This window comes from Benincasa hispida, chromosome 6 (assembly GCF_009727055.1).
Source record: "Benincasa hispida cultivar B227 chromosome 6, ASM972705v1, whole genome shotgun sequence".
Lineage (NCBI taxonomy): Eukaryota > Viridiplantae > Streptophyta > Magnoliopsida > Cucurbitales > Cucurbitaceae > Benincasa > Benincasa hispida.
This window is the reverse complement of record NC_052354.1, coordinates 53689586-53761674: the sequence shown is the minus strand read 5'-3', so window position 1 is coordinate 53761674 and position 72089 is coordinate 53689586. Positions and strand designations below refer to the sequence as shown.

The window sequence follows — 72089 nt, the reverse complement described above, 5'->3', positions numbered from 1 at the left end:
ATAATAATAATAAAGAATGGGACCAAAATGGTCAATATTTTAAATGTGTAGTGATAAAAACCAAAATCAAAATAATTCAAAATGCAAAATATAGGGACAAAAATTAACATTTTGTAAATACGTAGATTATAATGAATCAAAATTAAAAATACAAGTGTTAAAAATAGTATTTGTACCTTAATTTATCTGTAACTTTGAAAAAGAATACATAATTTATCTGCTCGCCACTCTCCGAGGTTTTTCTAATCAAAGTAAATAGAAAGCACTTTAAATAACTTAGATTAATTTAAAAGTTATTTTTTAATAAACTCTTGAGAGAAAAAATATTAAAAATTATTTAAATTAATTGCGGGTTCTTTTCATCTATTGAGATTTCTTTGGGTCTTTTTAAATAAAAAAATATATATATTTAAAAATATTTACAATTATAGCAAAAAGGTTTTTGGAATGTTTTTATTTATAAGAATTTCTCTTTTTTCTTTAAAAAATATTTTTAATGATAAGATATATCAAAACACATTTTAAACTAGTAATTAATTCTTCAGTTGTCTTTACAGAAAATTTTGTTTATTCTTCAAGAAAGAAAAAAAGAGTTAATTTTGTTTAAATAGCATTTTTCCCCATAAGTTATTCCGACACTCTAAAAATGACGTTTTAACCTTTCCACAAAAAAATTACTATACTTTAATTGTATAAAATGTGTTTGAAAGTAACAACATTTTTCTATTGAGCTATGAAGGCTACAAAAGAATCATAATAATTAAGAATTCATAAAGAAATTCCATATCTTTTTTTGAAAAATTATTACCATCATGATAAATCATTTCCTTGAATTGCAAATATTCCTACTTTTCATGATTCTAAGCAATTATATACATTAGTAATCATAAAAAACAATCAAATTAAAAAGATTAAAATAATAATTATTATTATTTAAAAAACAAAAACAAAAACAAAAAAAAGTAAACCTAATATGTTGCGTAATGACTATATCCACTAAGAAACGCATGCTTAATAAGAGACTTGACTCTCAATAAAATGAAAATGAACATATATGTTATCTAACTAAAAATATATTACTTTCTCTTTACAATAAGGTCACATTTGCAGGAGGTGTATCGCAATAAAGGTAAAAGATAATTTAAAAAGTGAAACTCATTTTTTCTTAGGTTTGTTAGTGTTTTCCAATATTCCAGGTGGACCCCAGTTAAAAATTTGTAATGAAGTAATATAATCTAAATGACGAACATGTAGTGATCAATTAAATTGCACTCAAAAATTGTCGTATCATTACCATTACTATTATGATTATTTATCGTTACCGTGACCATTACGATTTGACTCTTAGAGGTAAAGATAACCTTAATGACAACAGTAAATTTGACAAAAATCTTAATTTTAAGTAAAGCGATCTAATTACATTTGCAATTTAAGCCCATTACAATTAATCTGTCAATGAAATTCGATTATGATCAAACCAATTTTCATTAGAATTGGTAAAGATGTGAAATACAGGCCTAATTAGGAAAAGGATAGCAGCAGGTTCTCCAATTAAATGATTTAACTACCAAAACCAAAACGATTAACAAATCTTGACCTAAGATCCCAAATCTGTCGCTTCTAGGTAAACAAAATCTTTGCCCTCAAAAGTATTATTGACCAGCAAAAAAAGTTGGACAATTATTCTAATGTTAAAAGAATCGAAAAGCGCACTTTCATTAAGGCACATGCTATGCATATTAAGAGATATTGTTTTAAGGACATGAGACATATTTCGTTTTATACAAAATCAAGTTAGTAACGAACTATACCGAGCAAATCTGAAAAATTTTCCACAGTAGAAATGAAACCCCTAAGTGCCAGCCTACGATATCATTCGTCTAGCTTGTACATCTCAGAAACGAGAAACGACTGTGAAGTACAACGATGTGAGAACTATGAAAACTCCGCACGAACAAATTGGGAAAATGAAGTTGTTCTCAATAAGCCCAAGAGATAGGAAAGTTCAGGTTTTACTCGATTCAGCTAGTCATGTCGTCATTGACGCATTGTTCCGGAAGCCTAAAGCTCAAACAGTACATTGCCTGATAAAAACAAAAAAGAAAGAAAGACAAGTTAAAACAAACAATTGCCATGTGTGCACGCACACACACAGAGCAATACCTTGTTTGGTGCAACATCTCTGACCCTATGAAAAACGGGGTCTTGAATATGAGCATTCAAGGCAGACTCAGCCTCCTGGAGTGAAAGGTTAAAAAAGGACGGCATGAGAAAAAATATGACTTTTTCCAAGACAAATACCCAGACAGAAAAGTGAGGAAGAAATGCAATTATCGAAAAGATGATGGAGAAAAAAAGCATGCATATGAACATCGCATCTTCGAAGACAAGGAATCTAATTTTCCAACTTTTTTTTAACACTTGTTATATGCTTCTCTTTCTTGGTGTAAATTCACTTCCTTTCTTTTGTGATTACAACCTCACTTCTCTAATATCTCAATGGAATAGATACATGTAATCCCCCACGGCAATTGGTGCCCTTTTGTAATTTCATACCATCCACAAAATTCTGATTGATAGTTTCTCATTAAGAAGCGCGCACACACACAACACAAACAAAAACAAACAATCACATAAACATGGGGCACAAATATGAAATGGACACGGGCACAATTGAAATGAAAGAGGATGAAGCCATGATGTTATCTGTAGTAGGAACATACTGAAATGATAAAATCTTGATTTTCATTTGCTCGCATGAAGCAATAACAGTGAATCCAAGGAAGGGAGCCCTTCCAGTACTTCCTCTTAATTGAGCCCCTAAATGCATCTGGCAAGAAAATACCAAAATATACTTCACTCATCAGACGAAACAAAACATAGTTACAGATACAGAAAAAGAGCGAAGATAACTGATTAGAGAAGAGAAGACGATTCTTCCCCACCCAAGAGCTAAAAGGGATTGAAGAAACTCATTCAATTGGTATCCATAAAAAAAGCGCGACTACAAAGTGTTGGACATTTGAGGTTTTTCTTCATTAAAATTCAATTTTAAAGTTTTCTTAAATTTATTGCTATATTTAATTTTCAGTTTGACATCTAAGTAAATGTTAGATCTAAGATTTGAGGTCCCGTTTGTTAACCATTTAGTTTTTTGTCTTTATTTTTTTAAAATTAAATATATTTCATCCACATTTCTTACAATGATTTGCATCTTTGTTAAGTACAATGACTAAATTATTAGCCAAATTCCAAAAAAACAAAAAAAAAAATTAGAACTAATTAAGTTCTCAAAATTTAGCTTGTTTTTTAAACAATTGGTAAAAATGTAGATAACAAAAGAAGAAATTTGGAGGTGTAAGTAGAGTTCATAAGCTTCATTTTCAAAAACAAAATGGTTGCCTAAGTTGTTTGTTATTTTCAAGTATTCTTTATATTTTCTTCAATTCTATTTTCTCAACAGTGGTATCAAAGCTACTTTGATTTTCTCAACAATGGTATTAGGGCCTTAGATTTAACCTTTAAGGCCTGTGATTTTGTTTGAGAATAAAAAAAAATCTATTTTTTGTATTTGAAAAATGTCTTCCAATTTTGGTGTTTCCTCTCAACATTTTTATAATGAAAGCTACCAGTTTTGGGTTGTTACAATGATATCCTATCTCAAGGCATTTTACATTTGGAAATACATTTCAACTAATGTTGATCCTCGGCCATTAGGAGAAAATCCAACGTTGAATCACATCAAACTACATGAAGAGAAGAAATTAAAGAAGCCCAAAGTTTACTCTGTGATTCATGCCGCTTTATCAGATCCTATATTTTCTATGATTATTGATTGTAAATCGGCAAAAGAAGCTTGAGATAAATTGCATAAGGAATTTGAAGAAAGTGCAAGGGTGAAAGCTGTCAAACTATTGACTCTCAAGAGAGAGTTTGAGATGCTAAAAATGAAGGATTCAGATTTTGTGAGGCAATACACAACAAAAGTGATGGTCATTGTGAACCAGATAAGATTAGTTGGTGAAAATTTTCTAGATCAAAGAGTTGAGAAAAAAATAATGGTTCGTGTTCTTGATAAATTTGAGTAAAAAATCTCGACCATAAAGGAGTTTTCTGATCTAACAACTCTCTCTACAGCTGAATTAATTAGTAAATTACAAGTCCATGAACAAAGGGGTACAATGCGTAATGAACAAGTTGTTGGTGCATTTCATGCAAAGTTTAAAGACAAGAAAGTTGTTGGAGAAGATGATAGATATGCCACTAAAAATCAGGTGAGTATGGAAAAAGAAGGGGCGTCAAGAAAAGATAAATTCCTTGTTTTTGTAAACGGACTAACCATGCTGAAAAGATTTTTGGTTCAAAAACAAGCTAAGTCCACTATTGCGATTATTGCTACAAGGCCGGTCATATGAAGAAGTTTTGTTATAGTAAACCAAACCAAATCCAAAATTTCCAACAGCAGGCAAATTACGCAGATGGCAACGAAGAAACAAATTTTTTGTTTATGGCATCTCATTTTGATGACGATGTGTCAACCTCGTGGCTTATTGACAATGAATGCACTTCCCATATGGCTAAAGATGGAAATCTTTTTAGCCAGATTGACAAATCCATCCAGTCTAAAGTGATTCTTGGACATAGCGAGACATTACTAGCTTAAGGCAAAAATACCGTTGTCATGCATACTAAGCAAGGGGAACATAAAATATCCAATGTTCTATATATTCCAAAATTATCTCAAAACTTGCTTACTATTGCTCAATTGTTGCATAATAAATTTTATATGATTTTCAAAGGTCAAGTTTGTGTAATTTATGACCCTCAAGGAGTCGAGATTTCAAAGGTCAAAAGGGTTGAAAATGTCATTGTTTTAAGTGGTGACTCACTATGTCTTCATGTTTTCAATACCAAAGTAGAAAAAATCAAAAGATGGCATCAATGCTTTAGACACGTAGACAACGAAACTTTGAAAATGTTGCCTTCTTCTAACATGGTTGATAACACTTTCAAATTTATCTTTATTGATCAGATATGCAACAATTTTCAAGAAGGGAATATGCACAGTCTACCTTATCTAAAAGAAAGACTTGATTTGGTTGCTAGTGTTTTCAATTTGGCACAAGATGGTAGAACAAGGCACACCAAAGTCAAAATTTTATTAATTGAAAGAAGTAAAGAAATAAAGAGAATGAAAGTGAAATCATTGAACAATTTTTTCAACATTCTCATAAAAGCTCTACCACATGGGCAGTTTATGTTTCCACACCAAAAGTTGGGTGTGACAAAGAAAAACCTCAAGGAGTATTGAGATTTGAGCTTTTCTTTATTAAATTTCAATTTTAAGTTTCCTTAAATTTATTGTTATATTTAATTTTCAGTTTGATGACTAAGTAAATGTTAGATATAAGATTTAAGTTGTTTATTATTTTTAAGTTTTCTTTGTGTTATGTGAGTTTCTATTTTTAATAATATTGTTTTAAATTTTAAGTTAGTAGTATCAATTAGTTCATCATTGTCCTATATAAGGATGAGCTACCATGTATTGATTGTATCACATTTGTTGCATCACATTTCTTATACAACATTTTGTGTATCACCTATCTTTTCCTACTTCAATCAAAAGTTTGAATTTCACTCTCATTTTCATTTTTCTTCTCTTTGTTTAACCAACATTGAGATATTAGTTTGCTTCCCCAACATTTATTTATTTTCCCATCAATTCCAATTTTTCAACACAAAGCTTAGATATCCAAAATCTCTCTGCTATGGTCTTGTAAGAGTAAAAAAAATCTATGGTTTCCCTTCATATCTGAAGCATTAAAACGTTAATGTATTCCTTTCCACCGTTCTTAAATCTCATGCTGGCAGAGGTGACCAAACACTGTTACTTCCCAAATTTTCAACTCTTCATTTGGACAAACAAATGAAGAGAAATATGCTATAACAACTGCAATAAGAGAGATGAAATTTAAAAGAAAAAGTCCATTCGTACCGAGAAAATGTAAAGCAGAAGCAGGGAGGTTCATAATCACATGATCAACGTGTTCCCAGGTCCTAGCATGAGATATATTGGACCCCTTCATCCTCTTGTTAGCATTTCCATTTCTCCTACTGGCTACACAGATGGAAGCATCATCAGCAATTCCATTGTCTGTGAAGCAAATTTTCGTTAAAAAATGTCTGCAAAGAAAATTATAGGAAGAAATGGTATTTGATTGTTCAATCGCAAGATATGGTAATGTGCAGCATCCTGCTTGGCTGTGATTGACTGTGATGAGTATGTTACCTTTCTCATTCTCACAACTTTCTGAGGATCTTTTAAGAGCAGCAACGGATATATCGGCACTCCTTGAATGTTCTACATATTCATTGCTAATTTTACTATCATCTTGGACTTCTTCCACCTGAACTGAAGCAAGAAAGAAAAATAAGATCATCTGCACTCGATCTCCTGAAGAAGATATGAAATTTTATTAAAATGATAATGATATTAGTCTGCATACCATTTGCAGATGGTGATTTTTGATTGGTCTCTCCAATGCCTTTCTCACAAGCTTTTAATATTGAGATGACAGATTCTGAATTACTTTCGTTACTGGGAACTGTCATCAATTGAGAAATGAACTTCCTAGCATCCAAATTATATACATGAACACGACCACTAACTTTATTGATTTCTGCATTAACCTTCAGATATCGCACGCTGTCTGGATTCAAGTCATTGGCATATACTATACATCCTTTCTGGGCAGCTGGAATTGCAAATGGACCAATACCGGCGAACATGTCACAAATTATCTCTCCTGGTTGGAACAGTGAAACCAGCCTTATGTGTTCATGTTCCAATCTTGAGTTCCAGTAGACCAAACTATAGTCAAGCTTAAAAGTCGCTCCATATTGCTTCACTTCTGTTACCATATTATTCTCTCCCTTCAGTATTTCAAACTTTGGGACCCGAAATTCATTTGTTATAGACCCCACTTTATTTACGACTGTTTTAATTCTCGGATAATTTTTCTGCAATTAGATTACAAAAAAAAATAGTTACAGAAAAGTTTCAATAGGGAAAATGTGTGCGCGCATGCACATTGTTGGGTGGAGGGGAAGGGTAAAAATATCTGATTCTGAACGGTTGAATTCCTGGAATAGGTACCCGCAACACACACACACAGAGGAAAAGAAGGGGAGAGTAAAATGAAATTAAGAATAAAAAATGAAGTAAAAGCTAATGTATAGTGATCAATAAATCACAATTTACATTTCAAAATAATTAGGAAAATGAGTAAATAGATACTGATGCCGTACATCATAAATAACCTTCGCAATGACATCCTTATATGGAAGCAATTCGTCATGTATATTCAGGTGAGCAACGTGACCTGTAGATCACAGTACAAAATTATCTCACTGTCAATAGTTGTACATGAAAAAACAACACTAAGACCAATGTCACAGAAACATGTGGTATCAAAATGTTATACATAGCAACAAAAGAACGCACATAAAAGCTATATAGAGCATATGGAAATGTACGGCAGAAAGGAAAGAAGTAGATGAAACATGGCAGTGGCTAGAGTACTTAACTATTGTCTCAAAAGAAGAAGGCACTTCCACTTCAGGAGGCAGAATCTTCTTGAGGATATGGTCTACAGAGGAACCACACCATAAGTTAGTCGGGCATGTACAATATGAACACATCAAATGACAGGTAAAAGCAACCTTTAGAATAGTTAAACATCTTTCAGAAATTAAACATCATTCTTATAATTGCAATCATTTGATGTAGTTGCCATAATATCAAATGAGAATCAGAACCAGAGTCCATCAGCACGTACAGTCCCATTACAGACAACATTAGGAATATATACCTCCCATTGATGTAGACAGATTACAAATGGAAAATGAGTGGAATTCAATCACAAACATACAGGGACTGTCATTTATGATCAATAACTAATGTATTAGACTCTCATCCTTCCGATGCAAACAAAGCACGACATTTAGCTTCCACATACTTCAATACTTAGTGCATACTGTAGTAATGGGATCATTAAAATGGTGCTAGATATGCCTCACATAACATTTCACCTAAGGTGAAAGTACAATTTGCGCAATGTGTGCTAAAATGTAGGATTATTCAAAATACCTGCTCCCCAATATGAATATCCAAGTGTTAGGGAATAGGGAACTCGATCAATCGTGCATAAACCTTTCAATTCTTCAAGCATCATTTCTGGAATTTCTGATAATTCTGAGCCATTCAAAAAATCACAAGATAGAAAAAATGGTGTCATCTAAGGACATGATCGAGGAAAATTTCATCCAGAAAATAAAGGCAAAAGAAGGAATAAGGAAAGTGGTTAAGATTTCTAAAAGAAAACAAGACTACTTTTACAAAAATTACCTAGTTATGCAAGGTTAATTTGATTGCTTTTGTGGATGTCTAGATTTTTTTAGCTGGATTTCATGTGATATATAGGCTGTTTATAGACACTTTTCTAACTTAACATGCATTCAAGTTAATGGTTATACCTAGAGATATTAAAATTTTAAGATTAAAAATGACTCGCAATGATTTTACAACAACTATTTTTAGAACTTGAGATCGTGAACAGAGCCAACAAGCCACTAAGGTAACATAAAAGAATCAATGAACAAGGATAGTAACTTCAGCAAACAAAATGTCCTATTGAGGAGTTTCCATAAAGAACATGAAACTGCCGTCCAGGCATATAGTTAACAGAAAAAATCAAATGAAAAAAGCAAGGACGGAGATCTTTACCCGGAGTTTGAACCTTCTCAGATAATATAACATAACGATTCTTATCACTTGTTGGATCTTCAGTCACAGGTTTAATCCGAGGCCTGTCAATTAAGTACCTGAAAATTTTTCAACAGAAACGAACTGAGGACCAAAGAACAGTCTACTTTAAAACAATAATTAATACCAAAACGAACTTTCAAAGAAAACAACTAAAAATTATCAGGAAAATTCTGATGAGTTTTCAAAAAGCGTTGAACTCGAATGAGAAAGATGAACAGTTCAACAAGAACAATGTATAACTAATACCAATACCTAACTGATACATTAAAATCGAGTAATTAGCACAGTATAATGAAGAAACAAAATAACACAAAACATGACTGACCCGTTCAGTATTTTAATGGCAGCCTTACAAAGTTCCCTCGGAATTCTTAGGGCCCAGAGATTCAGATGCACATCGAATTCGCTTTCATCCAACATTGATAGATTAACAAGTTTGATTTTCCTCAATACTCAATAACACAACAAAAATTACACCGAACTCGATACAAACAAATTCAGATCAGAATAGATTAATTATCGTCCTCCAAAATAGAGGAATAGGCTCGGAGATTTTTCCACTGAAAAGAAAAAATCAGAATCGAGATTTTCACCGTTGTAGAAGACTAACAGCGCGAACTGTCGCCGGAGATTGCGTGAGGACCGGCGGCGACAGGACTAGGGTTTAAGCTAAAACTATAAATCCTCTACTGTATTGCACGACGTCGTTTTGGGAGTATTTCGAATTAGTTACCAACCGTTCCCGGTTTTAATTAATATATTATTGGGCTCGGCCGCCGGCGCCCAACGGCATAAGTTGGGCTGGGCTCATCACAGTCAAAGGTATCTGAAATTTATGAAAGGTTTTGTTTCATGTACTCTCCATAAATCATAATCATAAATTTAGTACTTCGAATAAAAAAAAAAATTACAATTTGTAGAGGTAAGAGTTCAACCTCTAATTTTAAAATTGATAATACAACTACTATATCGATTGATGTTTATTCATTTTGACTAATATTTTAAAGTTCGTTTTAATTGAAACTACCCAAATAATTATAATAACTTTTAGAAAACAAAACACATGATTCAAAATTTATATTGGAAAATGTTATAAAAATAAATAAATAAAAGATAACAATAAATTAGCAATAGAGACCAAACTTAAGATTAATCAAAAGTTTATACACTAAAATTGAACCTTTGAAAAATATGGAAATTAAAATTGAGAAATCCCAAAATGATTTTTATTTTTTTTCCCTTTGAAAACCCCCAAATGATAATTCAACCATTAAGAAACTATCAATAAAAATGTTGATAAATTTTCAATGGTTTAAACAATAATGAAAATAAGAAATAATTTACCATAAGCATATCAAGATTGGTAGCTAAGCATTTTCCTCCACTTGATTTTGTCAGAAAAAACTTAATATTGGTATTATGTTTGAATAATTTTTTTGAAAAAAGTATTGTGTTTGAATAAGTTATATCTAATTCGTTAATATATTCTATGCTTTCAATGTAATGAAGTCAAACTATGAACATCTGAAAATACATGTAATAAAAAAGTGTATACCTTAATTTTAAATATTTCAATTTTGTCTCTTATGTTTTTAGTATATTTTAATTGTATCCTCACTAAAGATGATTGATGTAGAATTATTATTAGTAGTAGTAGTATTATGGGTACAAGAACAATAATTATGGAGTTGAGTTGAACCTGATCATATCAATTAACATTGAGTCAAGCTCACTTTATGAATGTTAAAATTATTTGATAATAAATTTATGATATATTACATAGTGTCGTGACATAATTTTAGAAGATAAATTTGATCGCCTGAGAAAGTATCTAATTCTTCCTCTAAATTCCTAAGAACTTTGACGACCAAAATAAAAAATTGTTATCTTTAGTGGTCTAATGAGCTTATTATCAATTTTAACATCCACTAATAATTTTTAATTTGAACATAATTGAGTAGATAAGACTTTAATTACTATTTTGTTATAAAAAGATAGGTACAATGACTTAATTATTATATAACAGAGTCTAAGAACTAAATTGTTACAATGTTAAAGATATAAGAACAAAATCGTTATATATTTAACATAACTAAATCATTGCGTTCACGTAATATAAAATAGTTCGAGCCCACCGTGGATTGTTTTCAAGAACTCCTTGGACCAAATAAATATTCAAGTTTTTCAACTCCTACTCCTTGGACTAAATATGTCTTAAATGAATAACACATGAAAATTGAGAAAAATATTTGGTGCATTGTGGTTGTACCCATTTTTATGTAACCCACAAATTACCATGTGAAAACTTTTATTTTCTCAATAAATTTAATCTTCTTTTTTTTTTTCTTTTTTTTTTCCTTTTATTATCCAAAAAGATGCATGAAGATGAGTGTATCTCAAGATTAAGTCCATGTTTAGGAGTGAAAGATTACTTAAAAGGGGCAAAAAATTATTCTTAAATATAAGGGCAAACTCAATATTACAATCAAACGAGAGCAACTCTTTTGGGTGATTTTCGGTCGATCACCCCAATCCTCACCACACCAAAAACACCTCTCAACTAATTATTAAAAAAAATATTCTTAAATTTCTCTAAAGCAATTTTAACATTTGTTAGTCATCAATGTTTAAAAGAAAATTAATTTTTACCTCGGTGAAACTTGAAAGTGATCTTATCATGCCAAAATCACTCCTAAATATACCATAATATATTGTAAAAAAGGGGGGATAAACAATCCAACAATATCAACAGAAACAGTAAGAAGTTGGAATCTCTAGTTACAATAAGAAGCTTTACACACATACTTGGAATATTTTAGGCTTCATTTTGTAACATTTGGTTTTTATTTTTAATTTTTGAAAAGTAAATCCATAAACCTTTTTCTACTTTTAAATTCCGGGTTTTCTTATCTATTTTCTATTAATATTTTTAAAAATCAAGTCAAATTTCAAAAATTAAAAAAATAATTTTAAAAATTTATTTTGGTTTTTAGAATTTTAAATTCAAAACTATTCTTAAAAACTGGGGGAAAATTAAGTTTGATATTAAAAACTAAAAACTAAAAATCGGAATATGAGGGCCTCATAACCGATCATATTGGGATTCAACCAATAATTTATCAACTAGAGAGATAACTCAACAGAATAAAACACTCGTGTTTCTACACTAAATCAACAATTCCAGTTGCAAACAATATGTAGCATTTATTACTAATCATATTTCTACTACTAATTAAACGCCACAAAAGGAAAAAGAAAATAAAGTTAGTATTTTCTGGATGGTAGTTCTAACACATTTGAATACTAATTGAGAATTTTGACACCAATCAATAAATCTTAAATTTAGTATCTATTTTTTAAGCTTAAATTTAGTATCTATTTTTTAAGATCTTAGGGAGCTAGAGTAGTATTTTAACCAAAAATAAATTGTAATTTTCTGTTCATATTTCCACAATTAGACATTTTCTATTGGCCTCAAAATTAAAATTATGAACTCTGTACAGAGAAGAAGAAGAAGAAGAAGAAAAAAAAAAAACAGAAGTTGACTTCCTTCAGAATTTGCAAACGAATCCATTAACACAAGAACTAATCTCATGGTTGATATTTCAACAAAATTCATAAATACAGATTCAATTCATCGTTCTCGAAAACAGAGTCCGATTTCAAGACAAGAGAACCTAATTTTCTAATCAGTTTATTTACATGTATCCGTCGAATGAAGTTCATCAACGCTTCAATTTCACAGTAAAATTAGAAGAAAAAGAAACTAAACTCGCTTTTGCTTGTCTTCAATTTTTTCTCTTCCCTGCCGATCAGGAGAAATCTACTCCAAGCGAGCGAATCGTGGCGCTGCGTTTTAACGGCCGGTGAGAAATTAAACCGTATACCTACCTCCGATCAAACCTCATACATAAACTCTAAACAACGTTCCGACCACTTGAATTCATTCAGAATCGGAGACCAGTCCCGATCGGAGGCTCTCGCGGACGAAACAGGATGTTGATTGTCGTGTTCGGAGGGAAAAAAACAACAATCGACGGTGGAATTAGGCGATTTAATCAGGAATATCGTGATCGTGCCAACAAAGAAGCATGGAGATGCAACGGCCGAGGATATAGAATCTGGTTTTCTGTTGCTTGATCATCCGCAAGCATCGTTTTCGAAAACTGGTTTTCCGACGGTTTCTGAGGCGGAGTTGCGCTGACTGTGAAGAGTGTGCGGCGGACATTACGGTGGAAACCAGTGGTCGGAGGGATTTGAGAAGAGAGAAAGAGAGGAAATGGATTTACGAAGAAGAACGGAGTTGGGGAAAATGGCGGATGAAGAAATGGAGTATTTATAGAGAGGGCATATGGGCCTGAAGTCTACGCTGTCACCACTCGTTTTCAATTTATTGCCTTTTTTCTTTTACTTAAAATAGTCCTCAGATTCTGATGTCAGCTCGTGGATAATAAAAAAAAAGTATTCGCTAATTGACATTATTACCCTTCCATATGGATTTTTTTTGTAAAATGATTTTTTTTTTTAAAAAAAAAAGTTAAAGTGAAAATTGAAAAACCGCCTCCAAAATACAATGGTATTACAATTATATCCTCAAACTTTTCATTATAAAATTAACCCTTCTAGCTTATACAGATATAGAAATTGTATAAATTTGAGAGTTCAATTTATATCTAGGATCAAATTTCTACAACCATTGTATGTTTGAGGGTACGATTTTAACACTTACAGAATTTTGAGAGCCTAATTTTTATAATTAAAAGTTTGAAGGTGTATTTGCAAGTTTGCAACTATCACCATATTCTAGGGATGGATTTTATAATTTGTCCTTTTTAAAATGTCTATATTTTTTAAAAAATTGTAATTTCCATTCGAGTCAAAATCTGTTAAGATATTGGATGAAAATTGAAATATAAAACAATGTGGTGTTAACTTAGGATGAAAATTGGAACCAGAATACTATCACAATATTTATGATTATGACTACTCTCATTTCATTTTCTAATGGATTTTTCTACTCATTTAGTTGTTTTGAAACCATTTAAAATATGAAGAGTAATATTGTAATTCTTTTAAAAAATAGGGTATTTTTTTAAGTAAATGACAGATAATTTAGTTTTTTTACTATTACAAAATAACGGTTATAGTTTACATGGTTGTATTCAGTACAGTGTAAATTAAAAGTTAAAATTTCTTTTGGTACAGAATAATTACAAATTTATTTCCTTCCTAACCGGTCAAGCCAATAAAAATTTGGCAACTATCCATTATTTCGAGAAAAAGGACCCCAATTAATGGTGGTCTGCAAGAGATATCCTATTGACTGACTAGTAAGTATTATAAAATATCTATTATTTTTCTCTAACTCTAAAAAATTTCATTCTTTCAAAAAAAAAAAAAAAAAATCAAACGTATTAATTAATTAGATTCACTAAAAAATTAATGGGATTCAATTACCTTTTTTCCGAAAGAAAAATATATAAAATGGTCAATTTTTTTCTTCATTATAGTCTTTCTAAACTTTGAGATTCAACATGACAGAAAAGAGATATTGTATTCGTATTCTTATAATTATCATTCATCATTATCCACTTTTTGGGCTTTATATTAAATGCAGGTGCAACTATCTAACTCAATATTTTTCCTTTCTTTACCCGCTAGAAATTGAAGGAAAAAAAAAGTTTTTTTTTAAATTGCTACATGACACATCATTATTGGATGTTGTCTGAGTTACATAAGAGATGAGTACAACTGAAGCAGTACTCAATTTTCTTTTCTTATATTAATTTCAAACTCAATCAAGAATGAAAACAAAATGAGACAAAGAATAAGATATAAAAAAAAAGGAATTTCAAAAGAATGGGAAGAACATCTAAAGCTCCGTCCCACCCTACCCTAGTGCCATTAAAAAAATGTGGACCACCAGATGACTTATAAATTGAAAGGATAAAATTTTTTTTCTATAATAATAATAAAAAAAAAAGGTGGGGGAATTAAATAGAAAAAAGAGGGGTATTTTGGAGAAAATGAGAAAGGAAAAGAGTGGTCAAAAAGAAAAGAGAGAGATGGAGAGAGGAAGCATGTAGGAAGGTAACATGGATCGACAAAGGGTGGGCCCCATCTCAGAAGGTTTTCACTATCATCCGACGTGGCACTTGCCCTTCTTAAACCCACGTGGATTTTCGTCTGCTGTCGGCTTGTGAGTGCCGCCTTCTTTAGAGGGGAAAAATAAAAACCAGCCTCTGTCGTCGGTAAAACCCGACCCTTATCCCCTCCTCATGGGGTCGAATCAGCATGGGGTCATAAAACAAAGAGTTGTCAAAACACTCCTTTCTTACTCGTGCGCCCAATATTAATGTAATATATATATATATATAATTAGAAGTTGGTTCAAATAATATAAAGTTTATTTAATTTTAGTGTTGATTTTTTTTTTTCAAAAAAAAAATATTGTATATTTGAGTTTCACTACCAACTTTAAAAATATATTCGCATATTCTATTTTATCACATGAAAAATATTATATTATTTAACTATTTTCAGTAAAATAATTCTGAATGACAGAATTTAAAATTTATTGAAAATACGAATATTAAAATTGAACAATTAAAAGTATGTGGGTTAAAATTGAATAAACTTCAAAGTATGAGAATCAAAATGTATTTTAACTTTACAAGTTTAGTACTTTAACTTTTGAATTTTGTATCGATTTGATTTAAGTTTTTAGGAGTGTTAAGTAGGTTTTTTTTCTTTGTGTCAAATAAGTCTCAGAAACTTGATAGATTCATAAACTTTCTAATTTTATGTCCATTAGTTTTATAAAATTTTAAAAGTGTCTAATATATTTTTAAACTTCTAATTTTTTATCTATCTAGTAGATCTCTAAATATTGTGTTAAATCTTATGACTTCTTTCTAATTAATGTAAAAATTCTAAAACTTCATTAGATATAAAATTCAATTTTATATCTAATAGATCAATAATCAATGAAGGATCTATTAAACACAAAATTTAAAGTTTAGGAATACATTAGATAAATTTTAAAGTTTAAACACAATTTTTTTTAAAAAAAAAAAACTATTAATTACTCTTTCCAGATCACATATTAACCCCATAAAACTATGATAGAACTAATACACATACATATTGGATTTCTCGTGGAATGAGAGATTGAGACATCAATTTTTTAAATGATAATTAATAACTTATCTATAAACTATCCTCAGATTTGCCACAAAACTAATAAATTATCATCACATCAACAAAAGATAGTATGAAATTAATATTTAAAAACACAAATGAGCTTTCTATTACTTCGACTAATATTTTTTTAAAAAAAAAAGAAAAGAAAAGAAAAGAAAAGAAAATTTAAAAAAATATAGAAAATTTTCATCAATAGTTCATAAGAAAATTGTGTTTTTTAAAGTAAAAAAATTGATCCATACCCCCACATAAACTCAAGGAAAAAAAATTAAAAAGAAACACATTAAAAACATTAAGGAAAATATAATGAGGCGTGAAGAATATTCTCTCCCAAAAGAAGAAGAAGAAGAAGAAAAAGAAAATCTAACTTGAAACAATTTGGACAAGTTGTGATTCCATTTGAACTTGATTAAAAGAACTTAGATGGTTGCCCCCACAAAATTCCAATGGGATGGAGGAAATTCTCTCCCATCTCAAAGCTGCAAAGCCAGGAGGTTGGATGATATGACTGGCTAGTCAAAATTATTCACCTACATTTCTAAACTACCATCCACCATCAACATCAACAAATATTGAACTCCCCAAAAGAAAAATCCTTATTTTTGTTGGGCCCACCCAAGGGAGAATTATCACTTTAAATAACTGTGATTATAATGATAACATGGGAGTTTCAAGAAATCAGATAATGATTTCTCCAATGTGATGGTATCCAGTTTAATTATTCAAGACATTCCAAGATTTCAACAACTATAACAAGAAATTTTTGTTTCATTAAAGAAAAGAGGGTGCCAATACTCTATGATTAATCTTAGATTAAAAAAATTTATTCTGCATGTACAAAGAGTCTTCTATCTTGTGAAATATTGTAGATATAAAAAATTTAGACGGTAAAATTGTAGGCCTCTTATGAATCGAATCTTCATTTATATTTTAAATTTAAAACAATATTTTTTTTGAAACTGGTTAAATAATAATAATAATTTTTTTGAAAAAAATACAATATGTTAATATGTTTCCAAAATTTACGATAAAACTGATACTTTAATAATAAAAAAATGGAAAAAAACCAAATAAGATCTTATTTTCAGGTTGACTGAAGGTAAGAAACTAAAACATTTGAAAGTACGAAAACTAAAATTAAATCATTCTAAAGAAAAACTAAAATAATATAGAATAAAAATTAAAAAACTGTGGTTGAGCATTTTGGAAGAGACCAAAAAGTCTTCAATTTTAAACGCGAAATAAAAGGGTGTTGTCCTTTATAAGCTTGGCGGCTAACGGATTAGGTTGGAGTATAATATGATTTGCCTTTTTCTTCTCAACAAAGAGATTTATATTCTTTATGATGTCGTCAATTATCAGCCTACAAATCTTGAAATTAAGGGAGTTTCCTTTATTATTATTGTTTTTTTTTTAAAAAAATTTTTTAAAGAAACAAAAAAAAAAAAAAAAGGAAAAAACGTGCTGTAATATAATTTTCTTTTTCTATATATGGGTTCTAAAATTCAACGGGAATTAAATGTGGGGGGTGCCTTCAGTTTCACAAAATAGTTGTTGAAAGAGTAAAGACAAGCTCTGATTTCTGGAGCACCCTATGATTTCAGGTGGTAATATTTGTCGAGCAGTTTCTCGGAGTACTCTCCGAATGTTAGTGCGCAATTTGTGGGAATTATCTGAGAAAGAGAGAGAGAATGAAATAAAAAGTTAAGCACACGAGTTGAAAACTAAAATACATATATTGCTTCATGTGTTTTGAGGTGATTAAAATTGGTGTTTTTTATAGATAAATATATATATATATATTTAAAAAAATCTAATTTTTGCACTATTCAAGAAAGAGAAACTGCCAAAAGAGAGATTAGTGAAATACAGGATACATACAGGAAAAAAAAAGGCGAGGAGACAGACTAGCAAGAGGAGTACATGTACAGGGGAGGTTTAGTCAAAGTGTGAGGCACATACTAAGAAAAAAAAATGTGTACAGACAGATAGAACAAACGACAAATTGCAAAATCACCTACTATCACACTCTAGAACAAAGGACAAATTACAAAATCACCTACTATCACACTCAAACTCTCAATAGTAAAAATTAAATCAACTTATCCAAATGTTAAAATTAGACGGTCAAAGTTACAATAGTTGTAAAAATTAAACTCCCAAATGATAACAATTGAACTCTCAAACTTACACAATTGCTACACCTTCGACAATTATATAAGTATAAAGGTCTAATTTCAACACTTATATAAGTTTTGAGGACATAATTGAAAAGTTAAAAGTATAATTACAGCTACCACCATATTTTAGAATGATTTTTACAACCTATACTAAAACAAAGTGTGTATATAGAAAGATGCAAGGAAAAGGTAAACTCAAAAGATAGAGACAATCTAAAGGGAGATAAATGAGAATACTCTTAAATAGAAGCTAATGAAGAAAGGGCAACTGTGAATTTATAGCAACTAAGTAGAGTTTACACATAAAGATAGAAATAACAAATAAGCCATAATATTAATATAATAAGACAAAACTGAAAATCAGTGTAAAAATACTAGTGACAAAGATAATCAATTTTGTAAGCTCAGTCCCTCAACTTTTGGTTTTGTGCACAGTATATCATTCATCTTTAGAAAAAAAAAATGTTAACTAATTTGTACACTTCCGATTTTGTATAAAGTAGATAAATATAACTACCTCTTGCTACCGTAAATATTATTTCATAGTCGCCAATTTACTACCGTCAATCCATTTCAAAACCCTCATTTGCTACATTATTCACTATTTTACATGCATTATTTTTTTTTTTTTTTTGTTACAATATTTACTATTTTTTTTCTCAAACTAAAATAGTTTACACCTCAAACACATGTTATTATAACTCAAACTAAAATAATCTACATACCAAACACAAACTATTATAATCCAATTATAATAACATAAGACTATAACAACCAACTACTTACCCTAAACGCTTCCTTTATGACCATTTTAAAACACTTTTGTCTATAGTTAAAATAATTTTCAATTTTCAACGTATTCTTAAATTATCAATTTGAACCTATTTTAATAAATAAAATATCAATTACCATATTTAATAAGATGATCTATTCTTACCCATTCTAGTCAAACTTGGGAGAGAGAAATTCATTCTCAAACCTATAAAGAGTGAGAAAACGTGCTATAATAGCTTTTGTTAAATAATGTGGAATCATTAATGACTACTGCCAGCCCCACAATGTCACATAGAGAACTTATCTTGAGCTATCTTTTTGCGAATATTATGAATCGAAGTACTAAGAAAATTTTCAATCAAGTGACTTTCCAACACTCTTTTGTCCCCGAAATAATTGAAATAATTGAAATGATTGAAGCTAATAAAAATTTGATTTTTGAGTTTTTGTTTTTGACAATTAAGTCTACAAATGCTCATTTCACATCTAAATTTTTAGTTTTGTTATCTACTCTTTATTGGTGTTCTCAAAAACCATGTCAAATTTTTAAAACTAAAAAAATAGTTTTTAAACTAATTTTTGTTTTTAGAATTGTGCTAAGGATTGGACTCATATACTAAAGAAACATACAAATCATTATAAGAAAATAAGAGGAAATAGGTTTAATTCTCAAAAATAAAAATAAAAAATTGAAATGGTTACTAAAAGGGCCTGAATGATTGAGATTAGGTTCAAAGTAAGTACCTCTCGGTGAATATGAACCTCCTCGGGAAAATTGAGTTTCTGATCCCTGAAAAACAAAGCAAATAAATAACATTTGATAATTATGTCTCATAAGAATTAATCCTTCGACACTATTGCAATTAGCAGAGAAAATTTGGAAATTTGAAGTTTCTAACATGATTAATTTTATCTTTGACTCTGATTAAGAACATACCAATCAGGTTGCATGAAAAGTGCAAATGTGGAGCGTTCTAGGTTAAAAGCTTCCTTCCCTTTAGGTGCCTAACGAAAATCGTCAAAATTTATGCATATTAGTAAGTAGCTTAGACGCTCAAAGAATTTTGTCCAAACTAATAAATAGATAAAAACATAATTGTTAAGAAAGAAATAAAAAGGATGCTGAAGAATGTATGTCCCACACGGAACATTGTTTAAAACAAAGAAGAAAGAATCAAAACGATTAAATACAAGAATCGTTTCTCCCTTGAAAAAGTTGAAAAAAGAATAATCAATATACAAAAAATAACAACAATATATTTAGATTAAATTACAAATTCGGTCCCTATGGTTAGAAGAAAGTTAGAATTCAATCCCTATGATTTTAAAAGTTAGATTTAGTCCTTATGGTTTGATAAAATCTAATAAATAGTCCCTATTATTTGATAAGTCTTTCATAAATACTCCTTACCAAAAGGACTATTTAAAGAAGATTTTGTCAAACCATAGGGACTAAATTCTAATTTTCTTCAAACCATAGGGATCAAATATGTAATTTAACCTTAAATAAACAAGAATCTTATGATGCAAAAGCTCACCCATACTCCTAAAGAATAAATGGCCAGGAAGAAAATACCCGAACACAATGTGGTGTTGCACACAGATAACCTCTGGACAGAATCTCTGTAGTTTCACCAATTTGATATGCTATTTCATTTTCTCCATAATACACCTACGAATAATAATGAGAAAACATTAAAATAAGGGGAAATTTCAGATGGTTTTCCAAAGACTTGAAATATACAGTTTTAGTTTTATCTAAATATGCAACTTCTAGTTTTGTTATAAATATTTTCAGTCTCTTTGTTAAGCGCCACTTCATTGCCTAGCAATGTGCATCAATCTAGGCAGTATGAGTTAAAGATTAGGTCCAAAGAAAATAAGCATTTACGTAGGCTGATAAATAAGAGAGTCAAAATTCCTATTCATATTAATAATGACATGCCATCAATGATAGAGAACGATATTCCACTTTAACAATTTCATCAGCCCTTGTCCTAATATAGAGGCCAGCAGCATTATCAGGGCAAGGTATCTCCACACCATCTCTTGTAAACATTGCACAGGTCAGACCTGCAAATTAAATTGAAGCAGAAATGAGACACAAACTTGAAGATCGAACAATCTGTTGCCTCTATTATCCCTCCCAATATTTGGTTTTACAACTTATTGAGGATTTCTTTTTCTTCCGAGATGTTTTTTTCATTTTTGTGACATACAAATAATGTATAACATACAATGCAGAAAAAGTAAAAACTAGAAAAGCTTTTCAGAAAGTGGGATGGGCGGAAGGATGATGATACAAATAAGATAAGTAACAAAAACCAGTTCTACCTGTTAGTGAACCATGATCTGTATGCCATCCACACCAAGAGGATAGATTATCGCTATCTTCAGAACAAGTGCTGCAAGTCATACTCTAAAAGATAAGTCATAGGGAAGGAATTTCCAAGCAATTTTACTCTATCCAAAACTCAATATTCGTGTGCAGTGTTATTGGGTTTTTCAAATACCAATGTATAAACTTAGTCAGTTACCAAGCAAATTTTTAGATTTACATCTTCAGAGACAATGATAGATCAGAAAACAGCTGAAATAATTAGCAATGAGTAACTCGCAACACAAAAATAACATTGATGATATATGACCTCTGCTGTGCTGGAAAATAATAAAGCAAGCGCCCTTTATGACACCGGGAATTAAGAAGTGTCTTTTCAAGGGCTTCATCCTCATGCACTTTCATCATTTTAGCAGCTGTCCAACAACACATCAGAAACTAGTGTAACTGCAAATATCATATTTAAATACAAATAGTAATTTTCTACAGTGTTACAATAATAGGAAGGAGGATATAAAGTTTGTGAAAGGTGGTATGAACCTAAGACCTTGAGCCACATGGCTAGGATGTAGTTAAAAGTAACTCTTAGATGAAACCTTATACTCCAAAAAGTCAACAAACTAAATAAGCTGATAAATTCCATAACTTCTGATTAAGGCATTGATAATTTTCTACAAGAAAAGTTTCATAAATATAATGGAGAATATCCTCTCTAAAAAGGAAAAGAAAATTACAGGGAATGAAACATCAGGATTATCCATCCCATTAATCATGAAGTAAGAAGCCTCTTAAATTTTACCATACTGATCGCAATGATATGCCAACATCAAACCAACATCAAGAATCAGCTTTCCCAGAGTTTTAAAGGCTGCAATTCAATTATAAAACCTCAGTAATAAAGAAAAACCATCACATCTCATCATAAAATATTCAGCTAATCAAGATGACAAAATTTTAAGACAACCAAAAGTTTCTACCCATATATTAAAATAGAAAAGGAAAAGCAGAAAACGAACAGAGAGAGATGATAGAATGAAACAATGATTAAAAATTCGTGAGCTTTCCTAGTATGTTCCCAATGATGTCTGGATCTGGATTTCAGATTCTTCAAACATGTGTTTTTCAGTTGAAACATATGTCTACAAACAAGTGGATAAAGCAAAAAGTTCCAGGAGGAAAAAGAAAAAAAAAGGATGTGCTACTCAAAGGTTTGTAAAGATGAAACAGAAGTGAAACAAATTCAGATAAATCAAAAGCTAAAAAGAATTTTCACGCAGCAAAAAAACCAAGAGCATATCTGAAAATCATCTTTTATCTCGTGACATATGACCATAGCGACTGAAAGATCATGAGTTGTATTACTATAGATAAGAGCGTATAAGAAATCAGAGACCAAACAAATGATAATCTATTCTCAAATAGTGAAAATTATATAAACTCTGCAGAAGTTCCAGATTATAAATCCAAGAAAGTAGCTTCGAGGCAAGGTCAAGCAACAAATTAAATGGATCCATATTACACAACAACATCTAGTGTATACCTAATTCAAGTTCTGGCAGTTCCCTAGAAGGCCAAATATTTGAACCACAATACGATGGATACCTGAAAACGCAGATGGTGAATGCTAATATCACAATAATTATATAATCATCTGTATCTAGATCACTTGTTTTTACCTAGGAAAGAATTTTTTTTTTTTTTTTTTTTTAAAAAAAAAAAAAAAAACTAAATGAAGGAACAGATAATAATTCAAGGCAAGAAAGTGATGTAAAAAAATTAGCTGAACTAGTAAATTACTTCTACCTTTGAATTGAAGATGTATCTGTTGTTGGGGTATCCAATATTGGATTGGCATAGAATGAGCCCTTCAACAGATCTGCAAATTGAAACACGTATTAAAAGAGAGATTTCTTTGAATCTGCAAAGAAACTACCAACAATCACAAAATACAATCTCGCCAATGTTCTCCCTCTTCCGTTGCGTACACCTTCATTGCATAATTAAGATGCCATGTGGATAAAACAGCAAAACAATGTAGCTCTCATATTAAATGCTTTCCAGAACCATAATTATTGTTTATTGGTTGTTTAAACAGTGTATATATAAAAATAAAACTCATATACCAGGCTTCCCAGATTCAAGTTTCTCTTTCCCATGACTCCATCCAAAATTATACCTAGACAAACATGAAGAGAAACAGAAGGTTGCTAAAAGTTAAAGTGAGTGACAACACATCTTCAAAACTTTCACACACCATATCTCCTACATATCAATATTCATCAGGTTAAGAGTCATGGACTACCACATGAGTTTACAACATTTGAGAGTAAAAAAAATTAATGGAGCCTTGATGGGTTGATCTTATCAGTTATGATGACTCACGGAGTTTGAGAAAGCCACTATAACCCAACCTTGGGTTTGTGTCTCAACAAATTTAATTTTAGTTGCATTCAATTGAAATGAGAACAAGATAGAACACCCAGAAGAAAATACACCACCTGCATAAGTTCTATAGATGAAGGGCCTAAACCTAGCGCGTTGAGTTTTGAAGATATGAGACAAATATTCTGGATTCTTAAACAATAAAAATATAATAATCCAGTGCCGCCTATAATGTGAAAGGTTATGAACAATTTAATATATTTTATTTATGGATTCACTAAATTTGCTCAAATTGACATTGAAGGATTTGACAGAATGAGAAAATTGTCAAATAATCATACACATGCCATTAGGTGGATTAAACTTCAAAGCACATCATAGTGATTGATAAGCAACAAACAACTGAATATTTCAGAGATGAGTGGCTTCAAAAGCATCATAAAAACTACCTACTGTGAGGGTCTTCAAGCTCCTTCTTCGCATCTTCTGGTAACTTCCCAAATCTTAGAAAGCAAAAATTTCACGAGAAATTGCAAAAAGTATTAGCCAAATTTCTCTTAAAGCTCTCAGAGATAGCTAGCAGTTCCGTTTACCAACTTATACCTCGATGAAAGACGTAGAAGATCCTGCCGCAACGAAGGAAATCCAGGGACCTGCGATTTCAAAACCATCCGAAATAAAATTCCGGAAGCATCCAAAGCGATAAGAACAAGAAACCGTGTATCAATAACTTCTTGGAAACACATAACATGGAAGAATAGAGGGGGAAATACAACGATGAACAAAGTGATGGGTCAAAGAAAGTTGAAATACAATTATCTGGATAGTCTACGCTATCAGTATCAGATAGAAGAAGGTCAACGACGAGAAAAGAAAAAGAAATAAACAATATATGACTGCATAAGTATAACATACATCAGTAACTGATAGAATTCCCAGCCCCTTAGGTCCAAATCCTTCTTCAATCTTCATCGACAAATCAACACTCCGATCCTGAGTTCATTAAATTCCACCAAAACAGAAAACATTTAAAAATGACTCATCACAAATTTGTATGTTCCATGAAGGATCGCCATTACAAACAAACAACTCAAACAACAAACTCTAACCGCATTATGCCGACAAAAGAGCGAAAGGAAATCGAGATGATTCAAGAAATGGAGCTCAGTGATTCAGTTTAATTTTCTCGATGACAATACAGTGGAGGGAGATTGACTTACTTGGAGCTCTGAGTACGATATGGTGACGGTTCTGATGGCCGGAAGAGTGGACTGGACCGAGGAGGCCATTTTTGTAGAGGGAATCCGGCGGGAAGCTTGGTGAAACTGGAGAACGATGGAGAAGAAAGAAGAGGCGGGACGAAAGGAAATTTGGCAGGTCGTCGCTTTTTATATGGAAATGGAATGAAGCCGAAGACGAGGGAACTTTATTAATTCGTTCGTGTGATCATCCAATTTTAAATTTTAAAATAACATTGGACGGATTGAACGGAACAATAGGCCACTCTCAGTCTCTCACTTACATAAAGACGTGTATTTCGACCGAGTGAATTTAGTTTAGTAGTATTTTCGTTATGATCAAAGAAGACATGTGTTTTCAACTTACCAATTAGACACTAACAGTCATATTAATGATAACAGCAATAATAAACATAACATATTCACGATTTTCATACGGTAATGGTAATCGTATTTGCAACTGTAATGACAACGATGACGATAAATATAGTAACTCCCACATAATTTTCAAACACAATCAAATTGGTGAATTACATTTTTAGATTACCTTTGATCGACTACGTTTCCCTAGGATAAAAATGGTCTTAGTCTTCAAGTTTTGCGTTTAGTTTCAATAGTCTCTATGATTAAAAACGTTACAAATTTACCATTAAGATTTGAGTTTTTTTTTTTTTTTTCAATTGTATCTCCATATTTCAAGATTTACAAGTTTAACCTCAAATTTTTACTTAATACGTATTTTTTGTCTTAATGTTGATGAAAATGTGGTATACTCAAAGCGAGCACGAGTCTAGTCATCGGTTAATTAGTTTAAAATAATTAAATTGATTATAATTAATTAAGCCTTATTATCTTTCTTCGATATTAAAATTTAATTTAAATATTACTTCATACTTATTTTAAATTAATTATCAAACATTAATGTCAATCGTTAAAAGTGAATATTTAATGAAAAGATCGAGATTAAAAGTAAAATTTTGAAACTTAAGGACCACATTGAAACAAAAATCAATTTTAAATAATAAATTTATAACATTATAAAACTCAAAACTAAAGAATTAGATGTATAACATTTTGAGACTTAGAGACCAAATAGAAATTAGACCCAAAGGTATTTTTTCTTTTTTTTTTCTAGTTTAATTATTCTAGGGTGATAAATTACAACCAAACATCCAACTTTAGAATAATAATTATGATTAGAATCTTATATACTTAAATATGCTAGAATTAACCTATCTGTAAAAGCTTTTTGTATTGTGTTTAGTAGGAATTTTAAAATATTCTTTCCCTTTTATTTGGTTAAAATTTAAAATATTTATTTTTGTAAGAAAATGATTTACATTTAACTATAAATATAATCTTGAAATATTGTTGAAATCTGAAAACTACGTATATTGAATGTTTCGTATTAATTCTTTTCATGCTAATATGGTAAATCGATTAGATAAGCATGAATTTATTTGGAGAAATTTTTTGTATACTATGATAGTATAGACAATTTTTTATATTATCTCCACATATTGTAGGCCACATCAGCATTCTTTAAAAATAGAGAGGAATTCACCAAAATTAATATGAGATCTACTAATATTTATGAAGACAGATTTATAGTGTAAACAAAAGGAGTACAATATTCCCATTATACTAGAAAAATTATCATTTATTTACCATAGTACGAAAAAAAAATACAAACAAAGTGACCTTTATTCTATCTTTTTATTTTTGTAAACCATATTGGTTATCGAATCTACCATACACATGTTGGAAAAAAGGGTCTACTTTTATTGTTATACCAAGTATAAAAGTTATTTGTCCTTTTGATTGTGAATTAAAACTTATCTTCACTTTTCTTCCTCTAATTAATTAGAATACATTTTCTTTTGTCGGTCAATGCTCTTATTATTAAATATGTTGCCTTAACAAAATTACCCTATGTTGTTTTTTAAAATGGTGAAACCCTTATATGTACATTTACACACAAAATTCTTTCCAGTAATACTAACCCGAAATAATAATAACAATAATAGTAGTCAATCCAAACGTAATTCAATTCACCAATCATTATTTTAAAAATTAAAAGTTTGATCTCTTATCCTATAAGTATTGTGGATGACGAGAAAAAACGTCCACACTTCAACTAAAAAATTGTAATTAAAAAATTTTATTTAAAAAAAATTTAAGATATAACATACAATTTTATTGATCATTCATTTAAAAACACAGTTGTTTTTAAAAAAAATTGAGAATTTAAAAAAATATATATATATTTTTAAACTTTTCGATAGATTTGCAATAGACTATCATAATCTATCATTGATGGAAAATGACATTTTGTTATACTTGAAAATATTTACTGCAGTTTTAATATCTAAAATAATTATCCAATTAAAAAATTAATATACATTAAAAGATAATATTTACCCACGAATCAAAGAGTGGAGGGTAATATATCATTATTCTCTTTTTAAAAACTACATATCTTTTAACCAAAATGCAGTAAAAAGGAAGAAAAAGTTAGAGAAAAAGTCTCTGTAATCCACCGTTTGCCGTGGCTAGTTTGATGCTTGGAGAATATATTATATCAAATACCAACAGCTTCAAGAATACAATTCCAACTAAACTTTATCCCATAAAAGTGGTAAAAAGAGCCCAAAAGAAAGTAAAAGCAATCAAAGGGTAGTCTTGGGAACTTATTTATACTTGAGGAAATTCAAATATTTATCAAAGTTTACAAATTCTCCAGTCATTTTCATGGACAGTAATAAATTAAGCACATGGAATTAAAGGTTGGCAATTATTAATTGAAATTGGTTTATATTTTCTGAAATCTATACTTCCAATTCAGCCACTGTACTTAGAGGTTCGAAGAGGGAGTCTATTTCTTTGTCATCAACATCTTCCAAAGCTGAAGGGTTCCATTTTGGATTCTGCCAGTTCAGAAGATCAAACAGATTGTAAATATAAATTTAAGCTCTAAAAACATGGAATTTTTGTTGCTAACAATCAATCAATATCTTTTGGATTCTTTACCATGGTTTTCATCTTTTCAAACCAAACTATTGAATTCTAAACTCAATTGAAAAACGTAAGTTGTTTTTAAAAATTACTTTTTTTTTTTCTTTTCCTCCAAAACTTGGCTTAGTTTTTAAAGACAAAACCTAAAAAGTGGATAACAAAATAAGAAATTAGTTAAAATGCACAATGCACCTTTCACAGTCAATATCTACCCTTGGAGATCTTAAGCTTAATTTTCAAAACTGAAAACTAAATAGTTATCAAATGGGATCGAAATTATTTGTTTTTGTTTTCTGTTTGATTAGATAGAAAAAATGAAGTTAATAATTTTCAAAACTGAAAACCAAATAGTAACAATTTAATCCCTGAACATTACTATGTAAGAATTTGTAACAATCGACCTGCACATGTAAGAAACTTCATTAAATTTTAATAATATTTTTCATGATAAAAACTAAATTGTTATTAATGGTAAAGAAATGTCGAAATCAATATACTAAAAAAATGAATGCAATAATACTAAAAAAATGTCGAAATCACAAGATTGGCGATAAGATATCGAACATCGAGATCCTAAAAATCTATCCAGTTTAAGCTAACACTTCCACATGGAAAAAGAAAAGTAGATTTTGAGAGGGAGATTGAAGAGAACCTAACCTGATCCTTGTCCACCAAAACTGCTCGAACTCCTTCAGCAAAATCATTTCTCAAGGAAGATCTTAAGGCAATACGATATTCAGTTCTCATAACACCATTCAGCTGCACACCACCCATATAAAGAGGAAGCACGTTACAACGAAAACTGTCGAGATCTTCAAGCAATTTTCACACAAGAATATGAAAGGTGCGAAAGAAAAAATCTGCTAGACTCACAGTGGATAATTCGTCGTTACTCTTTCCACGTGAGGCTGCAACTTTGGAGAAATACTTTTGTGTCAAGGCAAGTGAAAAGGGAGCGCCTTTTCCTATTCCTTGAAGAGACTCCTTAGCCCACTCCACCACTGCATATGGAAAACATGACCCATCAGTGAGCAACTGAGCAAGGGCAAAGCAACGAACTAAGAGAGGCAATTGCCTCGTAGTTTATCTTGGATTAAAAAATACATGTATAAAAATTTAATGTTTAAGCTTGCCTCTTATTAATCTTCGACTTTTAGAAATAAAGAATTATAATATTTAAAAAGTTAGAGGTTAGAACGTAAAATTTTGATTTCAGTAAATTTCTTTAAGACATCATATGATTAAAGATACCTGAAGAATTTGAATCAAGTTGGTGTTTCTTTAGTTCTTCAACTGTCTCCTTAACAGACTTGTCGGAGCCAAAGGACGAAGTTATCTGAGGTAAGAGTAACTTCAATGATGGTGGAGACTCAGGGTCACTACTGTATTTTGCCAGGAGCGTATTTATATCCTGATGAGGATCCTCGGAACTGCAAAAGAAATAAACCATCAACTGTCACGGATCGTAACTTCAGAAGAACACATTTCTCCAACTTCAAAATTAATAACAGAATGAACACCAGATTTAAGAAGAAAAATAATTTGTGGGTTTTAACCATGATGCAGGACCTCATTAATCTTGGAATTTCTTGTATTTCTTGGTCTGTTTCTTGTATTTCTTTAGGTAAAGTTATTTTTTAAAAATAAATAGTTATTTACCCAATGTAAATACTCTTTTACTTTAGTTTTATCAAGCCCCATCCTTATTGGGCTGTTAGCTACTGCGGCCCACTAGAACTCCCTTCAGTTTAAACCCTCAGCCTATATATATGGCTTGAGCTTTGTTGATAAACTCATTATTCAGTATTCAATAAAAAAAAAAAGGTTCTTGGAGACATCTTGATTGCATCAAACCCTGAAAATGCTAAATGAGTGTGGTTGTATTAGTGAGAAAAAGTTGATAAAAAGATGTTCGGAAATTTACAAGGTAGTAGTCAAGAGTCCTCCTTTCAGTGAGTCTAAGTTCTCAGATGGAACGTAATGCGTTCCAAGACCAACATATAGTGCATCAGATGGCGATGAAATTCTTTTACCAGTCAGTCCAAGGTATGCGCCTACAAAGTGATGAACGATGATTACAAAGCAAAGCACAATAAAGATGAATAAATGAAATTCCCCAATACATGTAAAATCATTGAACTCTGTCTCATTACTAGAGAATCCCCAAAATTTCCATATTAGGTTCTAAATTAGGACACTACCATCTGATCATTATACATTAGGTGGCTGTTGTAGGCCTTGAACTTGAACTTTTATATTAACATGCTTTGGTCCCTAAACTTGCAACAGTTTTTCTATTTTAGCATCTAAAATTGACATAAAAAAAATCCTTTTAGTTCTTGCTAGGGGTTTACATCAGTTGGTCGGTGTCGGTTTTGGGAGAAAACCGGCACCAAAAACGGCCAAAAAAAGGGTGTAACATTCGCCCGACCATTGGTCGGTTTGGCCATTTTTTTTCCTTTAAATAATTAAATTTTTTTTTTTTTTTAAAAAAAAACAAGGTAAATGAAAAGGAAAGATGAATTTATGAAGTATTATTGTTAGGTTAGTATAATTTGCAACTTTTTAAAATTTAAATCAATCATTTTTTATGAAAAAATTAAATCTATCATGTAGTGGGTTTTGAAAATTAGACAACATACAAAAAATAATAATAAATCAATACTAAAATAGTAGGCTTGGGCTTGGGCTGGTGGTAGTGGACGTACTTTTAACTTATTTAAAAAAAAAACAAAACTTCCCAACCGACCAATATATATATATATATATATATATTGGTCGGTTGCTTTCCCAATTCTTTTATAGGAAAACCAACCGACTGACCGACCTTAATTCGATCAATTTCAATCGGTCGGATTGGTTTTCGGTGTTTTTATGTACACCCCTAGTTCTTGCTATTGATTTTCCGTTTGATCATTTTTTAAAATCTAAACTTGTTTCAAAATTCAACATTGACCAACTACATCTACTCATGAGGTAAGAAAAAAAAAATCATGCCTACCTCAATTTTCAATTGAATAATTCATAAATACTAAATTACTAATGATAAAAATAATAGTGACAAAATTAAAATGGTTTATTAAGGCAAAGTTTATTTTTTAAATTTCGAGAGTAGTTTTCTTTTTTTAAAATGCAAGGTTTGTAACAAAATGTACTAAAGTTCAAGGGGGAAATATAGGATTTAAACAAAAAAATACATTTAATAACTGTAAGATATGATTATAGGGGTTGGCAAAACAGCTTAAGAGAAAGATCACATACCAACTGATCCTTCTCCTGGACCTTGTGCTGCTATGTATGAAAACCCAACATCTGGGAACAAACCAATTCCATTTTCTGGCATGGCAAGGAGGGTCCTCTGAATAAAAACAAATATTGACGAACATGTACAATTATTAGGGACAAGAAAGACAATCTTGGACCAATATAATTACAAAAGATAAGTTCAGCACAACAGGGAAGATTTATGCACCTCTGTGATGATCCTGTAACGGCCATGACCTGATAGGCCAATCCCAAATCCCATTGTTATGCCATCCATGAAGGACAAGTAAGGCTTCTTGTAATCAGAAATTTTGCATATTAAAGAATACTCTGCTGTAAATACCTGACAGACAAACATCATAATAATTTCAAATGCAACATAATGTGACAAATTTACATTTTACTCAAATGGCAGATATTTGGTCATCATTTGCATTCAAAGGAAGTTTCTGACTTTGAAAAGTATCAAATTATCCAATTGGAAGGCATAAAATAGGCAACAAGGTTCATTCAGAAGATCCATATTTATACCATATATTCTAGTTCAAACCTGCCCCTCCTCAATCCTACTTTCAGTGAAAGAACTATCATGCAAAGCAAGATGAAGTCCAACAGATAAAACATGCAAATGCGGTTGATAAATTATAGGACTAACAAAATATGGCAGAGAGATTGTAGCAATCAATCTTTTAATTTTAGGGGGCGTTTGGGCCCCAACTTCAGTTGGGTGGAGTAATAGCCCACTCAATGTTTGGGCCTTCAATTATAAAAGTTGGTGTCTCCGACTATTATAACCCTCAATTAACTACATGAATACTATTTGGGATTTCCTACTCATCCTCTTTCTCCCTTTTTGTTTCAACATTTACTATTTTCTACACAAACTAAAATAATTTGCACCTTCAAACATAGACTATTATAACTCAAACTAAAATGATATATACTCCAAGGCCCAAACACAAACTATTATAATCCATAGACTATTATAACCCGTATACTATAATAACCACTTACTATATATAACAACCAACTCGACGCCCCTTACTTTTTTCCTTTTTTCTCTTTTGGATAATGTGGGTGTCTAAGTAGCTTATGTGCATCTCAACTAATCACAGAGTAAAACCATCTTAATCCTTCAATATTTGGCATTGGCAATTAGCAATATTAGGTAGGTATTCAAACCATTATTTATTAATAGGGAGGAACAGAGGGTGGTGGCACCCTATAGCCAATTTGAGAATGTTACCTACTCTCCGTACTCAATCATTACCAAACAACCGACCTCTTGTCCACGTTTTCCCTAACAATATATACCCCTCCTCTTCTAATTAAATCCTCAGTGCCTTTTTACCATTTCTAGAATAAACATTTACTACAGGAGGTCTAATAGCAAAATCATAAATAATTACATGCCTTCAGCAAGCACAAAAGGCAAGAACATGAAGTTAGACATGCAAAACATGCAGGTGCAGAGGGGAAAAATAGAACATATAACAGAACAAGGAGTTTGAAGAAAGCAACCACTGAGAACAAACAGCTTCATATTTAACTAATACCACATTCTTACCCTTACTAAAGAGTATCTTATATTAGAAAGAGGACTTTGGAGGAATGATTTTTTTTTTTTTTTTTTTTTTTAAAGTCCAAGATGATGATTTTATTCGATAAGGGGGAAAAACAATATGGCAATAATAATCATATGGTTGGGCTTATTTTTTAAAAAATATTACGACATATTCTTAAAACATTTTCCCCTCTTTTTGGTTCTTGATAAAGCAGAGAGATGAAGCACAAAGAAGACCTCAATCACATCTGGTAATCGGTTTTTGGTCGTGATCTGCTTCACATCACCACCTGTGAATAGACTAATACTTTTGAGTCATTAAGAAGAACCAATATTTCAACTACCTAATATCACAATGTGACGTGAAAAGGCAACAAAGAAACCAGAACCAGATAGTAAAACCAAATGTCATTGCAGAATTCAGTAATTACAAAGATGAACAATACATCACTGCACATCAAACAAGCAACAAAATCTTTACAAAACAAGAATCATAGAAGGAATAATGTAAATAATAATAGTAAACCTTCTGCACAAGAGAAGTGTTTTTGTCCTTTCGAATTTCAGCAACAACCCCTTTAATATCCATTCCTGCATTAGTGATAAATGGTCACCCTTAAAACCTTACCGAGTACCCCGAAATTAAGAAAGAAACCCAAAAAATGTAGAACATCCATTTGAAATTAACTTGTCAGAAATGTTTTAGAAGGCTTTGCCTTGGGTCAAGGCTCTGGGTCATTGACACATAAGAGGCTTGAAACTCCATGAAACGCACTAAGGCTATGAGACACATTACTAAGGCTTGCACCTCTTTGGGTCTTCCCGCCTCATGAAAAGGTTGGAAGAATAATAATATTAATTTGCTGCACCATTCTTCAAAAATATGAAAGTTCATGCATGCCATGTTTACTGCACCGTGAATGGAGGCTAAGTAACCCATTACTACATGTAAAGCCAAAGACTTGAACAAAAATTAAGATAAAAATTGTAAATAATGTTTTTAAATCTTTGTCTAAGAAAGCAACATTTAATAGAAGTTACTATTATTAATTCTTGTACTTACATATATCATCATGTTTAACAATACCTCATCATACCCTTTTGTTTCTAATCAATGTTTTTATTTAAATCAAGGCTTATGCCCCATACCACCTCAAAGTTTTTGCCTCAACTCTAATGAGAGGAAAAAAATTTGGCTAATTGTTAGCCTTTTTCCAAACATTGGTTGGCTGATCTGAGTAATAATGAATGCGGAAAATAAAATGGAAAAGATGCCTTGTGAATTTAGATGACCTTTTTACACCCTCTTACCTGCACAAAAGGCACGAGATGAGCTGCCTTCGACAAGGACACATTTGACCCTTGGATCTTCCTCCCATTCGTCAAGATACTTTTTGTATTGTATATCCATATCTGCATCATCGATAAACTTTAATACAGAAAGGAAAACCATAATCAAACAAACCAACATAGCGATCAAAGCCCAACCAAAGAACCACCTTTTATTATACTAGATTCTATGAACATACAAAATTCCATTATACGTAAACAAATATCTAACCAACGTGGACCAATATTTCAACCATGCGGTTGTCCTGATATCAGACTGATATCCACTATATTAAACAAATTCCATTGCTTAAAGTTACTTTAAGATCACCCAAAAAGCCCGGACGAATGCCATATTTTCTAGAAACCTTTTAAAACACCATAATTTTTCTTTTCTTCTTTGGGCGGGTGGGTGTCAAGACAGAAACGTAAAAAGTTAAAACAGTATCATTGCTCTTAACGTTTAAAGCCTGAACGATGTCTTTCAACTAAACAGGCTGTCCAAACGTTTTTATAACAAAATGACAATAGATTTTGCTTAGCTGTGATGGCTCGACAATCTGAAGTCATTGTTAATCATTGTATATTGTAGACTATTTTTCTCTGCAGGAAAACACGTGCAATAGTAGTTGCTGTTTAATCATTTCCTGTAAATTATTCTGCTGTAATACGTTAAAATACTACTACATAAATAAAAAGCAAGATCCAGGTAGAAAAATTCATTCAAAAACCCTATCGGTGTGATGGAGCAAGAGCAAGGAGATGGTCCTCACAAAACACTCAGCGAAGAGCAACACAGGCTCGTCAGGGATGAGAGCCATAAGCTATACGCTATCGAATCAACTATTTGCTATGGAAAAATCCGGGCGTTACCAAACTTAAGAAGCTATGATGGCTCCCGATACTTTCATTTGAATCAGCATAAATTATCAGAAGAAATCGACATTTTGAAGCTCAACTCCCAAATTAAACACTACAACCCACTGAAAACATTCCTTAATTTCGGTAACGCCTGGATTCACAAGCATTAAGATGCAAAGCAATAGAATAAAATTGTGAAAGAAATGAACCTAAATTCATGGCATTGAGAGCTTTGGGGCGATCGAGAGTAATAACCGCGACGCCATTAGGATGAACGCTGCCCTTGACAAACTCATCCGTGCCGGCCATGGCCGCCAAGGTTCGCCGGTTGACGGAATTGGAATGGAACTGGAAGAGACTGAGTGAGGGAAGGGTTCGAGCGAGAGAGAGCGTGGAGGAATTTAATAAGAATTGGGAAGCTCTAAATCCAAGCAAATTTTGCATGTTTTTGTGATCCTTTTTATTCTTCGGTGGTTGGGTGGGCGGAAGAGGCCAGTATAGTGGAGAACGGGAAAGAGAGCAGACGTTCTCGATGACCATCGAAAACGGCGACGTTTTCTGTTGAAATATATATATATATATATATTAATCGGAAAATGGGATGGGTAATATGAATTATTGGAGTGGAACAAAATACAATAAAAATAATGGGGTATTTTTCTCTAATGGGTTTGGTTTTTAGTTTTTGTTGAGAGATTTTTTTATTTGTAGTTACTAGTTGAGTCAAAATAATGGAATTACGTTTTTGATAAATTTAATTTAAATGGCAGTTGACTCCTTAATTAACCTACTTAATGTTACTTAACTAGCATTCATTTAGGTGATTTTTAATTACTCGCAATTGAAATTTACATTATAAACTAAAACTTTTTTCAAAAAATAAAATATTAAAATTTAAGTGGTACGTGTTAATTTTAGGTTTACATTGACTTATATATAATTTATTGTAATACTATTAAAGATTTTCGTGAAATTTAGTATTTTACTTTGACTTATTTCTTCTCATTTTGAGCGTTGAAAATCAAATGGGTCTGCTTGTGAATTTGGCTCGTCAAGATTTTTATGTTCTCAATTACTTGACTTTCAAGTTGTTTACTTTTGAATTGTAAACATTATTTGAGAAAAAAAAAATGGAAACTTAAGAAATCCTCTCCCATTAATGGAGGTGGATATATATATATATATATATATAATCTATGTGACATCCAAATTATCAAACTAAAACAAAATTATAGGTTTATAAGAGCTTAATATTTTGATTGATTTTTCTCATTCAATGAACAAAACCAACCATTTCCAACCAAAAAAAAAAAAAAAAAAAAAAAAAAAAAGAACAAAAGAAAGAAGAAGAAAATCAAATCGTATTAAACTGATGTACATTTCTGACTTTTGAAGTCTGCATTATTGGATATTTAAAATGCTGAGTCATTTTTTGTTGATGCTTTCTAGTAAAATTCAACGCAATCTCTATCAAAGTCAATAACTAAAATTATTTGGGAAAAACAGAAAAAGAAATACTTGCCAAAGATATCGAGCTAAAATCTACACACAAATTATCGTTAAAATAAAATAAATAAAAGAGAGTATATCCATCTGTACATTGCCAAAACATAGAATAGTCATCCAGATCTTTCATATATATAGTGCATGTCAAAGGCGACAGAAGACCTGCATTTTCTTCGACCAACACATCACTTTAACCACATTTGATCTACAAACTTGTATCGTAGTAGAACGATGAGTGAGCTCTTAGATACTCAATCTCAACATAGTTTAATTGTTTAAATATATTATCTCAACCAAACTTTTAGTTGAATTTAAAAAAGAGGTTTCGACATAAAAAACTTTTAAAATTTCTATATAAAAAATGTTAAAAATAGACTCATATTTCGTTAATATCTTAATAATAGAGACTCACATTTCACGACCATAAATGACATGACCTCTTGAGTGAGTTGTGAACTTCTGCCTATAAAAGCGGTTCTTTGATTTGTATGGGTGAGAGTGGTCAGATCGTCGACTCAATAAGCCTACTCAATAAGCCTAGACGGAATTCACTTTAAGTAGATAAATTGGACTGATTTCGGGGCTTACAATGTGGCGTCACACGCTCTCTTGGGCCAAGAGGTGACTTATTTGTTCATTAGATCGGTGGTGCTGAGTTAGATATAATTACACGATAATTTTGGCCCATTTGGCCTATCTGTACTTAGAACAATTTGTAAAGGTCATTGCACTAGTCAGTATTTTCTTTTATGGTTCATATTCCGGTTTAGGTTCATATTTGTAATAATCGGATGAATTGAGTTGTAGATATGAAAGCGAATTGAGTTGTAGACATGAAAGCGAATCAGGAAAAAAAAAATAGGGGTAGGTCCTGTTGAGCTCTTACTAATTAGAATTAGACTAATCTATTTATGTAAATGATAAAATGGATCTTTCCGATGTTTCAAACAACTTCATTTCTTTCTAATTCTGAATTTCTTAAAAAAGATTGATTCAGACCATCCCTTTCGCGATCATATCGATCAATACTTTCAAAGTCGAGGAAAAAAAGAGAGAGAGAATCACTCGATTCCCTCTTTCTGACTGGTTATATCCAATGGACATCAAAATATATCTATAGTGCAAAGAGTGTAGATCGGTTCCTAGTGGAGTGATCGACAGTTGGAGTTTTAATCTACGGATCCATAAGGTTCCTTTGTAGCTTAATAGGGATTATTGATAATTACTTTTGGATTAATTTGAATTATTCAAATTAAGTTAGAAAATTAATTATATATGATATAATTAATTTAAATTACTTATATGTGATATAATTAATATAATGTATTTGATACATCATAATATTGTTGGGTTGTATGTCATGAAACTCACAGTTTGTAGAGTTAAACATTTTCTATTATCAACAAATATGTTATTTAACATTTCTTCAATAAAGTTGTTATTGAATTTGTAAATTGCATTTGTAAAGATTAAATCTAATAAACTAAGATCCATGACTATTATATGAATGCTTGAACTTCATGTGGAGACATAAAAAGTGAATCAGATTTGAGTAAATAGTCAAGAATAAGATGATCTATAGTATACGAGTAAGGTTGGGTGTCTTATTATGGTAACACTATCGGATGCGGCCTGTTCTGTAGTTGTTACAATTTGTTGTAAGATGCTATAAAAGAAGTGATCTTGATTCGTTCATGTATTGACACGAGGAGTGAGGGCTTCCTATGTAATGAGTTTGTATGAGATCAGACCAAGAAGTAAGTCACTCTTACTTTACGTTATTTACTGTTTAAGACTGATTATTTAGCTTAGATGACTTAGGTAACTTGATCTTAATCCTGAGCTAACTATGAACTCCTGTTTATTCAGTATTATACTTTTATTTGCATAGATGAGAGTAGTTCAACGTCACTGCTCAATAAGCCTCTCATTTTGGGATAAGATCAGATAGATAGCTGAGGACATAGTTCTGCAAGATGGAATTTACGTCTACCCGATTTAGGGATAGAAGAAAGGTGGTTCTCTTAAGTGCTTAATTTAGGTCTTGAACAAGGGGCTCCAACTTCTTATTAGCTTGAGAGGGATCTGGTTTAGTGATTGGATCACAAACCAATTGTTAATTAAAAGATAGTGGAACTTAAGGAGCAAGACGTAATTTCGTGGTAAAACAGCATTTGACCCAGCCGTTATTACGAGCCACTTGTGAAGGGTCGACTTATTGATTATGGTTAAATCAAGTGGACACAAATATATATACAGTGAGGAGAGTGCAACTATCGAGCTATAGTGGTGTGACTTGATAGTTAACTAATATTGATTAATTCAGTCTAATGAGTTTTCGTTAATCTCAAATTGTTGGAGTTCATGGTCTGTAGATCCATAAGGTTCCTCTACTAGCTTGTAAAATATGAACACCTTGAATTAGTAAATTGAATGAATTTGAAATGATATCAGTTTGAAGTGTTCAAATTGAATTTAGGGTTCGAATTTGAATAGTATAAATTCAAATTAATTATATTTGATATAATTAATTAAAAAATTAAACGAAATTGGAGAGTTTATAATATTTAAATATTAATTATATGAATATGATTCATGTTTAAAATTAGGTGTGTGATTAATTTAATATTTGATATTAAATTATTATTTATTTAATTAAAATCAAATTAATTTTCAAATTTAATACAATTTGAGAAATTGAATTCTTAAATTTTAATTTACATTAATTTTGAATTAATTGAAATTAATTTTCAATCTGTATTTGAAAATTGGAATTTTTCACTTGGTGGAAAAATCCAAATGTTTCACCAACTAAGTAGGTGGAACTCTACAATTCACACATCTATTCGACTCAATCTTCAAGTTGGAGGTGCCTACTCAATTCAATGATGCCTGCATGAAGAAGAATAAAAACTTTCCTATTTTTCTGAGAGAGAGGTTGAAGTTGCTGAAAAATTGTTTCTGCTAAAAATGTCATATTCACCTGAAAACCCATTTTATTCTCTTCACAAATTCACTCTAATCTTGAGTTCCACCACTCAACTTCAAGGCTGAGAATAGTAGAGAAGATCTCTTGGTGGTCCACGATTTCAATTGGAGAAATTTGCAGCTCAAATACATGTTTGAAGAGGATCTTCAAAGGTAAGTGTTGAAACCTTCTTAATTACTTATGAACATATTTATTTTGATGTCAAAATTACGAAATTAGAATGCTTAATGATCTTGTTTTCTTCCCTTGCTTCAACAAACATAAAGTTTATTTGAGATGAAATAAATATTTAAATATGATTCAAATATTATTATGTGAATTGAATTCATATAACTAAATTTAGTATAAATGTGATTGATATTAAATGCTATGCATTATTGAGAAAAATAAAAACTATAGGTTATATTGTATTTGATACGATATTAAAACTAAATGTTATATGTTATATTAAATATAATATATAGTTTATATACTTTATGATAAAATGGTTATCATATATATATATATATAATAATTTTGTGTAATGTGGGTGGTTTTGCTTTTGTGTGGTCTTCATCATCTTCATAGAGAAACATTACCGTCTCTCTGGATTCCATAAGAACTCACAAAAAAGTTTCTTCCCCTCTCTAAAATTCTCTCCCTCTTCCAAAAGAACACAGAGCCCGCACTTCCTATGATTCTCATCGCCTACTGAGAATACAAAAGGTTCTATTTGGTGGTGTCCTAATTGAGTGTTCAACTTCGAGTTGTTCATGACCGGATCAACAAGGAGGGTTTTATGCAAAGAAGTTGTTCTTCAAGAGTAAGTCATGATCCAAACCCTTCTCCCTTCTCTCTATTTTATTAAATTGCATGCTGTAAAAATTTTGTTTTGATGCACAATTTATGTATTGTGAATTTCGATTCTATAAAAACAAAAATTGGGAATAATCTCGCTTCCGCTATGGACCTCACGGTTCCTTCAAAGCGTTAGTCAATTTCTCATTTATAAACGGTAGTATATTTCATATATTGGTTAAAATATTTCCAAACAAAATATTATAAGTTATATTTAAAATAACCATGAATCTGTAAAAAAAAAAAAAAATTACAATTTGATAAATGAAAACCAACGCAAATAGAAAATAAAATTCCATTAAATGCATTTGTTCTCTCCAAATTGGAAAATACATATTGTGATATATGTATTCGTTTATTTGATATAAATGAGAGTTGTATCAATTTATTTGTATATGTTCCAAGGTATATTAATAATGTTTCAAGGTATATTGACATACATATCAGAACATCGGAGAATATATTACCGTCACAAGTGATACTCAAATAAACAATGGAATATATTGCATTAAAAGAAATAATACTCAAAATAAGGGTATATATCACATAATATTGAAAATCAAACAAGTGTATATATAACATAATATTAAAAATCAAAGAAGCCGTAAAATGGAAATAAAATAACACATTTTCTTTCTCCAATTGAAAAATAGAAAAAATTACAATAAATGTATTTTTTCCCTCCGATTAAAAATGAGAAAAAAATTATATTAAATTCATGTTCTCTCTACAATAAATGCATTTTTTTTCTCCCTTATTAAAATAAATAATTGAAAAAAATGGTATAATTACCCAAAATTAACACTAACATTTTTTAAAAAATGGAAAATATAATTGTCCATAAATGAATCCTTAAAAAAAAAAAAAACATATGGAGGGCTCGCCATTTTATCCAATTTGCTTAACAAAATTCATACAGTGTAGAATAAAAAATCGACTCTTAGAGGAAAGGCCTAAGAAGCACAGATACGGATACAAGATACGATATACCAATTTCTAAAATACTAAAATACGAATACATTGAAGATAGGTTATTATATATACATATATATGATAATGCTCAATTAATTGTTATAATACTTATTTTAAAGATTCAAGAAGAGAGCGTTTCAAAAAATATTGAGTAGTGGTTGAGCCACCAGAGCGGTAGAAAAGAATCATGATTTAGACAGAGAGGATGAAGATTTAATTACGTTTTAGATTTTTTCTTTTAACTTTTTATGTTTTTATCATTTTTAATTTATTTTATTTTGGATGGTTCGATTTAATTAAACTTTTAAGTTTGGAAGTGATTTTAAAATGGTTAACATCACTTTTTTCATTTTCAAAATTACCGTGAAACATGTTTAATTCTTCAAAATTAATGTTGATGATATGAAAATTACATTTAAAAGTATAAAATTAAAAATTAAATTAATTTTGAGTAATTAAAAGTGTGTTTTTAAATGATTTTAAAAATGAGAAAAGTGATTTTGATGATTTTAAAATCATTCTGAAACATGCACTTAAATAAAATGAGTGTGGATTGGACTTAAATTTGAAAAGAAAAACCCAACATATCATGTATCTAGAAGCATATACGAGCATCTATTTTTTTTTCAAAAAAAAAAAAAAAGATCAAATCACGTACACGAATGTCAGACACGTATCTAAACGTATCTATATCTTATAGATATCTAATACCGATTCTCTGCACAATTAAAGTATCTGTACTTTTCAGAAGAAGCCAATCCATTTAAATGAATAGATGGACTTAAGGAGAGAGAACATCATGAGTTTTTTTGTATAGATTTCACGAGCGCCTTAATGATTAATGTCACAAACAGATGAAATCTAACATTCTACCTACGACAAAGCACAAATCTATAAACTATAGCATTAAGGATGGTCATATCTATTGTAGCCCTAACATGATGATGTCTATCACAATCTTTATTTTTCTCTACCATCGCAATATTCATGGCAAAATCACTACAAAGTTTGAGAAAAATGAAGATTGCAATAGACATGGTCATCACGTTAGGACTACGATAGATGGTCATCCCTAACCTGATGCAAAAGACGAGTAAGCTTTGAAATAAACAAAATGTTAGATTTCATACCTTTATGAAACAAATCATTAATCATCTAGAGTGTGTTAGACCCAAAGAATTGGTGGATCCCACTACTAAAAAAAAATCAAATTTATATCTTATCACCTCTTTATACTAGACCCCTGGAGTTTACAACTAACTCACTAGACTTCATAATTCCTTACTCCTCACTATTTCACTTCTTATCCTAAACACTCTCTTAGAGGGCTGTCATAGATACAAAAATCTCAAATTTTATTCTATCCATTATGATTAAACAAAATCATATTGAAAAAAGGTAGAGCAACTCGATTTGAGAGAGATTGACACTTGAATTAAGAAATAGATAATGAATTGAGAAAGAAACAGAAATTAAAAGCTGTCAAGTAGAATCAAGCTGACTATTATGTACTCCTCCCTTGAATTAAAGGCAATGATCAAAGAGATTCTAAATAACATATATCCTCCATGATTAAATTATAATGTTATGTTTCAAATGCAATTGGAGTCTGAGAGAGATAACAAATGCCTCCAAGCATTACCTCCAATCGCAAATCGCCCAATTGCCGATCGATGCAATCTGAGAATTTTACCTTGGCATAAGGCCATCATCACTTAGACAGTGACCAGGGATAAAAATACCTGCACGAGAATGGCAAACAATAGGAGGTCAACGTAAATTGAGAAACTTTTACGATATGGCCAACAGCAATCTTCTACGTTAGAAAGCGATGCTGCCCTTATTCCATCGCTAGAACTTCTCGGCATAATCAGCTTCGCAGCCTTTTGCAGGAAATTATATCAGAAAATGAATCAACCAACTGTCCTGCCAAGCTGCTAGGATCGTCAATGAGGGTTTGAATAAAGGAGTTAACTACCCGACGTTCGCGCTCAGTTGATCGCAAGCTATACCATGTTAGCAATTTCAATCTGAATTCCTGCTTTATATATCCTTCACATTCTAGCCATCTGATTATCTTGACGCAATATTCAAAATTCTCATCCAAGCAGCAAGAACCATTGGAATTACGGAATGGAGATCCATTTATCAGAGTGCTATCACAATCATGAATCTCTTCATTTGAGCTGGTGCCTCTTTTCCTGCACAATGCCACCCCAGAATCAACAGCAGACGCATCCCCTCTCCTGCCACCCGTCCATGTTTGAGAGTCGCCGCTACCGTGGGATCCCACAAGACCATTCTTCTCCTTGTCATGAGAAGCAGCATCGTCATCTGCCCCAACAACCTGCTGCAAAGTGCATCCGTCATCCTCATCCCTTGAGGACTCGAACGGAGGAGTCACTTCTTCATTCAAGTCAGGCACCGAGACCACGTTCAAGTCAAGATCACGGGAAACGGGAAGCAACTGTTCTTCTGGGGTTTCGGGCTTGACCACCTTGCCTACTCCACAGCATTTTTCAGCATCAGCACTGCAAAACCCTTCATTGCAGCCCTGATCTTGATCACATGGAAGATGCAGAATCTTTTCGAGATCTCGAACCTTGAACTGAGAAGCCGAACCAACAACTTTGGTATTGTCGGGCCCCATCTTGCTACAAGAACTTCCTTCAATGTGAGTGTGCTCTCTTTTGCAATTTGAACTGGCTGCCAGTTTCGAATTTTTGGAAATTATCTCCACGCTCTTAGTAAAACACCTTGCTTCCGAGTGACCCAAGTCGCCGTTATCAGTATATGAAATAATTCTAAAGGTGTATTCCGTGCATGGTTTCAGGTTCGATATCATAATTCGCCTTTGAGATCTTGGAAATACACAAATGGGATCTTTCATGTGCAACTCTTCTCTACTTTTTTCATACCAGAGTTTGTATCCTTTAACACCGTTTGATGATGTATTAGACAGCTCAAAAAGAATTATTACAACAGATGAAGATGTAATCTCTTCGAACAAAAACTTACAAGCGGCTGGAAGAGAATCCTCTGCCAAAACAAACATAAAGGGAACGATAAGTAAATGCATAAAACAAATTAGAAGAAAAATAAATAGTATACAAATTAGAACCTCTGTAATTCGGATTCGCATTAGAAGCAGCGGCCAGCCATTTATCTGCCTTTTCAATGCCTAAGGAGCAGAGTGTCTGCACATCACTTGCGACAGAGAGTCTACTGACTATACCACGTGCCATCTTGGCTGAAATTCCATTTAACGGACCAACTTCAGCTTCTAATTTGACCTTTGCATCCTTTATAATTTCATGCATTTCCTTAAACCTCGAAGTCCCATCTAAGAGCCTGTAACTCATGTAGATCCTATAGCAAAGTACATCAAGCCGACGGGCATCCCTTGCTATAATCAGCTGCTTCTTCCAGCATCTGTCGGCATTCATACATTTGCACATAAATTCATGAGCTCTAGGAAGAAATGTAAAACTTACACGTGACACATAACTTGAATCTATAATTAACCAACCTATAGGTTTGATCACTAAATGTAAGCATAAACCACAGAGCAGTTGTTATATACAAGCTATGATGAATGAGGATAAAAACAAACCGTTAATACCAAAAGCGAAAAGGAACTACAAAATGGAAACCTTAACAGTTCCCTCATCGTGCAACTGGCATTGAGTTCATCTAACGTAGCTTTCCAAGGCATGATTTGATGTGAGAAAATAAATTCTGAACTAACGAGAATGATAAATGTGGATTGGAAGGCAAAATGTTGGAACATTACGTACCCAAGTATCCCAGTGACTTTACCGCAAGAAGCACAACAATAGCTGCCATCAAGTTGCATCAATTGCCCAAGATCAACAACCCCAACCTTTTCACGTTGAATAGCACACTCAACGTGACAAGATAACCCACATGAGTCTCCTTCACCAGATTCGGTAGTGCATACTAGCCAAAGACTAGGGTCCTTATTGTCATCGTACTGGTGACAAATACAGCAAGAGCATCTCTTGCAAAAAGTGTCATCAATTGAAAGAACAGCTTTACAAGCCGAATTTTTACAAATCCAGGAATTAGAATGCCCAAAATCTGAAGACTGATCAGTAACTATGGGTAGACGAGAAGGATTTTCTGTCTTCCTAAGTTGCTTTCTCGATGAAGACTGATTGTTGAGGCTAGATGCAACCTTTTTTGTGTCTTGCTTCTTAATACTCTTGTTTATTCTTCGAAATTCTATCATTTTGCTTCTTATAAAAAATTTCTTCTCCTTGTCAGCAAGGGTTCGGAGAAGCTCCTTTTTTGGACCCAATTTCAGGAGTTTTTGGAGAAGCTCGGGACTTTTAGTAACATCATCAGAATGCCCATTTTTCTCCGGAGTGCTCTGAACGCTTGAAGAAAGGCTTTGGACACCAGAAACTGAACAGAAAGAACATCAGAACCATAAATGCTATAGAACCAAATCGAAGTTGAACATATTGGAAGTTGAGTGGAGGATCAGAAACGGAGAGAAAAAAATTCAATATATAGCATGCATACATAACAGACTAGAAACAGACAAAAAATCCCAGAAGATCGAAGTATTTAACAGAGGAGGAAGACTTTTCTTTTTGGAGTTCTTGAACAAGCAAGACAATCAGAGCAAGCTATATGGTTTTCACAATGATCAAGTTCCCTTTTTCTGCTCACTCTCTCAAATTGTTTACCCTTTTCACACCAAGACAAATTTTCAGTAGTCTAACCAGTAATCACAATACACATCAGTTTCAGCTACCCTTCAACTTTTCCAACTTTCAATTCGATTGGAATTTATTGTTCCATCCAAAATTAGTCACTTCTTCCACAGAAATATGCTTTACTTACCTAAAAATTAACTAAGATTAGGATATTAAGTTAGCTGATTAACTTGTTGGATAAAAAAATAGAAGTCACACTCAACAAATTTACTGCATAACTAGAATCCTCTCTATTTGCAGGAGAAAGAGTGAAGGTTGCATACCTATGGTTGAGCTACACTTGAAGTTCATCAAAGAAGGAAAAGCCCTACGGTTCTAGCCATTGATAAAAATCCAGGGTGGGAAACAAAATGAGGGTAACAATGTGCTTAACCCTAGAAGACAGTTCAGAGCTAGGGTTCACTGTTCCCAAACCATCACAGGTAGGAAAAAAGAGTTAGAACGACAAGGTGAAATATTAAAAGAAGTTCTTGAAGAATCTCTCGATAACCTTTGCAGTAATGTGGAACATGCACAAGTTTCTTTCTTTCTTTTTTTTTGTTGGATAAAAATACCACTTTTATTGAGAAAAAATGAAAGAATACAGGGACAACAAAAACCAGCCAACAAAAAGGAGAACCCTCAATAGGAAGAGGGTCCAACTAAGCAAAATAACACCAATAGTGAACCATCAAAGTATCATAATCGCAAGAAAACCTAAATAAATCACAACAATTGGGATCAAAAAATCATTTTTCTTGGCTCATCCACACCCCTATCATTTTCTTCCAAACTCGTTGTTTCCTCCCCAAACTAGCATCAGAAAGAAAAAAAACCAAAAAAACCATGAAGTGATTTGAGTTTTCAAATGGTGAAAAGATATTAGCCACTTGAAAGCAAAAGGCGTACCTCAATCTTTAATTTGCAAGCAAATTGAAGGGTGAGCCTTCTATTGGCTGAGCAAATTGAAGGAATCTTTGGCTTTCGCTTTCTCTTGCTTTGCAAAAGGCTTCTGCTTCAGCATCTTATTTGTATCAAGCAAATGGAAGTATTTTTTTAGAACTTTGAGCCAGTTATTGAAGTTTGAGGCGTAAGATAGATTGTTACAAATGAAAAGCTTGCCTTCAGTTATTCATTTGCAGCAACGGAGGGAAGGATTAGCCTTCCTATTGCTCAAGTGCATGGAAACAAAAATCTTTCAGAACTTGAAACCTCAAATGTGAAAGAGATTGCCCATATAATCATAAAGTGCTCACGGTAACAACAAACGAAGATGTGTATAAATTACTGAAATTCAATTTATGCATGTTGAGTTTTGCTATGACTAAGACTACAAAATGTATTCATCATTTGTCCCTTATTAACATGAAACGTATCAAGCACTTTAAGCACTATATTTTACTACATCATGATGATCTGTAGAAAAAATGTATATGGAACTCAGCAAATTAACATTTTTCCCCTGTGGGTGCAATTTTAATATTAGTTGGATGCGAACCCAGCTGAAAACATCATCTAGTCAAGTAATCCCACAACTCTATTCTCATTAAAATGTCATGAGAAAAGACACTTGTACAATATAAACAGAGACAATTATTCTAACTTGAAAGGAAGCTAAGCAATGACAAATTTTGACAAACCTCTGGCCATGAATTTTTCTTCTGAATCCATATTTCACAATTAAGAGTCGCATATGCCCTGTACCCAAAAAAAATTGAATGTCAGGATTGTCACAGAATGCGATGAACATTGGTCACGATAGGAGAAGGTCAATGAAGTAATATATAGATGAGAACATAGCTACTAATTTATCTTCTGACTTTTTCTCACACAAAATCAACAAGAACCATGGACTTAATCCGCTGGATGAAAGCTCAATCCTTAGCTTAATTCTGCAATTGCCTCATTTACTTTCCATCTACCAAATATAACGCAGCTTGAGTAGTAAAGTCTTGTGCTATGAACGCATAAGCAGGTAAAGAGTACATGTGTTGAGCTACCATCGTATCCTTAAACTAAAGAAAACACAATTGAACAACAATGTAGCTTCTCAGAGCTAACAAAGCAAACATTCCATCAACAAAGAAAATATCATATTTCCGCAGAAAAGCAAAAGCTCACTTGGAAACAAAAATATACTCAAAACTCGAAAGAACAACAAACCATCAATGAAAGCATGAGAGAAACACCACGAGTTTCAGAAATTCCAAACAAACAAAAACGTAAGTAAACAAGACAGCGAGTAAAGAACAAGATAATGCTGGAAAAACAAAAGCGATAGCGGGATCTGAGGGCAAACGCAAGCCAAAACTAGACAAACAATTAACAAAAGCAGCAGGAACAAAGAAAATTCATCTCATCAAAGGGGAAAAAAAACAGAGAAAAATGGCAACGAACCTAGGGTTTTTGAGATACCAAAATCCAAAGCTCTTCAGAGACAGGCGTTCGCGCGAATCCGGAGAGAGAGAGAGAGGGAGGCGGGCCGTTCGTAGATGTCAGTTAATATTGTGAGAAAAGAGGATTCCGCGGAGCTGCTCCGCGTTTCAGTGACGGAAGAACGGTATAATGCACGCGCGGAGTGCGTGCGTGAATATATACTCTTTTTGCTTTGATGCGGAGTTGGTTCTGACTCCTGAGGAAAGAGCAGAGTGTGTCCAGAACCAAAAATTGTACTGTTATTGGTCCGTTTTCTTCACGCGCTTTGAAAGAGCGTGAAGTGAGACCTTGCTTCTTCCTTTTTTTTTTTAATAAATTGTCGAATTTAGTTCAGAACTATTGGTATTGACCATCAAGCAATCGCAGTCCTGCAGAGCCGTAGTATCTAATGAGATAACGTACGAATCTAAACCGTCCGATCAAATTTTGTGAATCTTTAATTCCGAAGTTATTGCAGTACTTTTATTGAAATAATTTTTAAAAAATAATTGTAAAATTGTTGGCTAGTGATTCAATAAACAATATTCTTATTATGTCTAAATTTTAAAATCTGTTAGACCAAACATTATTATAAGAAATCTATGTAAAGAAAATTTGTTTAACTACCACACTAGCAAAACTAACAACTCTAAAGATCGCCACTAATTTGAACTAAATAGTAACTCAAGTTTGAGAGTGTATAAAGCTTAATACTATCCGATGAAATATTTCATTTAGTAAATTGTAACCTTATTCGATTTCTTTAATTAAAAAAAATAGTTGGAACTCAATTCAACAGTTTAATCTTGCTTGAATCATACGATCTCAACAATTAAAATACATTCCTGTTATTGATAAATTAACTAATATGGTGGATGGGAATATGAAGGATGAGTTTGCAATATGCAAACTGTGATAGTATAAATATAAGTTTATGTAGGCTAAAAATCAAATATATATTATCCAAAAGTTGAAGTGATGCGAGAGTTCCAATCAACAAAAGAAAATACAGTCCTCAACTTTTCTCAATTGACTATATTATAAAACTATGAATATTACTCGTACTAATTTTTTAAAAAAATATATGTGCAACCAGATAATATTAAATTATTCTTTATGAAAATGAAAAATTAGTCCAAAAAAATTTTAAAAATTTCCTCGTTTTGCGCAGCCATAGGTGGCATTTGTTTATCTTAATACTTTTCCTTGGATTCATACGTGGCACTTTCAAATTTTTATTATTATGTTGCAAAGCACACGTGGCACTTTATATGTTGCATTTACGTAGAATTGCACTTTCATTATTCACCGACCGTCCTAGCCGTCCCATTGGTTGGAAATGGCCGTGACGATGACCCATGTGTACGTGGCATTGGAAAATCAACTGCTCCTTCCATTATCCTTGAAAATAGTCACTTTTTTTTCCAACTTTGAGTAAAGGCTTCTTCAAAAGGGGGTAAAAAGAAAAAAGTATATATTTGATTTTTTTTTTTTTTAATTTTGATCGTTTAGTGCAAAAATTATCATAAGATTATAATAATCACCTATTGTTATCGTAAATACCATTTTAAACCCCTTAATTAGTTACAGTAACACTATTTCTTTTTTTTTTAGAATAGATGATATTATTATACAACAACAAGGAGAATCCCACAGCCTGGGATCAAGGCATCAACGCAACAAAGCACAAGCAAAGACAGAACAACAAAAGCAAACAAAGCCAAGAAGATAAAATCTGAACATAAACATAACATGCTAAAAAAAACCCAAACAGTAGGGATAAAGCCATAGAAGAGATGCCAAAACATCACAATTAAGGACAACAACAAAACAGAGAGCAACAACAAGTTAAAAAAAGAAAAAGAAAAAGAAAAGCAACCGTAATATGCTAAATAAGACCAAGAAGATCAACCCACCAGGAAGCAGCACGAGCACGAACCGTAGAGACCATAAGGTGAAACAAGATAGACACCGACCTCGGACGACCTCCATGCAGTCGTCGATTCCGTTCTTGCCGGATGTAGTATATGGAAGTACACCAGAATACACGGAACAACTTACTACGCACCCCTTTACCCAACCCCACTCGGATCAACCAACTCAACTCGACATCCCAACCAGCCACCCGATGTGACAAACCCAACTGTCGCAACACAACAGACCACACCTCTCTCCCATACCCACACTCGAAAAAAAGATGATCCCGATACTCTAAACCTCCCACACACAAAAGACACCCCCTCCCTGTGACAACATGCCTCAGCTCCTTAACCAGTCCCTCGTACCTAACCTGTCCCTCACAGTTAACCAAGCACATAAGGAATGGCGCGGAATACCACCCCTCGCCACACAAAATACTAGCACAAGACACCCTAAGACGACGAGGATGCAAACTCTCCCAAGCACTACCGATAGAGAACTGACCATTAACACTCGACTCCCAGACCCAATAATCCTATCCCCTCACCCTAGGCCCCACTGCCTGAATAAAACCCCAGATCTCAAGCAACTCCCAAGACACTGTAGGCCACCTCCAACCTCCCTCACTATCTAAGAACTCCGATAACTGGGCCTCCTAATCACTCCCTGCATCATAAACCACCGTAGACCCATATGAATCCAAAATTGCACCCCCCCTCCCGGGCAACCAAGGATCCCACCAAACAAAACAAGATCGTCCATCACCGACCATCAACCGAACCAGATGCTTGAATTTATCTCTACAGTGCAATATAGCCCTCGAGCACCAAGACCTCCCAACCTCACTCCGAACAGCCCACAAAGACCACCCCCGTAAAACATACGCCTCCACTCATGCCACCCATAATGAACCCGATTTAATTGAGAGAAGTTAAAGCAGTTTTATAATAGCTATCTGATTCCATAAAGCCACATGTTTCACACCCAAACCCCCATTTCCCAACGGCAAGCACACCTCATCCCATGCTACTCACCCACCCCCACGACTCACTGCATTTTCCTTTCATAAATAACTACGTAACAGACGATCAACCTTATGAGTTATATACGCAGGCAACATGAAGATGCTACACCAAAATACCTGAAAGGACTGTAAAACAAACCTAACCAGCTACAGCCTCCCAGCAAAAAAAAGGGACCGCGCCACCCAAATCCTAATACGAGCTGTAATCCTCTGTATTAAAGGCGCACGATCTACAACCCTCAACCGACCAACCAATAATGGTAACCTCAGATACCTAAAAGGCAGCAAACCAAGAGAAAAACCCATAAAGGCAGCCAACTCCTTCGCCTCACCAGCTTCCACCCCGCAATAAACATGAAGCTCTTCCCAACATTTGCAACTGACCCAAATAGCCTTGCAAAATCCGCCAGGACCTGCCTCACAAACTCCAAATATTCTCTCTTTGCTACACAAAAAATCATCAGATCGTCTGCAAAAACCAAACGAGTCAGGCCAATACGCTCATACCGATCATGGAACCTAAACCACACCGGAGGTTTATTCAACAACCTATACAAGACCTCTATCACCATCACAAACAAAAAGGGAGTCAACGGATCCCCCTGCCTCAACCTCTTCCTACCAGGAAAAAAATCCTACAGGGAACCATTAATCATCACAAATAACGTAGGTGTCGTAACACAAGCCCTCACCTAACTAACAAACTGAAGGGGCATACCTATAGCCAGCAACTCACTAAACAGAAAGTCCCAGTTGACTGAATTGTACGCCTTCTGAAGGTCTATCTTTAACACACAACGCGGGTTCCCTCTGCCCATTTTGTAGCCCCTCACAAGCTCCTGGCACAATAAAATGTTATCGAAAATAGACCTAACAGGAACAAACACAAACTAGTTACCACTGATGAAAGAAGGCAACCATAACCCCAATCTTTCAGCTAAGATCCTTAAGATACATTTGTACACAACATTGCAACAAAAGATAGGACGAAACTCCTCCATACGTTCAACTCCTTGTCTCTTTGGGATAAGAGTAATAGCAGTATAGTTCACTTCACTAGGCAAGTAGCATGACTAAAAAAAGTTCAGCACAGCATCACAGCAATCATCCCCAACCACACTCCAAGCAGCACGGTAAAAATCCACTGAAAACCCATCGGGCCCAGGAGCCTTCCCAGACTTCATCGAGAATAAGACCTTCTGAATCTCATATCGACTCACTGGACGACCAAGCGCCTCCACCCCCTCCTCGGGCCAACTGAACTGTACGATATCCCTAATCCGGCCAGTAAGATCCTTATACCCCACCGACTGTGACCCTAAACTACCTCGAAAGAACTCAACCGCCACCCCTGCCACTCTATCATGCACCATCTGGCGAGTCCCCGCCTCTCTAGCTACAATAACATTATTTTAAAACCCTCATTTACTACAATATTTATTTTTTACTACCTTTTTTACTATTTTACATTCATCATTTTTTTATTCTTTGCTACAACGTTTATTATTTTCTTCAAACTAAAATAGTTTGTACCTCAAACACATATTATTGTAACTCAAACTAAAATAATCTACATCCCAAATGCAAACTATTAAAACCCAACTATAATAACCTAGGAGTATAATAATCAACTTCTTGCCCCAAACGCCCCATTTGTTTCTCTATTTGGTCAGTTTTGTTTTGTATATTAAAAAATAGGTTAAAGTATAATAAACACTCTTAAACATTATCGTTTATTTAAAAACCATTTTTATACTTTCAATATTTTCAATATTATTCCTTAACTTCAAATGTTTCAAAACTATGCTTAAACTATGAATCTTTTGAAATTTTGAACAAATATTCGAACTTAAAATTGTGTGGCAATGACTTATAACGATGCAATGATCTAAATTTTCGTTATAGGTCACTGCTACACCATCTCATATCTAAATATCTGTCCAAAATTCTAAAATAATAAATATATTTTTTAAACACTTGTCAATAAACATATATAATTAGAAGTGTACATGGGTTGAGTTGAAGGTGTTTTTTTGGACCACCTCAAAATTTTGAGATGGTTAGATTGGCAACCCAAATGACACAAATAAAGTCTCCAACCATCACAATCCAACCCTTAAAATTCGAGTGAGTTAGATTGGATTGTCGGGTTATAACTTATTTTTTATTTGTAATTAAAAATATGTAACTTTATATGCAACACATGACTAATAACTAAAATCTCATAAAATTCAAATGTAAAGTACTAAATATCTATGATATTTATTGTATACTTTAAATAAAGACAAATATCATAATAATTTTAAAAGAAAAATATTAAAAAATTCATAAATTAATCAATACAAAATAATCAAACTTTAAACAGAGATAAATATATATAATATATTTTATCAATATATATCAAAATCGGGTTGGGTTGGGTTGGGTCAACTCATTTTTTGTTTTAACCAACCAACGACCCAACCCAATCCAACAAAAATAGAAAAAGTTCAACCCAACCCAACCCAACCTTCACATTTTGGGTTGAGTAGTACAGGTTGTTCAAGTTGTCGGGTTATTTGATGTGCAATGCACGCGAGATCTCGTGGTTCTAATTGTTTTTTTGAATTGTGATTTTTTAACATATAATAAATAATTATGATACGATTTTGTTTTCGTTACCATCAACTTTTAAAAGTTAGATAATGTAACGAGTTTTATTTTAATGTTCTCGTGTTATCCTTTTTAAATAAAAATAAAAACTTATATATAACACAGAGAGAGAAAATTGTTTTAACAATTAAATTGTCGAATTAATATGGCAATATTCCTAACATATAATGCAATAATTTTAATTCTAATGTTATTATATATCCATTATGAAGTCACACCGAACAAGGCATTGTAATAGCATATTAATTACTACTTTCATTCAATTAAATCTTTTTTTTTTTTTTTTTTGCATTTTCTCTAAACTTAATATCATGGAATTGTTTTTTAATAATGTCAATGCAGGTATCTATTTTGTTTTTCTTTTATACATGCATCTCACATATACATTGGAAGAATCAATACACCAATTCAATGCGTGTAACTGCCTCCACCCCGAATTGATGAATACAATTAGCATCTATTGCATTTTATCTCAAAGACTTGCATCCCGTCAATTTCAATTGCATTTATTCAACTTAAGACTTTATTTTTTTTAATATATAAATTTATTTTATAAATTAAAAGCTCGACAAAAGTCAATAAGAGAATTTGTGAAAAATACAAGGATAATAGGGGCATTTAAAGATATTTATGAAAAATTTGAAGTAACATTGCAACTTAAAAAAATAAAAGGATATTTTAAAAACAAATGGCCAACTTCAAATGTAATTTTTATAATTTAACCTAATATATGTGTGCGTTTGTCATTCTGTGACCTAAAAGCATTTTAGAATTTTACATTTTAAGCAAAATAATTCAAAATTTGAATAAATACCGTACGTTAGCACAACAGAGAACATAGTTCTCACGTAGATGAATATTGGACAAAATACATTTTTTTTTCTTTTGTTGATTTACTCTTTAATATGTCTACTTCAAAATTGCATCCCAAATACCAAGATAGTTTACACGTTACTTCAATATGTCAACTTGAAAGTTATGTTAGTTAAGGTATTATATTAGACATTCAAATATCCCATTCCACAGGTCAAAAGTTTAGATACATTGTTGAAATGGTTAATTATAAATTTGCAATGTCACCTTATTTAAATTCATATTTATCCAAATATGTTAAATATAAATATTTAAATCATGAATTAAAAATTGTACCAATTTAAATCGTAATACCTTAATTAAGAAATGACCTATGAAGGAATTTTTTTTTTTGAAAGGTATTATAATTAAAGTGTGGAATGGGGAATCAAACCTCGAATCTCGAAGTCGATAACACAAGTACTATGTCAGTTAAGCAACGCTTTTGTTGGCAAAGGAAACAAATTTCAATGATTAATAAAAGCTTAAAATGATAGTTAGCACCTATATTAACACATTTTCAATGGTTCAATTATATAAATTCTAAAGTTAAACATGTTTAGCTTAGAGTAATTTTATATTGAGTTCGATCTATCTACCTCGCATGAAAAAAAATCGTAAATTTAATATTTTTATTTAATAAAATAATGAAAACTAATACTTGAAAGAAAAAGAAAAAGAAGGGGAAAAAAGTAAATAAAATTAGCATTTCGGAAAGAAAGAGAAAAGGGTGGGATATGATACTGTGGCACGCTTACGTCCAATCGGCTACAATGGAAAAGGCAACGTGCTGCCCAATCATCCACTTCATACTTCGACCTCTCAGCGCCCCCTGAAAAGTGCATACTTTTCGCCCTTTTTTGTTGTCCCAATAATGTACTTATTGAAACAATAATAAAATAAAAGTTTAAGTCCTATTTTGGACTCTTAATTTTAAATTTTGTTTTATTTTTGTTATCAAACTTCAAAAACGTCATTCCTAGTTTCTTAATTGTTAAATATTGTTTACTTTTGATCACTATTATTAAAATTATATTAACTCTTAAATAGATTGATGAAATAGTATATATTTTTTTATGATTAGCGGTCAGATAAATTAGTCACACTGAAAAATTCTATGATTTCAATTTGATATACATATTTTTAAATGTCTAATTTTAGTCCATACGGTCTTGATAAATTTAAAATTTAATCCCCAAGCTAATTTATTATTAAATATATTTTTTAGATCTTTTTATTATCTATTTTGATACCAAAATGTAGACATAAAACTTGTTTGACATTCCCATGATAATAACGATAGATTTATAATTTAGGAGAAGATATTTTTGCACAATCGAAATAGAATACTTATATGATGTCTCCCATAATAACTTCGATGCTCAATTAAGTTCGCCAATAAAGCGAGGAGGAAGAACAACCTACCTTTTTGTGGTGTTGTGATTCCTTATTTACAGGGGAATGAACCCTAGGGTTCCACTCGATCTACTCTAATAGGATTTTTTAGGCTAATTTAGGCTCTGACAAGTAAGTCAAAGTTGTGGCCCACAAAAGGTGGGCCTCCACGTCAAAGATGGGTTGGCCTCAACCTCTTAGTTCGAAGCGTGCAAGTTTTTACACAACTTCCTCTCTTTTCCAACATTTTCTCGCCCTAACCTTTTTTCCTGCGCTCTTTCAATTCTCGTGTGACCGAAACATTCCCATTTGTCCTTTTTGGGGTTTATAGTTTTCAATTAAAAAAATACTCATAACAATCTTTTAGCAATTCCACTGTTGCAAGTTTAAGGTTAACAAGATTGTAGTAGTTATCGAGGCTTAGGTACAATTTGATGAAGTTTTGTTTTGGGTGTGAATATCTATACAACTTGACAAAGTTAAGGGTAAAAATTGATTGCCTTCATCTCTCTTTTAGAAATGTGAAATATTGGGTATGTTTTCAATCAATCAATGGGTTAGGATTTATTATTATTATTATTTTTTGGAGAAAAAGTAATTTTCTTTAATAAGCCTATAAATGTGAGAAAAAGTCCTTTACGACTAGATTTACAATCCATCCAGGTGAGTTAAAAGGTCAATTGGTATTGAGGCCATTTTCACAAGCATATTTTGCTAAATAGTCAACTACCTCATTTACATTTCGGTGACAAAATGAGAGGGAGAGTGAAGCAAAGTCTCAATCAGACGTTGGATGTCATCGACCCAAAAATCAATCAATCTTTGGGCGCTACTTTATTTTGTGATTGAGCTCAGGACTGTTAGGGTTTATACCTTAAATCTCATAGGGTTCTATAGTTTATAAATGTATTGTACAAACATCTTATTTATCTAATAAAATATGTGATATTTTATTTGACATTTAATTGCATTAAACCCACAAACTAATAAATTAACATTCAAGATTATCTTGTAGCTTAAACATATATGTAGAGACATACGGGTGGATCATGCTTAAATGATAACCTAAATGGTCTATAACAGATGGATAAGGTTGGATACCTTATCCTAGTGACACTATGAATATGACCTGCTTTGTAGATGTTACAGTTGTTGTAAAGTGCTACAAATGATCTGATCCTGATCATTCATGTGGAGACATGTGGGCGGGGATATTTTGTATAAAGGAGTTTGTATAAAATCGGACCACAAAATGACTAGTCTCATTATATAACGTTGTTCATAATAGAGACTTACATTTCACCAAGATGACCATAGGTGACATGACCTAAATTCTAAGTGAGTTGTGAACTTGTAAACCCTGATTTATTTTGTAATTAAGCTTTAATTTATGTTGGACTACTTGGATAAACTAGAATTTGAGATTTATGTATTTGGCTAAGTTAAAATACAATTTAATTATTTGGAATTAATTAAATTTTAATTAGGCTTGCAATTGGAGATTTTATTATTTATGGATATAATTAAATTTGTTTGATGGGGTACGCGATCGCTGTTGATCGCGTCGGTTAGACGATGGGGTCTGCGATCAAGTATTGATCGCATCGTGTAGTCGATGAGGTATGCGATTTCTGATGATCACATTGTGTTTACGATCGGGTAAGCGATCAAGGGTTGATCGCATCGTGTCGAAGATTGGTTACGCGATCTCTGAGTATCGGGTCGTGTAGACGATGTGATGATTGTGTATCGCTTAACGCGCGTGCGCACTGGATGATCGTTTAGGTCAGCAAACTTCATCGCTGAGTAACTGACTAAACGATCGCTTAGTTACGCAAGGTAAATACTTTACCTATCGTCGCATTAAGTGATCGTATAGATGATCGTTTTGGTCAGCAAGCTTCATCGCTTAGTAACTGACTAAACGATCGCTTAGTAACGCAAGGTAAATAGTTTAGACGATCGCGTACTTCACTTAAAAGATCAAGCATCTTGTCTATATGATAGACAACCTCTTCTCCCACTTGCTTGATCGTTGTGTACGGTCTCTCTTACTCCTTTCCTCTACTAAATCCGAACAAAGCCCACACTTTGAATTCTCACTCCAGAAATACTGATGGATTTGAGTGGTGTTATCTTCTCCATTTCCTTTTGTCCGAGTGGGGATTGTTCGAGGTAGATGGTTGGGCTTTAGACTCGTCGTGAAGAAGAAATCTTCATTTGGTATGATTTCTTGATCTCTTTAGCATTATGAAAGTATGTTTGAATGTATATGGGGTAATTCTATTACAATGAATTGGAAAGATCCGCTTCCACTCATAGGTACTCTTGCATAAGAGTTCCTTTAATTGGTATCAGAGTACTTGGTTTTCTGATATTCCAATTCATTGCTGCATAAGAATTACAAATACGTTATTGGTGATAGAACACGAGACATACATAGCAGAATTAGGACTTAATTACACTTTAATTGCTTTTAATTTAAAAGAAAATAGCATGCAATTTGAAGGAAAAACAATAAATTATCTTAGATAGGAAAAAACCTTTGTAGCTCCCGAACAACGATTTTCCTCGCTGAATCTCGACCCGAAATTTTCTGGACCTCCACTAGAGTTGACCTACTATCCTCTGGACTCAGAACCAGGTTGTGGGACCCGGTGGATGAAGAAAACGAGAGAGAGAAAGAGATGGAAAAGAATATGGAATTTGGGTAGAGTTTGGGGTTTTTTTTTTTTTTTTTTCAATTTTAGAAAATAATTTGGCAAAATTGGCAAAACTTTTTCAACCAAATTGAAAAACCTAATTTATAGAAAAAAAAGCCATGCAACAATTGCATGAACCAAATCCATAAAAACCCAACACCTATATCAACTATCTTAGTGGGCTTAATGTCTCCACTATAGGCTAACACCTAGCCCACTATTTTGTTAGTGGAATTATCCAACAAAAGTTTTGATTTTCCCACTAATTATAGTCAAAGGGCAAAATAGTCATTTTGTCGAAGTCAAACTTTGACAAAAAAGTCAACATTTTCATTTTTTATGATTTTTTCCTTGTTGACTAATTTTGATGTCCCGAGCATGAATCCGCATTCATTTTCTCGAAATTCAAATCACATTTAAATATAAGGTCGTCAAAGTTTGACTTTTCAAAGTCAAAAGTCAACTCTTTGACTTTTTACATCTTTGACCATTTCCATTATTTTCGAGCTTCCGAATATGAACGTATTCATATTCTTAATATTTAAATCACATTTAAATATTAAAGTTGTATCTCTAAACTGAAAACCGACCACTATATCACATATACTTTTCGGTTTCTCTCTCTTCACCTAATTCGAACAATTCGAATCATTTTATCATACTGTTATAAGATTATTCCATATGAGCCAGTAGGGGAACCTAATGGACCTATAGATCATGGGCTCCAACGATCCAAGATTAGCTAGCTAAACTCTTTAGACGGAGCTAATCAATATTCGTTAACTAGCGGGTCATTCCACTATAGTCCCGTAGTTGTACTCCCCTCACTATAGATATATTTGTGTCCATTTAATGTAATCATGATTAGTAAGCTAATCCTTCAATGGTTGTTCATAATCTTGACTGGGTCATAAAAACCGTTTTACCCCCAAGACTACATCTTGTTCCTTAAGTTCCACTGATCTTCTAATGAACAATTGGTTTAAGGTCCAACCTATAAACCGAATCCCTTTCGGGCCAAGGAGAGGGTGGGGTCCCTTGTTCAAGACCTGGATTCAGTACTAAAGGGAGCAACCTATCTACTATCCTTATAACGGGTAGAAGTGAATTCCGTCTTGCACCCTATGTTCCCAACTATCCACCCGATCTTGCCCCTGAAATGAGAGGCTTATTGGGCCAGCGATGATGAACTGCCCTCACCTATGCAGATTTAAGTATAATTTCGAGTGAACAGGAGTTTATAGTTAGCTCAAGATTAAGATTAAGTTACCTAGGTCATCAATTAACGAAATAGTCAGTTTTATACATAAAACGACATTTAGAACGTAAAAAGTGACTACTTCATGGTCCAGTATTATGCAAACTCATTGCATAGAATGCCCCCACTCACATATCTCTACATGAACGATTTAGGATCACATTGTTTGTACTAACTACAAAGTGGGCCGCATTCATAGTGTCCCCAGAATAAGATGCTCAACCTCATTCATATACTATAGACCATTTTGGCTATATATTTGAACTTGATCCACATTTATGTCACTACATAAAGTTCAAACTACATTAAATAGCCCCAGAACCTTAGTTTATTGGATTCAAGATTACAATTTCTATAACAACTTTATCGAAAAATAAAACAGAATATGTTTATTAATTTACAAACTACGAGTTTTAGGACATAAAATCCAACACTTAGTGGGTGCATTTCTACACTGTTTAATTGTTAAATTGTTGTGGATGTGCGGATTTATGGATGTTTTCGTGGATGTTGGCCTCGGTTTGATTTTATGCTTTTACATTTGTGGTCATTTGTAAAGACCCATGCGTTTTTTGGGCATTAATAATCGTTATCGAGTCTGTATTCAAAGTCTGTTTGAGTTTTGAGTCGTTCGTGAAGAAGATCAGAGCAAGCGTTGTGGTTCTTCAAGGAAGGAGATGATAAAAGGTTGATCGCATTGTGCAGTCGATGGGGTACGCGATCGCTACTGATCGTGTTAGTTAGATGATAGGGTATGCGATCAAGTGTTGATCGTATCGTGTAGTCGATGGGTACGCGATCGCCGATGATTATATTGTGTAAACGATCAGGTAAGTGATCAAACGTTGATCGTATCATATCGAAGATCGATTACACGATCTCTGAGTATCGGTTCATGTAGACGATGTGATGCTCGTGTATCGATTAACGTGCATACGCATTGGATGATCGTTTAAGTCAGCAAGCTTCATCGCTTAGTAACTGACTAAACGATCGCTTAGTTACGCAAGGTAAATTGTTTATTTGTTGTCGCGTTAAGTGATCGCATAGACAATCGTTTTGGTCAGCAAACTTCATCGCTTAGTAACTGACTAAATGATCGCTTAGTAACGCAAGGTAAATCGTTTAGACGATCGCTTACTTTTCCTACACGATCATGTACTTCACCTAAACGATCAAGCATCTTATTTATACGATAGATGACCTCTTCTCCAATTTGCTTGATCGTTGTGTACGGTCTTTCTTCCTTCTTCCCTCTACCAAATCAAAACAAAGCCCACACTTTGGATTCTCACTCCAAAAATACTGAGAGCTCTGAGTGGTTTTGTCTTCTCCGTTTCTTTCTTTCCGACTGGTGATTATTCGAGGTAGACGGTTGGCCTTCATACTCGCTGTGAAGAAGAAATCTTCATATGATATGATTTCTTGATCTCTTTAGCATTATGAAAGTATGTTTGAATATATATGTGGTAATTCTATCATAATGAATTGGAAATATCCACTTCCCCTCGTAGGTACTCTTGAATAAGAGTTCCTTTATGTATGTGATGCATGATTAGACGAATAGGGTAGTATACCGTCTCGCCTTGATGCATGTTTTATTTCAGAGGACTGACGAGTCTAGTTTCATGTTTTGACGATATGCCTTCATGCTACTAGACATGTGTGAGCCGATGGGTTCATTTCCATGTTATGATTTTGTGAACCAACAAGTTCACTTTCATGTATATTCCCATGTATTGATGGTGTACCATTAGGACACTAGACATGCGTGAATCGATAGGTTCATGTTCATGTTACTTTTCCATGTTTGACGGTGTGCCTTCAGACCGCTAGACATGTGTGAATCGACAGGTTCACATTCATGTTTTTTTTCATGTTTGATGGTGTGCCATCAGGCAACTAGACATGCGAGTCAAGGCAAAACAATACGTCCTTTAGGTTTTTCTTATTGAAACAGTTGTAGTTGTTTGAGTCGTGGGCCTAACATTCTCTGCTTATGGATGCATAGTTTCATCCCAGTAATGAGATCACTTACTGAGTATTTTATACTCATCCTTTATCTTTATATGTTTTTCAGGTAAGGGCAAGAATACTCGGGAGACTGACAAGAGGAATACGTGGCAGTGCCAAAAGAACTAGGAACGCTTTTGCATTTGAACTTTATGTCTTCTCATGTTTATATATATATATATATATACATATACATATAGTTCTTTTTTTCACAAAATTTCTTTGACTAGGTTAAGGGGTTAGAGATTTTCTTTCCTCCAGCTAATATTTTTCTCCCTTTTTTTATATTATTATTTTTATTTATTTATTTCATGTTAAGGGGTACCCCGATTCAAACGATTTAAAAACTTGAGTTAAAGTCCAAATAGTTTCTTTATACACTTAAGTAGTCCAAAATCCTAGTCTTTATTTTGTCTTCCCCCCCCTCTCACAATGTGAACATTTATGCATGCATGCAGTAACGATCAATTGTACAATGTGGCGCCACACCTTCTCCTTGCTCGAAAGTAGGCTAGTCATAGTTGGTCTATGATATATTATTCATTAGATAGATCAATTGTACTTAAGGAGTTAGATGTAACTACAAAGGAAAAACGGTAATTTTGGCCTAGCTGTACTTATGAGCAATTTGTGAAGGGTCATCACTCTGTCGATTATTTATATCTAATGGATACAGAAATATATTTGTAGCGCAACTATCAGTCTTTAATGAAGTGCTCGATAGTTAACGGATGATGAATAATTCAGTTAAAGGAGTTTAAATAATTATTCACGTACTGTTAGAGCTTCAAGCAATAGGTCCATGAGGTCCCCTATGTAGCTCAATGGAAATTAATGAGAATTAGTTTTTAGATTAATTTGAATTGTTCAAATTGATTGAGCGAATTAATTATATGTGATATAATTATTTTAATTTAATTATATATGATATAATTACTATAATGTATTTGATACGTTATAATACAAAGTTTATTTGAGAGAAATTAAATATTTAAATATGATTCAAATATTAATAATACGAACTGGATTCATATAATTAAAATTTAATATAAATGAGATTTATATTAAATATTGTTGTTGAGAGAATTAAACTATAGGTTATATTGTATTGGATACAATACTAAACTATAAGTTTTATTCTATATTTGATATAACATAAATATATATTATATGATAAAGTGGTTATCATATAAATATATTTTAAAGTTTTTATTAAGATTAATTTGATTTATTAATTTTAAAAATTTTAAAATATCTTTACAGTAAGAGTTGTAACTCCATCCATTTTTTCTTTCTACTACATTAGTGGGAATAGGGAATTGAAATAGTACATCTTCTTCTTCCCATTTATGCTTTTCACAAAAAATGATAACAGAGAAATCAAGAGAAAGGTTTTGTGATTTCTTCCATAACTTCTTTTATTCTCATCTCTCTCAAAATCCATCTATTCCAAAATAGCCAGAGCCCACATCTCCTGGATTATCATCTAGAGAATACATTAGAATTTTTATGATAGTGTCATTTTGGTTCGAGGGTTTTACATTTGAAGATCGGTTTTCAAAGGTAAGAGTTTTCTAAACCCTTTTGTTTGCTTTAGTTTTCACCAAGCATGGTGTTTTTTAATTAAATGCATAACATTTTGTATGTTTTTTCTGTAAAATTTATATTCCTTAAATTTTGGAAATTGGGTCTGATCCTATTTTCGCTCAAAGACCTTTAATGGTTCCTTCAAGGACCTGCATGCAATCTGATTCCACCAACTGGTTAGGGCAAGGAAGGTTTACGGTGAATCTTAGTCCTTCCTAAAGAGCTAGGAGTTCAGCAAGAGAATAATCGAAATCCATTATGAAGTATTTTATCGAAGCCCCGAGGATTTCCCCTTCCGAATCTATTACAATCACCCCGATTCCTATTAAGGGAAGCCAGTTTTCCAAGCTACATCAATATTTTTAGAAACCTAGAGGAGGAGCCATCCATTTACGTTGATGTTTTTGTCTGCTAATTATGGTATCTTTGATGTTGTTCTGGGATTGAGCTTGTGATTGAAGGTATTGTTCGTAGTATTTTAGTATCCAAGCTATTATTGTGTTTGCGTCTGGTATTGGCTTTTCTAGTATTAAATTGTTTTGGTTGTTCTAAAAGGACCAACAGACTATAACTATGATACTCAATTGTTCTTTTTCAATCACCGAATCAATGGCTAGCCATCTTACTTGTATACAGTTGTTGAAGTTGTTGCGAAGTAAGGGAAATGGGTTGATTAGAAGCCATAGTTGTTAAAGACCTGTGCAACTGAATAAGGCATGATTTGTGGTTTCTTCAGAGGAGTTGCAATATGGATAGAAATGAGTGGTATAACCCCCCTCCCCTTTTTAACTAAGTTGATATTTGCTGGGATTATAATGATGTCCAACAAAAAAAAAATAATATTTTCCTTGGTATTGAGAGATTCCAAATTGATTTCCAAAGTGATTCCATTTTGCCATTGCTTGATGAAGTTGCAATTATGTTTGAATTTAAATATGCTTTGTAGCCACTTCTGACAGTATAGATTCCCTTTTGGTAAAAGTGTCAAGTCAACTTGTTATGAATTCTAATATTTGTTAGAATCCTCTTTATTGAATCAATATAATCTTTTGGAAGGATCTTCTCTAGCTTTTCCACTTGCCATTAACCTCTCTCATTTAAGAAATCTGAGATAAGAGCATCGCTTGAGTCTTCAATGAAACGAGATGGTTTGAAGGTGGAATATCTTGGTAACCATGGATCCTTGAAAATTTTGATTGATATGCCATTTCCAACTCGATACCTGAGCCTTCTTCCCCATATGATACTTTTCCAAAGATACGAGGGGTTAGAACCTAGTTATGCCTCCATGATGGAATCATTTTAGTAATAAATGTTTTTTAAAACTTGAGCTACTAGTGTGTTAGGATTGATGAGAAGTCTCTTAACCTGTTTGGCTATCAGTGCTTGGTTAAACCCGATTAAGTTTTTAAAGTTTAAGCCACCTAAAGCTTTAAGGAGATACAAATCTTTCCGCTTCTTCCAATGTATTTTCCTTCTTTCTTCTACCCACCAGAATTTTGCAAAGCGTTTTACTATTTCATCACACATCTTCTTAGGGAGTTGGAATAAGCTCATTGCATAGGTTGGTAGTGCTTGCACCATACTTTTAATGAGGCATTCCTTTCCAGCCACTGAGAAAAAGGATTGTTTCCACTATTGAACCACCTTCCATACTTTGTTTATGATATACTAAAAGTCTCTTGCTTTACTCCTTGAGAATGAAGATGGTAGCCCCAAATAGAAGCCTAAATTCGAAGTTTTCTTAATTCCTAAGATATTGCTGAGATAGTTTTCATGGTTTGAGCTCACATTTGATGAGAATAGAGTGGCTGATTTCGTGTAGTTGATGCTCTCTCTGAAGGCAACTTGAAAAAGACTTAAGATCTTTTTTGGGTTGAGTATGCTGTTTTCCTCAGCTTTGCAAAAAAAAAAAAAAAAAAAAAACTATCACCTACAAATAAAAGGTGGGAAATTCTAGGACTCTAAAGGGAGAATTCAACACCAGATAATGCTCTCATATTGTTAGCATCCCACAAGAGGGAAGATAAACCTTTGGTTATCAATAAAAATCAGTAAGGAGATAAAAGATCCTCTTGTCTAAGCCATTTGCTTGAGACAATGGATCTTTTAGCTTCACCATTAATAAGTATTGATAGATTAACATTAATGATACAGTTCATAATAAGAGGAGTCTACATGGGATCAAAACCAAGTTTGTTCATCATGCCCTTCAAGAAGAGCCATTCCATTATGTCATATGCTTTACTGATGTCTAGTTTAACTGCCATCAGACCATCTTTCTTGGTCTTCTTATTCTTCAAAAGATGTAGACATTCGTACCTAATTATTACATTGTCGGTTATTTCTCTTCGAAGAATAAAAATCGATTGTGTAGGAGAGATGATCTTGTCAAGGATGGTTTTTAGGCGGTTTGCTAGAGTCTTAGTCACAATCTTGTATTTGCCATTGCATAGACTTATTAGCTTGAAGTTTTCTACCTTTGTAAGATTTTTTTTTTTTGTTTGGATTAGAAAAATACCAGTATCATTCCATTAAGTGATGCTTGCTTTGTTATTTAATATATCAAGGCAACATCTAGTTGTTTTTGGGCCCACCAAATCCCAATACCTTTGATAGAGTAGGGCAAGGAAACCAATAGAGCCAAAGGCCTTGGTGGGAAACATTTCTTCAATTGCCTTTTCAATGTTTTGATTAGTAATGGGAGCCATTGGAGTTGCATTCATCATAGAATTAATTCCAGGATTGACAAATTGAAGAACATCATTAATGCATGATTGTTTTGGTTGGGAAGTAGTAAAAAGATTAGAGAAATGAGTAATAAATGTTTATCAATGATTTTTGGGTCCTATGACCAAACGCCATTTTTATCATGAATGCCTTTTATTTCGTTTTTGGCTTTCCTCGAGGAAGCTTTCTTATGAAACCACTTGGAGTTCTGATCACCCCAACGAAGCCATTCTTCCCTTGATCTTTGTTTCCAATAGATCTCATTTTCCTTAAGAAGCGTATCACGTTCGAACTCGATCTCGTGGATTTTATTGAAGTCAGTACTTGTTGATTATCATAGGTATCTTTGAGAAGGATTTTGCACTTGGCAATACCATTTCTATCTCCAAATTAATGATCTTGCCCCACTTGCTGACAGTGAAGGCACAAAACTTTAAATTGTGATTCAAAGGGGGAGAAGTTTCAGAATCTTAGTCCCAATTTCCACTTTCAAGTATAACATTTTTACAATTAGAGTGGAAAGTCCAACTTTCTTCAAACCCGAACTTTCATAGTTTCCTTGTCCTATAAGAATGATAAGGTAAGACAGATGAGAATTCAATAGGTCTATGATCGGAGCTAGTCCAATCAAGATGCACAACTCTGAAATTTTTAACAGTGTTCTCAAAGGAGCTGTTGAAAAGGATGCGATCAAGTTGTTTCAAAATACAATTAATGTTCTTTCTATTACACCAAGTGAATTTAGAGCAATGGTAGCCAATTTGTCTTAGGCTACAATCATCTAAGATATCTCTAAATTTTTCAATGAGATAGGAGTCCTTTTGAGGACCACCACATTTTTCATTATGGTTGAGGATCTCATTCAAGTATCTGCTAGTAACCAGGGAGAGTCATTCAAACTACAGAGCTGCCAAATGAGATGTCATGATAGTGATTTTTTATGGTTTTTAGGGTAGCCATATAGGCTAGTGAACCTAAAAACAGCACTGTTCCAGTTAATCCTTGTATCCACATGTTTTTTGGAGTAAGAAATTACTTCCAAATCGATTGTGTCCTTCCAAAAAAGGCACAAACCGCCCTTAGGTCCTTCGCTTTTAATAGTTAAGCAACCAAAGAAACTTCCCAGTCTTTTAATTTTGCAAGGGCCCTCTTCACCACATTTGGTTTCAGAAAGAGAAAGTATTTGGGGATGTCTAACCCTAGGTCAGACAATGCTCGGAATGCTCTCAGATTCCCCAATCCTCAAGCATTCCAACATACAATTTTCATGGCTATTGGTAGAGTTGTATAGCAAGTTCTATCGATGTTTCATATATGTTGCCTGTATATGGTGGTAAAGACGACACTATTTTCTTCTTTGTTTCATGATCTAGTTCTCTATTAACTTCCTTTCTTTTATGGGTAGATTGAGAGCTTGATGTTGGGTTTTATGTCCTAAAACTCGCAGTTTGTAAAAGTTAAACATATTCTATTATCAATAAAACATGTTATTCAACATTTCTTCAATAAAGGGTATTGAATCTATTAATTACATTCATAGAGTCTAAATCCAATAATCTAAGATTCATGACTATTACATAAATACTTGAACTTTATGTAGAGATATAAAGATGGATCAAGTTCGAGTAAATAGGCAAAACGATCTATAGTACATGATTAAGGTTAACTTTATTTCACCATTAGATGTGACCTACTCTGTAGCTGTTACAAGTTATTGTAAGGATACTACAAACAAAGTGATCCAGATTCGTTCGTGTATTGACATGAGAAGTGGGGACGTCTTATACAATGAGTTTGCATAAGATCGGACCAATAAATAAGTCACTCTTACTTTATAACATTGTTTATTGTTTAAGACTAACTATTTCACTTAGATGACCTAGAGAACTCGATCTTAATCTTGAGCTAACTATGAACTCTTGTTTATTCGGGATTATCCCTAAATTTGCATGGGTGAGGGTTGGCTCAACAATACTGGCTTAATAAGCCTCCCATTCCAGGGGTAAAACCTGGTACATAGCTGGGGACATAGGGTGCAATACAGAATTTTCGCCTACCCGATTTAGGGATAAAAGAAAGGTTATTCTCTTAAGTACTAAATCTAGGTCTTGAACAACGGGTTCCACCCTTTCTCTGGCTCGAGAGAGATTTGGTTTAGTGATTGGATCATAAACCAATTGTTTATCAGAGGATCAGTTGAAACTTAAGGAACAAGACATAATATCGAGGGTAAAACAACATATTGACCCAGTTGGTATTATGAACAACCTGTGAAAGGTTGACTTACTAGTTATGGATATATCATGTGAACACAAATATATTTACAGTTGGGATAGTGCAATTATTGAGCAATAGTGGTGTGACTCGATGGTTAACGAATACTGATTAATTCGGTCCAAAGAATTTAGCCAATTAATCTTAATCGTTGGAGTTCATGATCGTAGGTTTGATGCGTGATGTTATGCGATGAAATAATGATAAAGGATGCGATGGTGTAAAATGCATTGTGCATGCAAGTTTTCTTAGTAAGATCCAAGTATAAAGCCTACTGAGTTGCCTGGTAAGCCCAGAGTCGAACTCAGGGACTAAGAAAAATAGTATGCGATGGTAATTTTTAGATCACTTTGCGGTAACAAATAAAACAAGGGGTTGGTTGGTTTGTTATTTATAGTATAAACTGTATGCAGCGGAGTTGAGAAAAAAGTTAATATTATAAAAGATGCGATGAGTATGCGGGGGAACGAGTTGAGAAGGGGTTTAGTTAACACTTCCTAGGATTGCGTTCATGTTATGCGATCATGCTACATACATACAACAACAAATCATCTCTCAATGCAAATGCTACGGCTTCTAGATTTAGAATGCATGTGATGTATGCGATGATGTCTATAGGACTTACATCTAAGCTTATATTCTTGTCTATGTGATGACGAATGACACACACATATACAAGGCGACTACATACTACCATAACCTATCTCTAGTGTGCATGCGATGCATGTTGACAAATAGAGCTTATCTCTAAGTCTCTATTTCTTGCTTATGCAGATCTAATCTTGTTCTCTCGAGTTTAGATTCTAACCTAGCTCTCTCAAGTCTTAGGTTATTTCTTTAGACTCTTTCTCGAGTAGCTTTAAAGGGTGATGGACGCAACATAAGACAAGATGATCGCATGCAATGAAGATTCTAGGTCATGTTAGCTAAGTACTTCTCAACCCATTCGATAGTTTTAGCTACTCATGCGTATTTTAAAGAGAGTGAACAGATGTAGAAAAGCAAGTTCCATTCTTATATAACTGTAATCTATATATATATATATATATATATATAATCGAAGTAATAATGACAATGTGTGAATAAGAAAAAGAACATTGGTAGCAATCACTTGCTTCCTAAGGCTTTTACACTGTTCTTCTCTACTTTGCTCAAAAAGATATTCTTGCTCTCGCAAGAGTCGACCCTCTTCTCTATTTTCATGACTTCTTGGTACTCTCTTCGAGCTAACAAGGACGATCTTTCGGATCATTCCTTCTTCTCACTTCCGCCTTCTAAGTATATGAAAACTAAGAAGAGGTTAACTCTATTTATATGGTAAACTTTATAAAACTCGCGTGAACCCTTTAGTGAAGGAGGCCTTCAGTATTATATAGAGCTTCAGGGTGCAAAGCTTATTCTCTCTTATGATTGCGATGATGGGATGCATTAATTCTCTATCTGATGCGGTTGAATAATTCCACCGAAAAGTTGAATGTACTTGCTAAAGTATTCGTTAATGGCTTGTCAACTTAATTCGGAATCGACCGTCATTAACTTTCTGTCCCATCGTGATTTATTAAGCTTTCACCCAGATGCGCCCACCTTGATGCGTCGACTCTATGCAGCCACCTTCTTGAGCAGATTTTTGCGAGCGCAAATGATCGCATAGCCTTACAGTCGCAATCTCTTAATGCACTCGGACGTTAATTTCAGATCGCATTTCTGCCTTGCCCCAACGCATTTTCTGCACAAAAATACATAAGTTAGCTGTTTTAATGCGATGGACTCATGCGATCACAATTTTGTGAATTTAATGCTTTTGGACGCAATATTGTATATTTTTACCATCATAATCATGCATTGTTTTATGACTTTACGCTGTAATAACGTGCATTTCTGCCCCTTATCAAGGCTCATAAGTTCCCTCTACTAGCTTGTAAAACATGAACACCTTGAATTATTAAATTGAGTGAATTTGGAATGATATCTTTTTGAATTGTTCAAATTAAAGTTCAACTTAAAACTGTTCAAATTGAAATTAGGGTTTTGAGTTTGAATTAGTTCAAAATCAAATTAGGGTTTGCTTAATTATATTCGATATAATTAACGTTTAATTTTTTGAAATTAGACGAAATTGGAGAGTTTATAATATTAATTACATGAATATGATTCATGTTTAAAATTAGGTGTGTGATTAATTTGATATTTGATATTAAATTAATTAATTAATTAAAAATAAAATTAATTTCCAAATTTTAAATTCAATTGGGAAAATTGAATTTTGTAATTATAGATTTGATTAATTTCAGAATTAATTAAAAGAAATAAATAGGAAATTTGAAAAATTGAAAAATTGGAGAAAGTGGGATTTTCCCACAATCTCTTCACGCATGAGGTGTTCCTCACGAAGTTCCCCATTTTGTCCACTAAATTCATGATAGTAGTTGCTGGCCAAATGCATGGTTAATGTTGCTTGCATTTGTTGGGATTAGTGTCTTAATTCTCCCGGAATCTCATAGTTTGTAAACTGTACATATTGTTATGAATAAAATAAGAGTTATTTTATTTAGCATTTACTTATATCCAATAAACAAAGCTCCATGGTTATTGTATGTGAACTTAAACATGTATATTAGATATACAAGTGGATCATGCCTTGTGATAACCTAAAAAGGTCTGTAATATAAGTATTAAGGAGGGATACTTGATCCTACTGACACTACGGATACGACCCGCTTTGTAGAGGTTTATAAGTGGTATGAACTACTACATATGGCAGATCTTGACCATTGATGTGGAAACATGTGAGTGAGGGTGTCTTATACAAAGAGTTTGTATAAGATCAGACCACGAGATGACTAGCCTCTTTATATAACGCCGTTGATACTTGAGACTTACATTTCACCTAAACAACCATAAGTGACATGACCTGAATCCTGAGTATTTTGGGAACTCCTACCTTTGAGGGCAGTCCTTTGATTAGTATGGGTGAGAGTGGCTAGATTGCCAACTCAACATGCCTACCTTTTTGAGGATTTTTCTGATTTGGGAGCTGGGAATCAGTTACACAAGATGGAGTTCACTCCTTCATAAAAGTAGGGGTAAGTAGATTGCTCCCTTAAAGGCTGATTCAAAGTCTCGAACATAGTGGCCATAACTTCTCTTTGGAAGAGAGGACCAGTCTTAGTAAAACTATGACTTATGTTCATTAGAGAGATCAATGGTACTCGAGGAGTTAGATGTAATTACAGAGGTATAACAGTTATTGGTCTAGCTGTACTT

The 72089-nt window shown here is 32.8% G+C and overlaps 4 protein-coding genes across 14 annotated transcripts; all 4 read right to left on the bottom strand.

Annotated features, from left to right (window-relative positions):
- Window positions 1–1686: 1686 nt before the first annotated feature.
- On the bottom strand, window positions 1687–9535 carry LOC120080351 (tRNA (guanine(37)-N1)-methyltransferase 2). Of its 2 annotated transcripts, none has more exons than XM_039034993.1 (11): window positions 9153–9535; window positions 8786–8883; window positions 8150–8254; window positions 7587–7649; window positions 7309–7382; window positions 6507–7020; window positions 6290–6412; window positions 5996–6154; window positions 2724–2830; window positions 2164–2238; window positions 1687–2084 (listed from the first exon to the last, which is right to left on the bottom strand). In XM_039034993.1, the coding sequence occupies exons 1-11, from the start codon at window positions 9245–9247 to the stop codon at window positions 2022–2024; spliced, it is 1476 nt and encodes a 491-aa protein (XP_038890921.1). In that variant the 5' UTR covers window positions 9248–9535; the 3' UTR covers window positions 1687–2021. The 2 variants fall into 2 exon arrangements, with proteins under 2 accessions (XP_038890921.1, XP_038890922.1); XM_039034994.1 differs by having other exon boundaries at window positions 5996–6118.
- Window positions 9536–17495: 7960 nt separating this feature from the next.
- On the bottom strand, window positions 17496–25141 carry LOC120079448. 4 transcript variants are annotated; one of them, XM_039033628.1, is made up of 15 exons: window positions 24925–25138; window positions 24620–24697; window positions 24308–24357; window positions 24154–24207; window positions 23446–23498; window positions 23126–23198; window positions 22863–22924; window positions 22122–22190; window positions 21633–21738; window positions 21319–21389; window positions 20930–21057; window positions 20561–20656; window positions 19922–19989; window positions 19729–19774; window positions 17496–17703 (listed from the first exon to the last, which is right to left on the bottom strand). In XM_039033628.1, exons 1-15 carry the CDS (start codon window positions 24991–24993, stop codon window positions 17623–17625), a joined length of 1104 nt encoding a protein of 367 aa, XP_038889556.1. In that variant the 5' UTR covers window positions 24994–25138; the 3' UTR covers window positions 17496–17622. The 4 variants fall into 4 exon arrangements, with proteins under 4 accessions (XP_038889556.1, XP_038889557.1, XP_038889558.1 ...); XM_039033629.1 differs by having other exon boundaries at window positions 20957–21057; window positions 24925–25134; XM_039033630.1 differs by lacking the exon at window positions 23446–23498 and having other exon boundaries at window positions 24158–24207; window positions 24925–25141.
- Window positions 25142–27602: 2461 nt separating this feature from the next.
- On the bottom strand, window positions 27603–35538 carry LOC120080280 (3-hydroxyisobutyryl-CoA hydrolase-like protein 3, mitochondrial). Of its 4 annotated transcripts, XM_039034907.1 has the most exons (11): window positions 35185–35538; window positions 34097–34198; window positions 33332–33376; window positions 33023–33075; window positions 31430–31564; window positions 31219–31315; window positions 29882–30011; window positions 29209–29387; window positions 28831–28958; window positions 28615–28716; window positions 27603–27869 (listed from the first exon to the last, which is right to left on the bottom strand). In XM_039034907.1, the coding sequence occupies exons 1-11, from the start codon at window positions 35513–35515 to the stop codon at window positions 27771–27773; spliced, it is 1401 nt and encodes a 466-aa protein (XP_038890835.1). In that variant the 5' UTR covers window positions 35516–35538; the 3' UTR covers window positions 27603–27770. The 4 variants fall into 4 exon arrangements, with proteins under 4 accessions (XP_038890835.1, XP_038890832.1, XP_038890833.1 ...); XM_039034904.1 differs by lacking the exon at window positions 33023–33075 and having other exon boundaries at window positions 33312–33376; XM_039034905.1 differs by lacking the exon at window positions 33332–33376.
- Window positions 35539–42714: 7176 nt separating this feature from the next.
- On the bottom strand, window positions 42715–48579 carry LOC120079693 (VIN3-like protein 1). 4 transcript variants are annotated; one of them, XM_039034000.1, is made up of 6 exons: window positions 48401–48579; window positions 47824–48018; window positions 47644–47701; window positions 45077–45707; window positions 44401–44711; window positions 42715–44318 (listed from the first exon to the last, which is right to left on the bottom strand). In XM_039034000.1, exons 3-6 carry the CDS (start codon window positions 47672–47674, stop codon window positions 43150–43152), a joined length of 2142 nt encoding a protein of 713 aa, XP_038889928.1. In that variant the 5' UTR covers window positions 47675–47701; window positions 47824–48018; window positions 48401–48579; the 3' UTR covers window positions 42715–43149. The 4 variants fall into 4 exon arrangements, with proteins under 4 accessions (XP_038889928.1, XP_038889929.1, XP_038889930.1 ...); XM_039034001.1 differs by having other exon boundaries at window positions 47824–47921; XM_039034002.1 differs by lacking the exon at window positions 47824–48018 and adding an exon at window positions 46913–47027 and having other exon boundaries at window positions 48401–48574.
- Between the last annotated feature and the right edge of the window lie 23510 nt (window positions 48580–72089).

Excerpts from the sequence above, each read along its gene's own strand:
- LOC120080351 (XM_039034993.1), bottom strand. The coding sequence starts at position 9,247 with ATGTTGGATGAAAGCGAATTCGATGTGCATCTGAATCTCTGGGCCCTA. Across the intron at positions 8,884-9,152 it reads GCCATTAAAATACTGAACGG|GTACTTAATTGACAGGCCTC; the intron begins GTCAGTCATGTT and ends AAAAATTTTCAG. Across the intron at positions 8,255-8,785 it reads TGAGAAGGTTCAAACTCCGG|AATTATCAGAAATTCCAGAA; the intron begins GTAAAGATCTCC and ends TGAATGGCTCAG.
- LOC120079448 (XM_039033628.1), bottom strand. The coding sequence starts at position 24,993 with ATGGCCTCCTCGGTCCAGTCCACTCTTCCGGCCATCAGAACCGTCACC. Across the intron at positions 24,358-24,619 it reads GAATTCTATCAGTTACTGAT|GTCCCTGGATTTCCTTCGTT; the intron begins GTATGTTATACT and ends TTGAAATCGCAG. Across the intron at positions 21,058-21,318 it reads AGATCATGGTTCACTAACAG|GTCTGACCTGTGCAATGTTT; the intron begins GTAGAACTGGTT and ends TTTAATTTGCAG.
- LOC120080280 (XM_039034907.1), bottom strand. The coding sequence starts at position 35,515 with ATGGTCATCGAGAACGTCTGCTCTCTTTCCCGTTCTCCACTATACTGG. Across the intron at positions 31,316-31,429 it reads GTTACAGGATCATCACAGAG|AGGACCCTCCTTGCCATGCC; the intron begins GTGCATAAATCT and ends GTTTTTATTCAG. Across the intron at positions 28,959-29,208 it reads ACTTGATTCAAATTCTTCAG|TGGTGGAGTGGGCTAAGGAG; the intron begins GTATCTTTAATC and ends TTCCATATGCAG.
- LOC120079693 (XM_039034000.1), bottom strand. The coding sequence starts at position 47,674 with ATGGATTCAGAAGAAAAATTCATGGCCAGAG. Across the intron at positions 45,708-47,643 it reads AGAAAAATTCATGGCCAGAG|TTTCTGGTGTCCAAAGCCTT; the intron begins GTTTGTCAAAAT and ends CTTTCTGTTCAG. Across the intron at positions 44,712-45,076 it reads AAAGTCACTGGGATACTTGG|ATGCTGGAAGAAGCAGCTGA; the intron begins GTACGTAATGTT and ends GAATGCCGACAG.